General features: G+C 41.3%; 3 protein-coding genes across 5 annotated transcripts; 2 read left to right on the forward strand and 1 right to left on the reverse strand.

Annotated features, from left to right (window-relative positions):
* The first annotated feature begins 29809 nt into the window (after window positions 1-29809).
* On the forward strand, window positions 29810-36480 carry tspan37 (tetraspanin 37). Its single transcript, XM_084569429.1, has 7 exons — window positions 29810-30094; window positions 32564-32755; window positions 32838-32912; window positions 33014-33112; window positions 33580-33732; window positions 33842-33925; window positions 34638-36480. Exons 1-7 carry the CDS (start codon window positions 30032-30034, stop codon window positions 34710-34712), a joined length of 741 nt encoding a protein of 246 aa, XP_084425555.1. The 5' UTR covers window positions 29810-30031; the 3' UTR covers window positions 34713-36480.
* Window positions 36093-44518, forward strand: elavl1a (ELAV like RNA binding protein 1a). Of its 3 annotated transcripts, none has more exons than XM_084569426.1 (7): window positions 36093-36205; window positions 37647-37706; window positions 39651-39843; window positions 40298-40401; window positions 40957-41119; window positions 41250-41475; window positions 41583-44518. In XM_084569426.1, the coding sequence occupies exons 2-7, from the start codon at window positions 37671-37673 to the stop codon at window positions 41905-41907; spliced, it is 1047 nt and encodes a 348-aa protein (XP_084425552.1). In that variant the 5' UTR covers window positions 36093-36205; window positions 37647-37670; the 3' UTR covers window positions 41908-44518. The 3 variants fall into 3 exon arrangements, with proteins under 3 accessions (XP_084425552.1, XP_084425553.1, XP_084425554.1); XM_084569427.1 differs by having other exon boundaries at window positions 39663-39843; XM_084569428.1 differs by lacking the exons at window positions 36093-36205; window positions 37647-37706; window positions 40298-40401 and having other exon boundaries at window positions 39720-39843.
* Window positions 44519-46056: 1538 nt separating this feature from the next.
* slc1a8b (solute carrier family 1 member 8b) lies at window positions 46057-56412 on the reverse strand (the record flags this gene model as incomplete). Its single annotated transcript, XM_084568781.1, has 11 exons — window positions 46057-46471; window positions 47603-47753; window positions 47857-47991; window positions 48090-48284; window positions 48872-49105; window positions 50662-50761; window positions 51420-51633; window positions 51727-51769; window positions 54000-54215; window positions 55335-55414; window positions 56248-56412. 11 exons carry the CDS (start codon window positions 56410-56412, stop codon window positions 46325-46327), a joined length of 1680 nt encoding a protein of 559 aa, XP_084424907.1. The 3' UTR covers window positions 46057-46324.
* Between the last annotated feature and the right edge of the window lie 15677 nt (window positions 56413-72089).

Here is a 72089-nt window from a genome sequence, read left to right on the forward strand (position 1 = left end):
TATAATTAATCATCGAAGGATTATCTGGAATGGCCGTGTCTGAGAGGACGAGAGGGTGACTATAACTTTTACCAAAGTCATTTTCAGTTATGGTATTTGTACTTTTACTTAGTAATATTTTTCAAGTACTTTATACACCTCTGCTGATTTTAAACAACATTTAAATGAAAATGATCTAAATGAACGTGTCTGAATATGATGGCTGAATGATCCTCAGGAGGAGATGAACTGTCACCTCACTCCACCTCTGCTTTCTCTGTTTCATTACAACAGATGTGTGTTTGCCTCCTTAAATGTGTTTTGCATGATTTTTATGCATCACTGCTCCTCAGAGTTTAAGTTCTTCTGTCACAGAGACTCTGAACTGTTTTCATGCACTCACACTGAAAACTGCATCAGGATGATGTTTCCAATAACTCTGATTGTCATGTTGGGTTTTCTGACTCAGGGTGAGAGACGTTGATGATATGTTTTAAAAACCTATCTGAGTTCATTTTTAATCCTTTGCTCTAAACTCCAGTTCTTTTTGATTTTTTCATATCAAACTTTTCTTCTTAACATTGTTTATTTCTCATTTCAGAGTCCTTTGCCAACAATTTTCTGACTCAGGCTGATAAATCCAAGTCTGTCAGTGTTGGAGGGACTGTGACCATCAGCGCCACAGGGAGTTCAAATATAGGAGGCTCTCTAGCTTGGTACCTTCAGAAACCTGGACAGTCTCCTAAACTTCTAATACGCTCATCATCAACTCTCTACTCAGGAACTCCGTCTAGATTCAGTGGCAGTAGATCTGGTTCTCAGTACACTTTAACCATCAGTGGATTTCAGACTGAAGATGCTGGAGATTATTACTGTCTGGGCTACCATGGTGGTGGAGTGTTCACACAGTGAAATAGAGCCGTACAAAAACCTCCTCCAGTCTGACTGAAGGCTGCAGGTGCAGAGAGTTGGTGAAGAGACAGTGATGAGGAGAACTGGTCCAGTGAACACAACACTAGAGTCATCAAATAGAAACACAATGAATCTAAATAAAAATGAAACAAACTCACTGACACTTTTGCAGCACGTACCTTTAAAAATAAAGCCTTTATTTAATATACAAATGATTATTTTTCAATGAGACACCAAACTTAATTTCCCTCCAATATATTGATAACTATTGTGTGTTAATGCTACATGAGTAAAAAGTAAAGGATTGAGACATAAACCAACCACAGTGACACTAATCTTCAGCAGCATTTGTAATGTAAATATTTTCTTGTGTTCCATTCAGATCATAGATGGTTTAAATCCAAACAGTATTTCTCCTGATGTGGTGTCCCTCGTTGCCTTCAGTGTGTTGAGAGCAGAGAAATCATTTCCATAGAGAGGAGGCTTTGCATCGTCAGCTGATCCTCCAGTCAACTGAGAAGGTTTATAGTCCTGTGAGTTCAACACTGCAGGACTCAGATCTGTCAGTCAACACAGCAGAAACCGCAACCACCATGACTCTCATCACCATCCTCATCTGGACGCTGGCCTGCTGCTGTTTCACAGGTTCATTCTCTCAGCAACATTTCAGTCATGATGTCCTGCCTTTTCTCTCATTTATTTCTGCTGATAAATCAATAATTTGTTTTTGTCTGCAGGATGCAGCGGTCAGGTGACTGTGACTCAGCCTTCAGTAAAGACATTTACTCCAGGATCCACTGTCACTATGACCTGTAAGACCAGCCAAGATGTAGGAACATGTGGTGGTAAACAGTGTATGGCCTGGTATCAACAGAAGTCTGGACATACACCAAAGCTCCTAATAAAACAAGGTTACATAAGCCACTCAGGAATACCAGCTCGGTTTAGTGGCAGTGGAAGCAGCTCTGACTTCTCTTTGACCATCAGTGGAGTTCAGGCTGAAGATGCAGCAGTTTACTACTGTAAGAGTGTACACAACGGCCCAGTGTTCACACAGTGATTTGTAGTCGTACAAAAACCTCCCTCAGTCAGACTGCAGAGACTCTGAGCTGTTACAGCAGGAACCGACTGCAGCTGCTGAAGAGGAGGAGACTCTGACACAGACCACTGAACACAGAGCTGACAGTAACCTCACCAAGCACTAAATACACATTTACACTCACATTTTTATCAGTTTTTTAATTTTTTATGCGAAACATTCACTTCATCAAATCCAACAAGTCATCCTCCACCAAGAGCAGCATCAGTTGAAGTTATAAAACTCTTTAACATCTTCCCACTCACCATGAAAAAGAACAAACACTTCATTATGTTATTTCTCAGAGCAAGCTTTATTAGCATCAACATGACAGTTATTAATCACACTCACATCCAGCTGCTGAGCTACACACATTACTCTCTAAGCTGTTGTTGTCCAACACTTTACAGCAGTGTTGTTCTCTGTCACACAAAGCTTTATTTCTCTCTACAAACATTAAAACTCATATTAGATGAGAACAACAGGTGTGTTCCTCCTGCTCCCCCACACAGAGCTCCTGTCCTGGGCTCCAGCCAGCACCTCTAGCCCCTACACTGGCTCCTCTGGAGGGACTGGGTCTGCTGGTGGTCATGATGGGAGACCTTGCAGGAGTACAGCTCTCCTTCCATCCAGCGGTCCCGGCTCAGTCTCAGGGTGCTGCTGCTGCTGTAGCTTCCGCTCTTCTCCTCCTCTGAGCTGTTCAGGACCCCCTCTGTCACCTCCTTACCGTCCACCTCCCAGCTCACCACGGCTCCCTCGGGAGAGTAGCCGCTCAGCAGGCAGGCCAGCGTGGCCGAGCCCCCAGAGAGCTGCTCAGAGGAGGGGGAGAGCAGAGACACTGAGGGCCTGACCATGGAGCCAGCTGGAGGAGAGCAGAGACACACAAGGAGCAGATTAACTTCCACTGCAGGACAGACAGCTGAACATGAGACAGTTATGATCCATGACAGAGGTTAACAGCACTGTGGAATAGCTGTGTGAATGATACCGTGATCAGACAGAGGAGAAATGGGAGGAAGAGAAAGGATTTCAATCATCTAAAATAACTTTATCCAGTTTGATCATTTAAAGTCTGAATCTTCCACAGTTTCACTCATCTTCAATTAGTCTGACATAAAAATATTCAGTATATCTAAGGTGTAAATGTGAAGACAGTAGACGGTGAATAAACTGTCACTGTGATGATTTTTATGATGAAACTAAAATGTGTGGACCCAGTTAGAGGACTGTCATCTGTCTGTTTCACTTCCTTCTCAGCACAAAACCAAACTAATGAACTGGAAACTCAAACTAACGGTAAAGTGGATTCACATAGAAACTCACTAGTTTATTTCAAGACACTCTTATTCATCTATATCCAACATTTTATATCAGTTTTACAAATTAAACAGGAAGATAAATCATATTTTCGTGTTAGATTTCAACACTGACAAATTGAGCTACTACAGATGATGAAACAAATATTCAATTATAAAGAAAATACTGAAAACTTTAGTTATTTCACAAATATTAAACCTCAACATCATCTACAATACTACATGAATATTAGATTACTATAGTGTATTATATATCTGTTCTCTTTTTATACCAGATTACTTTCACTGGCAGTTTATAAAACATCAAATCATTTAAAACATCTAAACTACACAGAATAAATTCTTGGTTTAAATCCAAACAGTATTTCTCCTGATGTGGTGTCCCTCGTTGCCTTCAGTGTGTTGAGAGCAGAGAAATCATTTCCATAGAGAGGAGGCTTTGCATCGTCAGCTGATCCTCCAGTCAACTGAGAAGGTTTATAGTCCTGTGAGTTCAACACTGCAGGACTCAGATCTGTCAGTCAACACAGCAGAAACCACAACCACCATGACTCTCATCACCATCCTCATCTGGACGCTGGCCTGCTGCTGTTTCACAGGTTCATTCTCTCAGCAACATTTCAATCATGATGTGCTGCCTTTTCTCTCATTTATTTCTGCTGATAAATCAATGATTTGTTTTTGTCTGCAGGATGCAGCGGTCAGGTGACTGTGACTCAGTCTCCTCCAGTAAAGACATTTACTCCAGGATCCACTATCACTATGACCTGTAAGACCAGCCAAGCTGTTGGTACGTGTGATGGTGGTAAACAGTGTATGTTCTGGTATCAACATAAATCTGGTCAACCTCCAAAGCTCCTCATAAAATATGGGAGCAGCCGTGAATCAGGAACACCAGCTCGGTTTAGTGGCAGTGGAAGCAGCTCTGACTTCTCTTTGACCATCAGTGGAGTTCAGGCTGAAGATGCAGCAGTTTACTACTGTAAGAGTGTACACAGCGGCCCAGTGTTGACACAGTGATTTGTAGTCGTACAAAAACCTCCCTCAGTCAGACTGCAGAGACTCTGAGCTGTTACAGCAGGAACCGACTGCAGCTGCTGAAGAGGAAGAGACTCTGACACAGACCACTGAACACAGAGCTGACAGTAACCTCACCAAGCACTAAATACACTTTTACACTCACATCATCAGAAAAAACAGGAGACTCCTCCATCTCAGACCTCCCTGGAGAACGCTCACCTTTTCTTATTAGTTGAAACATTGACTGCTCTTAATCCAATTTGATGTTTTCAGTTCTCTGCCTCATTCTTTCCAGCTCAAGTTGTTTCTCACTATTCACTTTTAAGCACAGGTTCTCTTGTTCAAACTGCATTGCCATCATTTCCTTCTGCTGATGAAAAGTTAGACTAGCTGTCCGTACAAGTACCGGTATTTGTTCTGACAGGCATGGGAGCTGGTTCCACTGCAGCCACTCCAAGCTCTTCCTCCTTTAACACTCCTTTTTCAAACGAAGATGATAACACCACTTGATCAACCTCCTCTTTACGCTTTTGCTTTGCAACCTTAATGTCATAATAATGGTTAGCCATTTGAAACAGCGCACCCTTTTTACAGCCATTCACAAATGTCACCTTAGATACATTAAAAAACCCTGACAAGGAAGCCATAATTACCCGTCCACTTATACAGACAGTAATGTGTTCCCCCTAGACACACAGTTTGGTTATGCAATACCCCTAAGAATTTCCCCCTAACTGCCTAATCAAACTTATTAAAGGGTCTCCCTTAGTCTTCATATGGCTCTGCTGCAGGTAGATTAAGCAGAAACCCTGTGGGCCTGCAAAGTAACCTGGGAACAGGTAACCCTACAAGAAAACCACATGGAAATGTCCCTGACATAGATGTCCAAAGACAACCAACACTCAAAAAAACAGAAACCGACACAACAAAAAAGGGAAGTGTCCTATGGCCTAGCGGAGAAATCCCTGCACCCAGTGTATCAAGACAGTAATATTTACCTTCTGAATGGCACATGGCAATCCCACATTGATTGATTGATTGAAGTGTTTATTTCGAATATGCAAACCAAAATAAGAAAGAAAAGTAAGGCAAACATTTAAACATAGAAATACATATTTGAAAAGTAGTAAGAAGAAGAATAACTTATAAACTCCCACCCCTTCTCTTTAAATAATGAATAACAATACCAGCTTCATTGCAACTAGTTAAGATATGCCTGATAAATAAAATATATTCCTGACTTGAATTACAACAAAAAACAAAAACAAAAACAAAAAACAAAACAAACAAACAAAAAACAATACATAATTTACATATACACTTAATAAAATACACACACACACATACACACATGCACAAAGAGAAACAATATAAAAAAAACAAAGGAGACAATAACCTAATAACACTTAGTGCTACCCAACACCTCCCTCATCCCTGTACCTCTTAAAAATAGTGTCCTTGTTGAAGCCATTTCTATGGAAGTAATAATATTTTTGATTTTATTTTGTAACAATTAAGAAAACCTGTGTTGCAAATGTAACATAGAAATTTGAATGTAAACAGGTCATGAGTGATTTACAATAGTGTAATTTGATTGGCTGTTAGATTTAGTATAAAAATAATAGAACCCAGCGAAACAGTCAGAAGCTGCTGGACTTTGGAGCAACACAGTCTTTTGACCTACACGGAACAGTAAATTTAAGAAAAGTAAAGCGATTCTAAGTTTGTTATGCTGTATGATTTGAAAATCCTTAGTAAACAGACAAACGAAGAACTTTTGATTCAAGACTTTTATTTTTTGACGTTTTGTGTTGAGTACAAAAGAACTTTGAGGTCCTAAGCTAGTGAGTCAGCTTGCTGCACTTACATTAAAGTCAAAAGACTAAGCTCATAGCCAAATTACCGAGCAAATTGGGAAGATTGCTCGACGAAGTGGAAAGACAACCCGCGTGAGAAGATTGCCAACTGAGGAAGCTAACGACTGGTGAGGTCGGCGAGCCATTCGACTGGGCTAAGCTGAAGAAACCTGCTAGCGGCTGCTAGCAAAGAAAACTAGACCAAGACGGCCGAGAGCTGCGCCGCAGCTCACGGGCACCGGAGGAGGGACAGAGGTAGCCCAGCCGGAGTGTGAGTCGTCGGCTGAATGAAGCTTTCCTTGGAACAGGTCTGATATTGTTTTCTTGACTCTATTAGCCTCGTGGAGATGCTAACGTTAACTATCGTGTAAACGTGAAGTAAGTTACATACTGGATTACGGTTCTGAAAGTCATATAGCTTTATTTCAAGAAATTCTGCACAATCAGTAACTCTTAACACAAGTGTTTGTGAAAGTATAAGAAGAGTAGAAGCTGTGGATAATTCGAGGAATTGTGACAGTTTTTTGTGTGAAGATTTTCGAGTGATATGACATGGCAGACAAAAGCGTAGCTACGTGTGTTGACCACAAGAGGGCACCAAAGCCCACAGAAAAGGCTGTAGAGGAGAAAATACAAAGGCTAAAAGGCGAACGCAAGGGAAAATTGGCACAAGTAACTAAACAGAAGAATGACTTAGTCAAATTGAAGGAAAACGAACTCAATGTTAATTTCATTAAAGATGAAGCATTGCTAATGTTTGAAAGATACTTAGGACAGTATGAACGGATTAATGAAGAATTGTGTGAGTTAATAGATGAAGATGATAACAAAGCGGATCAAGATGCTTATGAGAACAGGCATTCAGAATTTAAGTTGTTCATAGAAGAAACAAACAGATGGATTGCAGATGTCTTAAAAGATGAGGACGATGGTATTAGGCCAAATGACAGTGTATCCAAAGCTAACTCTGTGGTAAGCCGCACTTCCAGTACTAGTTCTGCAATGCTGAGACTTAGAGCTGAACGTGAAGCGCTGTTAGCAAGAACTGCAGCAATAAAAAAGAGAGAAGCAATAGAACAGGAAGAAATTCGCTTGAGAATTAGAAAAGAACAATTGGAGCTTGAAACCGAGCTTGCTGCTTCGGATGCAAAATTAAAGGTGTATGAAAAATATGAAGATGCTCAGGAATCTATTGATGATTTATTGGAGCCACCCTCAAGACCCAGATATGAGTCCCTGGCTGGTAGACAAGAAAAATTCTATTATGAGCGTCATGGAGCTGGTAAGCCATCTCTTACCTTCAATCTAAGGCCAGCCACTCAAGTTGGTGCTTCTGAAAGAAGAAAGTCATCGTCAAGGTTTGATGCTGGCAGCAGCACGCCGCGTCTTAACCATCATGATCACACTGACTCTTCTACAGATAGCCTGCATGAAGTGTTACAGCGTCAAAATGAAGTCACTGAGATGCTCATTAAACAACAGAGTTTGTCTCAACTGCCTCAAAGAGATATATCCACGTTCACAGGAGATCCTCTGACTTACAGATCTTTCATAAGGGCATTCGAGCATGCTATCGACAGTAAGACAGACAGTTATGAAGATCGGCTGTACTACCTAGAACAGTTCACGAGTGGAGAGCCTCTTGATCTCATACGGAGCTGTGAGCACATGAGACCAGACAGAGCTTACAAAGAAGCCAGAATCCTACTTGATCGTCACTATGGAGATGAACTGACCATCGCTACAGCTTATATCAAGAAAGCTATGGAATGGCCTCAGATACGGCCAGAAGACAGAAAAGGATTGAATGCCTTTGCTTTGTTCCTGATTGGATGTTGTAATACAGTGAATGATGTGGACTACATGGACGAAATGAACAATCCTACCAACATGAAGTCCATTTTATCCAAGCTACCATTCAAAATCAAAGAAAGATGGAGAACTTATGCGTATGACATTCAAGAAAGAAGAAGAAAAAGAGCCAGGTTTCCTGATTTAGTGGAATTTGTGTACCGCCAAGCAAAGGTTGCCAATGACCCCCTGTTTGGAGATATCCTGGATTCCACTTCAGGTAATCAGAACAATCCAAAGAAACAACCTAGCATCAGAAAAGGTGAGTCGAAAAGAAGCAGCTTTGCTGTGAATGTGTCTGCTGCTGAAGATAACAGTTCCAGTAAAAGCCAACCTGAGAAGAAACCTTCTGCAGTCAAGTCAGCTAGTGTCTTCCAAAGTCCCTGTCTTTACTGCAAGAAGAACCATGCACTGAATGTGTGCAACAAGATTCGAGAACAGCCTCTGAAAGAAAGAATTCATTTCTTGAAAACGAACGGCCTTTGTTTTGGGTGTCTGACGGCAGGTCATATGTCCAAGGACTGTAAGAAAAGGGCCTCTTGCCCAGATTGCTCACTCAAGCACCCAGTTATCTTGCATGTTGTTAAGGAAGATGTTTCATCAAAGAACGACAGTGCAGATGACAGCTCACAAAGCGCCAGTGAAGTCACAAGTGCCCTCGTGTCTGCAGGATGTAGAAGAGATGATCATACTGGGGCCGGGAACGGCGAGTGTGTTCTTCCCATCGTACCTGTGCAGATAAAGCACAAGAAAGGCACAAACATAATCAAGACCTATGCTTTCCTGGATCAAGGAAGCACAGCGACTTTCTGTACTGAAGACTTGGCAAAGAAGTTGAATATGCGAGGCAGAAAGACCGAGTTCCTGCTTCGCACTATAGCACAAGAACAGAAAGTGAATAGCTATGTACTTACCGATCTGGAGGTGTGTGGCTTAGAGGAGCAAGATTACATCCAGCTACCCAATGTGTATACTCAGCCAGATATACCTGCAAAAAAGGCCAACATTCCACAGAAGAAAGATTTGGAGAAGTGGTCTTACCTGAGTCGAGTCCACCTCCCAAAACTTGAAGCAGAAGTTGGTCTCCTCATCGGTGTCAACGCGTACAAAGCCATGGAGCCATGGGAGATCATCAGTAGCAAGAACGATGGACCGTACGCCGTGAGGACAGCCCTTGGTTGGGTCATCAATGGGCCAATCAGCAGAGAGAAGGAATCAGAGGATAGCAAAACACAAAGTTTCCTTGTCAACCGTATTTCTGTGATGAACATTGAAGACATGCTGATGAAACACTACAACGCAGACTTCCCAGAAAGACGATGTGACGACAGACAAGAACAGTCTCACCATGACAAGCAGTTCATGCACACGATGACGACATCAGCACAGCTCGTGGATGGTCACTTCTGCATCAAGCTGCCTTTGAAGGATGACATGGTGAAGATGCCATGCAACCGTGGTATTGCTGAACAGAGGCTTAACTCTTTGAAGAGGAAGTTCAGTAGGAATACAGACTTCTTTCAAGAGTACAAGGCTTTTATGGACAACATACTGGAAAAGGGCTACGCAGCAAGGATTCCAGAAGAACAGTTGAGTCGCAGTGACGGAAGAGTATGGTTCATCCCACACCACGGGGTGTATCATCCGAAAAAGCGGAAGCTCAGAGTCGTCTTCGACTGTGCGGCAACTTACCAAGGTGTGTCGCTAAATGATCAGTTGTTGCAAGGGCCTGACTTAACTAACACTCTCATCGGGGTGTTGTTGAGATTCAGACAGGAGCCTGTTGCCATGATGGCAGATATCGAGTCCATGTTCTATCAGGTGTTGATTCCAGACACGGACAAAGATATGCTGCGCTTTCTCTGGTGGCCAGGCGGCAATCTGAATGTGGATGCAGAAGAGTACAGAATGTGTGTGCATCTCTTCGGTGCTACATCATCCCCCAGTTGTGCGTCATATGCACTGAGAAGAACAGCAGAAGATGCAGCATCAAAGAGCACCCCAGAAGCCACACAGACAGTCCTCAAGAACTTCTATGTGGACGACTGCTTGAAGTCAGTAGACACAGAAGCCAAAGCCGTAGCTCTTGTGAGGGAGCTGATGACGTTGTGTGCCAGGGGTGGTTTCCGTTTGACCAAGTGGGTCAGCAACAGCAGAGCCCTGCTGGCTTCCATTCCTGACCCCGAACGAGCGGCTGAAGTCAAAGATCTCGATCTGGAGCATGATGAGTTGCCAGTGGAACGGGCATTAGGAGTGCAGTGGTGCACAAGCTCTGACTGCTTCAGGTTCAAGATACACCTGCCGGACAAGCCATGCACAAGAAGGGGCATCTTGTCTGTTGTCAGTTCGGTGTATGACCCATTGGGCTTTTTGGCGCCACTCCTCCTACCTGTCAAGCTCATTTTAAGAGATCTCTGCCAGGAGAAAAAAGGTTGGGATGAAGAGATTCACGAAAAGACATGCCGGACCTGGATGAAGTGGCTGACAGACTTAGACAAGCTCTCAGAACTCAGTCTGAACAGATGTTTCAAACCCCATGCATTTGGGCCCACAAAGGCTGCTCAAATTCACAATTTCTCAGACGCCAGCCAAGATGGATATGGTGTTGTGTCGTACCTCTTGCTGACAAATGACCAGGGTGAGAAACATGTATCATTCTTAATGGGAAAGTCCAGAGTCGCTCCACTCAAGCAGATCACGATTCCGAGAATGGAGCTGACAGCAGCAACCATTGCAGTCAAGATCGATCGGATGTTGAAAGAAGAACTTGAAGTTCCTCTGATGGAGTCGGTCTTCTGGACAGATAGTACAACAGTACTAAAGTACATTGAAAACGATGCCCTTCGTTTTAAGACGTTTGTGGCAAACCGTGTCTCTTTCATTAGAGAAGCGACAACATTTTCTCAGTGGAAGTACGTTAACACCTCACTAAACCCAGCAGATCAGGCTTCAAGAGGGTTGAAGATCAAGACCTTCATGGAAAGTAAGAGCTGGTTTCAGGGTCCGAGTTTCCTGCGAAAAGAAGTTGAATGGCCAAAACAACCTGAACAGTGTCCTTACCTGACTAAAGATGATGTTGAGGTGAAGATATCTGCTGCAGTGTCATGCACAACCCCAAAAGAGTGCACGGATCCATTGAACCAGCTCGTTGAGTATTACTCCTGTTGGCATAAGCTGAAAAAGGCAGCAGCCTGGATTTTGCACTTGAGAGGGACGTTGCGACATCTGAGCAAGAAGAGAAAAGAGTTTGAGCAGAGTATACGGCAGAATGAGAATGATCCAGAGAAACGCAGATCCATAGTTGAACAGCAAATGGTGATGTGCAAGAAAAACCTGGAAAAAAGAATACTTACCGTGGAAGATCTATCCAGAGCTGAAACGGAACTGGTTAAATACAGTCAGAGACAAGCTTACACGGTGGAGATACAAGCCCTGCAGTCGGGAGGCTCCCGTGTGAAAAAGAACAGTTCTATCTTCAGACTGGATCCATACTTGCAAGATGATGTGTTGAGAGTAGGAGGACGTTTGAACAGATCGGAGATGCCTGAGGAGGCCAAGCATCCTGCCATTCTGCATAAACAACACAGAATAGCCCACCTCATTCTCCAACACATCCATCAAGAGTCTGGGCATGGAGGAACCAGGTCTTAGCCATAGTACGACAACGGTATTGGATACCAAGAGCCAATGCAGCAGCAAGAAAAGTAATTTCAGAGTGCAACCTCTGCAGAAGACCGCATGCAAAGGCAGGAGAGCAGAAAATGGCGGATCTGCCGCAAGACCGTCTGCTCCCCGACAAACCACCCTTCACCAACACGGGTGTGGACTATTTCGGACCTTTCGAGGTCAGAAGAGGACGTGCAAAGGTCAAGCGTTATGGTGTGCTCTTCACGTGTTTGACTGTCAGGGCAGTGCATATAGAGGTAGCCCATTCGCTTGACACCGATTCATGCATTAATGCCATAAGGCGTTTTCAAGCCAGAAGAGGCCAAGTGTCAATCATTCGTTCCGACAATGGCACAAACTTTGTCGGCGCTGAACGAGAGCTGCGTGAGGCATTAGCAAAGCTGGATCAGTCTCGTATTAATGAAGTCACGATGAGAAAGGGTGTGCAATGGATTTTCAACCCGCCTGCTGCGTCCCACCACGGCGGCATCTGGGAGCGTCAAATCCGCACAGTGAGAAAAGTGCTGAGCTCTGTTGTGAAGCAACAGGTCTTAGAAGACGAAGGACTCCATACTCTCCTATGCGAAGTTGAGAGCATCATCAATGGGAGACCCTTAACCACGAACACAGATCACCCCAATGATCTCGAGCCGCTGACACCAAATCATCTGCTCGCATTGAAAACACAGCCTAGTTTTCCACCTGGTGTGTTCACTAAGGATGATGGCTACGCTCGCCGGCGCTGGAGACAAATACAGTATATGGTGGATCTGTTCTGGAGAAGGTGGACTCATGAATATCTACCACTTCTGCAAGAACGGCAGAAATGGCTCGGCTTAAAGAGAAGTTTCAAGGTTGGAGATGTCGTCCTCATTGCAGATCCGCTCCTGCCAAGAAACTCCTGGATGTTAGGCAGAATCGTGAGGGTGATGCCGGACTCCAAAGGCGTTGTCCGAAGTGCTGAAGTTCGGACGAAGACCAGCATCATTCAAAGACCCATAACTAAACTTTGTTTATTGCAGGGAGAAGACTGAAGATGGAAGAGAAAGATTTGAATAGACTAGAAATACTTACCAGAGTGGATTGAATATTGAATAGAATAGTCTGTAAAATGTAACAAATTACCAGTTTAAATAGTTTGTGAAATGTATTTAGTTGTTAATACTTACCAGTTAGTGTTTACCTTTAAATACTTACCTGTGAAGAGAAGAAGATTCTTGCTAAAGAGAATAGAAATGTTAAATGTAGGAGTGTAAATGGCTCCAGTTTAAGTTTTAAGTTGATAATTGATTTGCTAAGGCCAAGTCAATTAGGGGCCGGGATATGTTGAAGCCATTTCTATGGAAGTAATAATATTTTTGATTTTATTTTGTAACAATTAAGAAAACCTGTGTTGCAAATGTAACATAGAAATTTGAATGTAAACAGGTCATGAGTGATTTACAATAGTGTAATTTGATTGGCTGTTAGATTTAGTATAAAAATAATAGAACCCAGCGAAACAGTCAGAAGCTGCTGGACTTTGGAGCAACACAGTCTTTTGACCTACACGGAACAGTAAATTTAAGAAAAGTAAAGCGATTCTAAGTTTGTTATGCTGTATGATTTGAAAATCCTTAGTAAACAGACAAACGAAGAACTTTTGATTCAAGACTTTTATTTTTTGACGTTTTGTGTTGAGTACAAAAGAACTTTGAGGTCCTAAGCTAGTGAGTCAGCTTGCTGCACTTACAGTCCTTGTACCTCATTTTAAACTGTTTCATGTTTGGACATTGCTTCAACTCCATCGTAAACCTGTTCCATATCAGGTCATCACATAAGGTCAAACACTTGCTACCAGAGTACACATGGGGTATCGCCACAAAAACCAGAGCAAAAACTCCAAGCAAACCACAGTTCTTAACTTTGCCCTGACAACAAACCGCGCAAAAAAACCAGCACTCAACTGGACCAAACCGATAGAGTGTACAAGCAACATGTGGCAGCTGCCACCACAGGCACAAACAAACTTTTTAATAAAACCAACTTTGATGGACGAGGCCCCATTTCTCATGACCTGGCTCAAGTGGCCACAACAACAGGAAGACATGTTGTACCCCTGAAAACAGGGGAGAAATAAAGACGCGATCTTTCCTCAGTAACTTTTTACTGGAATGCATTCAGCAAACATACAAAATTAATAAGAGGTAATCTACAGGAATTCTCTCAGAATGTGCACACTTTCATTACAGAAAGAAAATGATAATTTCAGTCAGTTTTTAGCTATCACTACAAAACCATGAAATATTCCTTACTCAGCAAAATTCCTGTTAGCTAACTCAAAGTGCATAAGCATATTACACAAACACAAAACATATCAAGTATGTACACATCGACATCAACCAAATAGTAGGCACACGGAGGGTCACTAATCACGTCTTGACGATAAAGGGGAGACTCGCTCACAAGCATCTTCTAACAATGGGTAAACTTAATATGAGCTTACGAAAACGTTTCTAAAGCATCCTTACTGCATTTCAAACAAGTTAATAACATACACAACTGTTTTTTTAACATCTAAATACCTGAAAACAGGGGAGAAATAAAGACGCGATCTTTCCTCAGTAACTTTTCACTGGAATGCGGAAAATATCGCGAGTTCCCCAGGTACGCGAGCGGAGGACAAAAGCAATCGATCACAGATCGTTCGAGCAAGACTACTGTGTGGATCACAGATAAATTAGGGATCAGATCAATTGAAAAACAATTAAGTATACACTATAAAATAGCACTTTTAACAGCTTAACCATCTTTTAACCAATTTGATTATTTTAGACGTTTTAATCAATCCCATGAAATACTATTTATTAGCTTTTTAACCTTTTAATCATACAGATTTTTAATATTTACACCCATGAAATTACTTCTGTCTTAGAAAGAAATATGTTATTCTTTTAATGTGTCACAGACACACCAGTATTAACATTAAAACAATACTGTATTTATTCACCAAATTAAACTAAATTAACATGCCAAAGTAAGAATCAACGAATGAGATGATGAAGTCCGTAAAGACAGCAACATATGATGTGCACGAGTGATGAGTATGTGTGCTAATGTTGTCGAGTGTAAAAGACACTCAGACTTATGTTGTCAGTTAGATTAATGGCTTCATAAAATAAATTAAAATAAATTCATCATTGATATTTGTCTCTAATAGCATAACACATGTAGAAGTTTCTCTAGTTGACAGAAAACTGAAAAACACTATTGAACAGAAACAAAACTTTCTCATTTATTTCTCTACATTTTATCAGTTACATAGAAAGTCAGATTGAACATGTACAGATTTATTATTAAATGTTTGAAAATAATTGAAATAAACCCATCTATCTATAAACCTCGTCTTCATAATGAACTCAAAGACACTGTCTCATTTTCATCTACAGTTTTATTGAATGATAGTCACATTTTTTTCCCACATTTGTTGAAGAATAGATTCTCTCGGTTTAAAATCAATAAACTTGACTTTTATTTGAAACGTTTTGAACACAAAGCAGAATATCAGGCAGATCTAAATGAAAAAGCTGCGTGCACACTTTAACACAGACTAGACAGGTGCAGAAATACAAGTGTTGCTGAAGCTCTACTCTGAGCAGCGGTTAGGCTCCAGGGTTTGAGTGACAGTGCTCTGTCCACTCAAACTGGCCTCACAGCTCACTGAGCCCGCCGTCCTCCACTGGTCTGCAGTGAGGCTCAGGGAGCTGCTCCAGCTGTAGCGGCCGTCACTCCCCAGGACCTCCACGCTGCGGGACACCCCCGAGGACCTGCTGTTGCCCCCCACCTTCCAGCCCAGACTCCAGGTTGAGGGGAAGCCCCCGCTGGCCAGACACACCAGTGTGGCACTGCTCTGCTTCAACTCCTCTCTGGAGGGGGGGAGGACGGTCAGGGTGGGACGCGTCAGACCCACTGGAGGAGAGACACGGGTAGGAAATACAAAGGAGTCAGAATGAAGGCTGGTAATAAAGGAAGATGACATTTCTTGTATTTTATGAATCAACCAGAAGAACTTGTGCTGCTGTTGGACTCATAAATCACTCAGTATCAGACCATCAGCCTCATGATTCAAGTGTAAATGTCACTAAAACATGAATTAATATTAATTATTGATGACGTCTTCATATCTGTTTCATAATGTGTGACAGTGAATAACTCATCTCTGGGATGATTTTCTATGTTTAAACTGACAGAGCTGAAACATTCATGTGAACACAGTTAAAACTTTGACATCTGTCTCTTTCACTTCCTTTAAACTACATGTGAAATGAATGAACCATGAACACAAAGCTGATCTGCATTTACTGATAAAATGATATTTATTACTAACTGAAATCCACATCACACTTTTAATCTAAAAACTGTTTATATGTTAAAAATGAAGAAAAGAAAATAACATTAAACTACTGACGTTACGTTTTGAGTCTTACAACTTGACATCGATCACATGTTAATTTAAGACATTTTTAAACAGAATAATTCAAAGTCATCGTAAAATAGAATATTAGAAAACTAATGACTTATGTGTTATCATTTCAGTTACTATATACTGAGTTAATATTGATCTCCGTGAAGTTTCTTGTCAGAGTTAAAATGTTGGATCAGTTTTGTTAAATAATAAAAAATATCAACAACTAAAAATCAATGAACTCGATCACATTTTCACCAAATATAAGAAAAAAAGTTACGAAAGGAAAAAGCTACAAAGAAAAAGGTACTTACCGTCAACGATGAGTTTGGTTCCTCCACCAAAAGTCCTCCACAGTGATACAAACTCATTAAGAGGCCGTACAAAAACCTCCTGCTCTGAGAACAAACATCTATCCTCTGAAAAAACTCTGATTCTTCTGATAACGCGGCAAAAAATACACTTTTGTGAATGTATTATAATGTGTAATCATAGGGATGTTGAAATCATTTTTAATAAAGTGATTGTATTATTTAAATTTAGCTTTACTTTTCTACAACTGAAAGAGAAACCTCAGTCTCCTTTTAGAAATGTCATTGATTCCTAATTTGAAATCAGCTGACACATGATTAAATGTACATGATACTTTTATCACAATGATTTACAATAAATGATGAATTATGACTAAAACTATATATATGATCTTCACTCCAATGAATTGAATGTTCAAGTAGAAATACAAACCACAGTGAACACAAACTCATCCTTAAATCCTTAGTTGTATTTGTAATGTAAATATTTTCTGTGTTCCATTCAGATCATAGATGGTTTAAATCCAAACAGTATTTCTCCTGATGTGGTGTCCCTCGTTGCCTTCAGTGTGTTGAGAGCAGAGAAATCATTTCCATAGAGAGGAGGCTTTGCATCGTCAGCTGATCCTCCAGTCAACTGAGAAGGTTTATAGTCCTGTGAGTTCAACACTGCAGGACTCAGATCTGTCAGTCAACACAGCAGAAACCACAACCACCATGACTCTCATCACCATCCTCATCTGGACGCTGGCCTGCTGCTGTTTCACAGGTTCATTCTCTCAGCAACATTTCAATCGTGATGTGCTGCCTTTTCTCTCATTTATTTCTGCTGATAAATCAATGATTTCTTTTTGTCTGCAGGATGCAGCGGTCAGGTGACTGTGACTCAGTCTCCTCCAGTAAAGACATTTACTCCAGGATCCACTGTCACTATGACCTGTAAGACCAGCCAAGATGTTTACAGATATAGCAGTGGAAATCAGGGCATGTACTGGTATCAACAGAAATCTGGACAACCTCCAAAGCTCCTGATAAGAACTGTGAGCACACGTGAATCAGGAACACCAGCTCGGTTTAGTGGCAGTGGAAGCAGCTCTGACTTCTCTTTGACCATCAGTGGAGTTCAGGCTGAAGATGCAGCAGTTTACTACTGTCAGACTGGACATACAATAAACAGTGCTCCTGTGTTCACACAGTGATTTGTAGTCGTACAAAAACCTCCCTCAGTCAGACTGCAGAGACTCTGAGCTGTTACAGCAGGAACCGACTGCAGCTGCTGAAGAGGAAGAGACTCTGACACAGACCACTGAACACAGAGCTGACAGTAACCTCACCAAGCACTAAATACACATTTACACTCATATTTAAACATATTTTATACTTAATATAATTATGTTTTAATTCCATGCTAAAAACCAATATCAAATTGGAATAATGATGTAAAATTTTCAGTCTTCTGAATATGAAGCCGTCAAACAGTTAGTTTATCTTATTAAAGTCTCCAAATGGAGTTCACACATAGACCTGCAACTTTCATAAAGCTTTAACTTTTATTATTAGACATTCAGCTCTTAATATTCCTTTCTGTACGTTTCCATGATCTATTTCTGTCCTTAGACTCTGGTAATAGTTCATTCATTCATTAATTTTCTATACCCGGTTATTCCTGTTAAGGGTCGCGGGGGTCTGCTGGAGCCTATCCCAGCTGTCAGAGGCAGGGGTACACCCTGGACAGGTCGCCAGTCCATCGCAGGGCTAACACAGAGACAGACAACCATTCACACTCACATGCACACCTACGGCCAATTTAGAATCACCAATTAATCTAACCAGCATGTCTTTGGATGGTGGGCGGAAGCCGGAGTACCTGGAGAGAACCCACGCAGACACAGGGAGAACATGCAAACTCCACACAGAAAGGCCAGCTGGCCCATGGATTCGAACCGGTGACCTTCTTGCTGTGAGGTATCAGTGCTAACCACCTCGCCCTCCATACTGTATTTATTCACCAAATGAAACCAAATTAATCTCAACAAATGAGTTGTTGAAGTCAGTAAAGACAGCGGCATATGATGTGCGTGAGTGATGAGTATGTGTGCTAATGTTGTAGAATGTAAAAGACACTCAGACTTATAATGTTGTCAGTTAGATTAATGGCTTCATGGAAGAAATTAAAAAATAATCATCACTGATAATTGTCTCTAATAGCGTCACACATGTAGATGTTTCTCTAGTTGACAGAAAACTGAAAAACACTATTGAACAGAAACAAAACTTTCTCATTTATTTCTCTGCATTTTATCAGTTACATAGAAAGTCAGATTGAACATGTACAGATTTATGATTAAATGTAGCAAAATAATTCAAATAAAACCATCTATCTATAAACCTCTTCTTCATAATGAATATATTATTAGAAGAACTCAAAGACACTGTCTCATTTTCATCTACAGTTTTATTGAATGATAGTTACATGTTTTCCACATTTGTTGAAGAATAGATTCTCTTGGTTTAAAATCAAACTTGACTTTCATTTGAAAAGTTTTGAAGATGAAGCAGAACATCAGGCAGATCTAAATGAAAAAGCTGCATGCACACTTTAACACAGACTAGACAGATGCAGAAATACAAGTGTTGCTGAAGCTCTACTCTGAGCAGCGGTCAGGCTCCAGGGTTTGAGTGACAGGGCTCTGTCCACTCAGACTGGCCTCACAGCTCACTGAGCCCGCCGTCCTCCACTGGTCTGCAGTGAGGCTCAGGGAGCTGCTCCAGCTGTAGCGGCCGTCACTCCCCAGGACCTCCACGCTGCGGGACACCCCCGAGGACCTGCTGTTGCCCCCCACCTTCCAGCCCAGACTCCAGGTTGAGGGGAAGCCCCCGCTGGCCAGACACACCAGTGTTGCACTGCTCTGCTTCAGCTCCTCTCTGGAGGGGGGGAGGACGGTCAAGGTGGGACGCGTCTCACCCACTGGAGGAGAGAGACGGGTAGGAAATACAAAGGAGTCAGAATGAAGGCTGGTAATAAAGGAAGATGACATTTCTTGTATTTTATGAATCAACCAGAAGAACTTGTGCTGCTGTTGGACTCATAAATCACTCAGTATCAGACCATCAGCCTCATGATTCAAGTGTAAATGTCACAAAAACATGAATTAATATTAATTACTGATGACGTCTCCATATCTGTTTCATAAAGTGTGACAGTGAATAACTCATCTCTGGGATGATTTTCTATGTTTAAACTGACAGAGCTGAAACATTCATGTGAACACAGTTAAAACTTTTACATCTGTCTCTTTCACTTCCTTTAAACTACATGTGAAATGAATGAACCGTGAACACAAAGCTGATCTGCATTTACTGATAAAATGATGTTTATTACTAACTGAAATCCACATCACACTTTAAATCTGAAAACTGTTTATATGTTAAAAATGAAGAAAAGAAAATAACATTAAACTACTGACGTTACGTTTTGAGTCTTACAACTTGACATCGATCACATGTTGATTTAAAACATTTTTAAACAGAGAATAATTCAAAGACATTGTAAAATAGAAAAATAGTTAACTAATGATTTATTTTTCATCATTTCAGTTACTATATACTGAGTTAATATTGATCTCTGCGAAGTTTCTTGTCAGAGTTAAAACGCTGGATCAGTTTTGTTAAATAATGAAAAATATCAACGACAGAAAATCAAAGAACTCGATCACATTTTCACCAAATATAAGAAAAAAAGTTATGAAAGCAAAAAGCTACAAAGAAAAAGGTACTTACCGTCAAGGGTGAGTTTGGTTCCTCCACCAAAAGTCCACCACAGTGATACAAACTCATTAAGAGGCCGTACAAAAACCTCCTGCTCTGAGAACAAACATCTATCCTCTGAAAAAACTCTGATTCTTCTGATAACGCAGCAAAAAATACACTTTTGTGAATGTATTATAATGTGTAATCATATGGATGTTGAAATCATTTTCAATACAGTGATTGTATTATTTAAATTTAGTTTTACTTTTCTGCAACTGAAAGAGAAACCTCAGTCTCCTTTTAGAAATGTCACTGTTTCCTAGTTTTAAATCAGTTGACACATGATTAAATGTACATGATACTTTTATCACAATGATTTACAATAAGTGATGAATTATGACTAAAACTATATATATGATCTTCACTCCAATGAATTGAATGTTCAAGTAGAAATACAAACCACAGTGAACACAAACTCATCCTTAAATCCTTAGTTGTATTCGTAATGTAAATATTTTCTTGTGTTCCATTCAGATCATAGATGGTTTAAATCCAAACAGTATTTCTCCTGATGTGGTGTCCCTCGTTGCCTTCAGTGTGTTGAGAGCAGAGAAATCATTTCCATAGAGAGGAGGCTTTGCATCGTCAGCTGATCCTCCAGTCAACTGAGAAGGTTTATAGTCCTGTGAGTTTAACACTGCAGGACTCAGATCTGTCAGTCAACACAGCAGAAACCACAACCACCATGACTCTCATCACCATCCTCATCTGGACGCTGGCCTGCTGCTGTTTCACAGGTTCATTCTCTCAGCAACATTTCAATCATGATGTGCTGCCTTTTCTCTCATTTATTTCTGCTGATAAATTAATGATTTGTTTTTGTCTGCAGGATGCAGCGGTCAGGTGACTGTGACTCAGCCTCCATTAGAGACATTTACGCCAGGATCCACTGTCGCTCTGACATGTAAGACCAGCCAAGCTGTTTATAGATTTAGTGATGGAGATCAGTGTATGTCCTGGTATCAACAGAAATCTGGACAACCTCCAAAGCTCCTGATATATTATGTGAGCACACGTCAATCAGGAACACCAGCTCGGTTTAGTGGCAGTGGAAGCAGCTCTGACTTCTCTTTGACCATCAGTGGAGTTCAGGCTGAAGATGCAGCAGTTTACTACTGTCAGAGTTACCATGAAATAAACAGTGCTAGTGTGTTCACACAGTGATTTGTAGTCGTACAAAAACGTCCCTCAGTCAGACTGCAGAGACTCTGAGCTGTTACAGCAGGAACCGACTGCAGCTGCTGAAGAGGAGGAGACTCTGACACAGACCACTGAACACAGAGCTGACAGTAACCTCACCAAGCACTAAATACACATTTACATTCACATATAAACACATTTTTTACTTCATATAATTTATTTTTAATTCCATGACAAAAATATTGTGAAACTAGAATACTGATGTAAGAAGAGAGTAGATGACCTGTGCTCAGTGCATCGTCCCCCAGCTTCATATAGGCTTATTGCAGCATTAGTCCAGCTCCAACTATAAGCGTTATCAAAAAGGAAAGTCTTAAGCCTGACCTTAAAAGTACAGAAAGTGTTTGCCTCCCAAACCCAAACTGGGAACAGAAGAGGAGTCTGATGACAGAAGGCTGTACCTCCAACTGTTACATGTTGTTTATCACTCTTGTCCACATTCATGTTGATTGATACCTTTCTCATATTTGTCTGGTAATTAAAAAATTAGAGCTAGCAGAAAGTTAGATTTGCTCAGTATAAAGACTGAAGGAGATCTGAACCAATCAATAAATAACCTGAGGCAGAAAACAGTCAAGCAGCAGTTGCACACAGATTAATGTTTCACTGTCAAGTTGTAGTTAAACTGTGGAGACTTCAGATTTTGTATAGATTCAACAAACCTGACGTTAATCAGTGAGATTCAGAGGAGTTGAATGGAGTTGATTTTCTAACATATAGAGACGTGCTGCATGTTTGATCCTCTTTCTAGTCTTTACTCTAAACTAACAATCTGTTGCTGGGAGCAGCATAATGTTAAAGATGTTCCAGTTCAGAGTCAGTCTAGTGTTGATCCAGTTTACCAGCAGAGGATGCTGAGCACCTGTTAATGAAGACACAATCAGGAGAGACTATAAAAGTAGAAACTAAAATGTTTGTCATGAAGAGAAACAACGTGAAGGAACATTTCAATGAAAATGATCCAAATGAACGTGTCTGAATATGATGGCTGAATGATCCTCAGGAGGAGATGAACTGTCACCTCACTCCACCTCTGCTTTCTCTGTTTCATTACAACAGATGTGTGTTTGCCTCCTTAAATGTGTTTTGCATGATTTTTATGCATCACTGCTCCTCAGAGTTTAAGTTCTTCTGTCACAGAGACTCTGAACTGTTTTCATGCACTCACACTGAAAACTGCATCAGGATGATGTTTCCAATAACTCTGATTGTCATGTTGGGTTTTCTGACTCAGGGTGAGAGATAATAACAATAATAATAATAATAATACATTTTATTTAAAAGCGCTTTTCAAGATACTCAAAGACACTTTACATAAAAAGAGAACATCAAATTAGCAAAACAATGTGAAATATAACATCAAAAACACAGTAAACTGAGCTAAACATTAAAAGCAATTTTAAAAAGGTGTGTTTTTGTCAGAGATTTGAAGGTAGGAAGGTCGGTACAGTCGCGGATGTGTTTGGGGAGAGAGTTCCAGAGGGAGGGGGCAGCTGCAGAGAAGGCTCTGTCGCCCCAGGTTCGATGCTTGGTCTTGAGTGGTGGAGTAAGGAGGTTTGCGTCACATGAACATGTTGATGATATGTTTTTAAAACCTATCTGAGTTCATTTTAATCCTTTTCTCTAAACTCCAGTTCTTTCTTTTTGATTTCAAACTTTTCTTCTTAACATTGTTTATTTCTCATTTCAGAGTCGTTTGCCAACAATTTTCTGACTCAGGCTGATAAATCCAAGTCTGTCAGTGTTGGAGGGACTGTGACCATCAGCGCCACAGGGAGTTCAGATATTGGTTATGATCTCAGTTGGTACCTTCAGAAACCTGGACAGCCTCCTAAACTTCTTATATACGGAGCATAACGCTCAACTCAGGAACTCTGTCTAGATTCAGCGGCAGTAGATCTGGTTCTCAGTACACTTTAACCATCAGTGGAGTTCAGGCTGAAGATGCTGGAGATTATTACTGTCTGGGCTACCATGGTAGTGGAGTGTTCACACAGTGAAATAGAACCATACAAAAACCTCCTCCAGTCTGACTGAAGGCTGCAGGTGCAGAGAGTTGGTGAAGAGACAGTGATGAGGAGAACTGGTCCAGTGAACACAACACTAGAGTCATCAAGTAGAAACACAATGAATCTAAATAAAAATGAAACAAACTCACTGACACTGTTGCAGCACGTACCTTTAACTTTAATGCATAAAATATTAAATAAACCCTTATTTCAATATACAAATGATTACATTTGAATAAGACACCACACTTAATGTATCTACAATATATTGATAACTATTGTGTGTTAATGCCACATGAGTAAAAAGTAAAGGATTGAGACATAAACCAACCACAGTGACACTAATCTTCAGCAGCATTTCTAATGTAAATATTTTCTTGTGTTCCATTCAGATCATAGATGGTTTAAATCCAAACAGTATTTCTCCTGATGTGGTGTCCCTCGTTGCCTTCAGTGTGTTGAGAGCAGAGAAATCATTTCCATAGAGAGGAGGCTTTGCATCGTCAGCTGATCCTCCAGTCAACTGAGAAGGTTTATAGTCCTGTGAGTTCAACACTGCAGGACTCAGATCTGTCAGTCAACACAGCAGAAACCACAAGCACCATGACTCTCATCACCATCCTCATCTGGACGCTGGCCTGCTGCTGTTTCACAGGTTCATTCTCTCAGCAACATTTCAATCATGATGTGCTGCCTTTTCTCTCATTTATTTCTGCTGATAAATCAATGATTTGTTTTTGTCTGCAGGATGCAGCGGTCAGGTGACTGTGACTCAGTCTCCTCTGGTAGAGACATCTACTCCAGGATCCACTGTCAGTATGAGCTGTAAGACCAGCCAAGCTGTTACCTGTGGCTGTAGTAACGGTGGTAAATGTCTTCACTGGTATCAACATAAACCTGGACAACCTCCAAAGCTCCTGATAAAATGTATCAGCACACGTGAATCAGGAACACCAGCTCGGTTTAGTGGCAGTGGAAGCAGCTCTGACTTCTCTTTGACCATCAGTGGAGTTCAGGCTGAAGATGCAGCAGTTTACTACTGTCAGAGTGAACATCAAATAAACAGTGCTTGGGTGTTCACACAGTGATTTGTAGTCGTACAAAAACCTCCCTCAGTCAGACTGCAGAGACTCTGAGCTGTTACAGCAGGAACCAACTGCAGCTGCTGAAGAGGAGGAGACTCTGACACAGACCACTGAACACAGAGCTGACAGTAACCTCACCAAGCACTAAATACACAACAGAAACAACTTTATTTAGTTCACGTGTGATTCGTTCAGCAAAGAAGCATATAAAGAAATTCAGCTCTTGATATTTATTATGATGAAAACAAATTAAGAAGTTGCCTGATTAAATATTTAAGTCATAAAATCAGTTTCAGCCCATTCATTGTCCAGCTGTTTACAATGAAAAATACCCAAACTAATTCTGTGTTCTCCTTCTCTCTGATCTTAGATTTCCTCATTTCCCAATAAAAGAAAACGTTGTTCATACATGATTCATTTCCTTAGAGAGGAGTATCAAAGTTAAAGATTAACTTTTAAGTTTTCATCTTCTTCACAAGATAAACAATCAAACTTGATAATATTACCTATTAACATTTATTCACATAAACTGTCACTTTGAAAACATTCAGCTAAATATCTGTGTTCTCTCAGCTGTGGATCTTGGTCCATTTAGACTCCGTAAATAACTTGAACAGGTTTTTAAAATGTCATTTGATCCGGTCACTGATGTAACTCTGCTGACAGATGATTTCATTTTGCATGTGACAAACATTTTCCCTCCTCACTCAAACACAGGTATCTGTTTGACTACGCAGGCCGTGTTTTGAATGACTGCTGTGCTTCACTGCTCCTGAACCAGTTTAATAAGACGAAGCCCAGAGAAACGTCTCTGACGCTGAGATTAATCAGAACCATGATGTTACTGCTGATCACGCTGCTGCTCGCACTTCAAGGTGAGAATTGTTAAACTGGAGTTCAGGCTTTGTACATGAAAGTTGAAACGTGTCGATCTGATCTGATGGTTTGATGTTGAACATTTTACTTTACATCACACTGTAAATTAAATAAAAACATGTATTTTTTCTTTTTAAATGTCTAGGATCAGATGCCAGTCCATCTGTGACTCAGACTCCTGCATCAAAGTCTGTTCGTTCAGGGGAGACGGTCTCTCTGAGCTGTACAGCCAGTACAGGTGTTGGTGATGATCTCAGTTGGTACCTGCAGAAACCTGGACAGCCTCCCAAACTGCTGTTTTATCAAATCAGCAGACGTCAATCTGATACACCGAGTCACTTCAGCAGCAGTGGATCTGAGCCTGAATTCACTCTGACAATCAGTGGAGTTAAAGCTGAAGATGCAGGAGATTACTACTGTATGGGTTTTTATTTAATCAACGGTGCTTATGTGTTCACACAGTGAAATAGAGTCGTACAAAAACCTCCCTCAGTCACTGTTCTCTGAGATGCAGCTGTGAGTTTCTGAAACAGACTCTGACATGGACGACTGGTTCACTGAAGTCCACACTTTTTTCACTACTTGTACAGTTTTTCTACATCATTTATATCACAACTAGATGATTTACAGCTGAAGATCATGTTAAAAGTTCACATTAAACACAAATAATATGGTGTTTCCTATTAACACAGAATACTGAGCTACATCAACCACAACTAGTTTGAAGTCTGACGTGTGACACAAACACACAGAAAGAATTCATCAGTCTGATTTCATTTCAAATTTCAAATTTTGCATTGATCAGTTAATTTATAATACAAAGTAAAGATCCACAATCCTACACTGACATGTTTTACATTTTATACACTTTCACTTTAGTTTCATGACACAAATACTAAAAGTAGTTGTGTTGCATTGACCAACAGATGTTAATCTCCAACAGAAACACTAAAGAAAAGTCAAAACATCTTCACTCTAAATTCACAAAAGCATGTTGTTTATCACTATTATCAACTCTATATATTTCTCTGATAATTATGAAGCTAGAGCCAGCAGTCAGTTAAACCTGAGGTAGAAAACAGTCAAGCAGCAGTTATACACAGATTAATGTTTCACTGTCAAGTTGTAGTTAAACTGTGGAGACTTCAGATTTTGTACAGATTCAACAAACCTGACGTTAATCAGTGAGATTCAGAGGAGTTGAAAGGAGTTGATTTTCTAAGATATAGAGACGTGCTGCATGTTTGATCCTCTTTCTAGTCTTTACTCTAAACTAACAATCTGTTGCTCTGAGCTGCATAATGTTGAAGATTTTCCAGTTCAGAGTCAGTCTAGTGTTGATCCAGTTTACCAGCAGAGGATGCTGAGCACCTGTTAATGAAGACACAATCAGGAGAGACTATAAAAGTAGAAAGTAAAATGTTTGTCATGAAGAGAAACAACGTGAAGGAACATTTAAATGAAAATGATCTAAAGAGAAACCTCAGTCTCCTTTTAGAAACGTCATTGATTCCTAATTGTAAATCAGCTGACACATGATTAAATATACATGATACTTTTATCACAATGATTTACAATAAATGATGAATTATGACTAAAACTATATATATGATCTTCACTCCAATGAATTGAAAGTTCAAGTAGAAATACAAACCACAGTGAACACAAACTCATCCTTAAATCTTTAGTTGTATATGTAATGTAAATATTTTCTTGTGTTCCATTCAGATCATAGATGGTTTAAATCCAAACAGTATTTCTCCTGATGTGGTGTCCCTCGTTGCCTTCAGTGTGTTGAGAGCAGAGAAATCATTTCCATAGAGAGGAGGCTTTGCATTGTCAGCTGATCCTCCAGTCAACTGAGAAGGTTTATAGTCCTGTGAGTTCAACACTGCAGGACTCAGATCTGTCAGTCAACACAGCAGAAACCACAACCACCATGACTCTCATCACCATCCTCATCTGGACGCTGGCCTGCTGCTGTTTCACAGGTTCATTCTCTCAGCAACATTTCAATCATGATGTGCTGCCTTTTCTCTCATTTGTTTCTGCTGATAAATCAATGATTTGTTTTTGTCTGCAGGATGCAGCGGTCAGGTGACTGTGACTCAGCCTCCAGTAAAGACATTTACTCCAGGATCCACTGTCACTCTGACCTGTAAGACCAGCCAATATGTAAACGTTTACTGTGGTAGTGGTGTATGTCTGTCCTGGTATCAGCATAAATCTGGACAACCTCCAAAGCTCCTGATAAAATATGTGAGCACACGCGTATCAGGAACACCAGCTCGGTTTAGTGGCAGTGGAAGCAGCTCTGACTTCTCTTTAACCATCAGTGGAGTTCAGGCTGAAGATGCAGCAGTTTACTACTGTAAGAGTTACCATGAAATAAACAGTGCTGAAGTGTTGACACAGTGATTTGTAGTCGTACAAAAACCTCCCTCAGTCAGACTGCAGAGACTCTGAGCTGTTACAGCAGGAACCGACTGCAGCTGCTGAAGAGGAGGAGACTCTGACACAGACCATTGAACCTAAAGTCAGTGCTCAGCAAGTGTAAAAGCACATATTAAAACACTCCTTAAACATCAAATCTTAATTAAATTATGATTTAAGTAACTCTAGTGCTATGAACCTGTTTCGAACAAATGCATGATCATTCTCCATATTTCTCATTCATTCCAAGTGATGAAATGTAAACACATTTAGGCATTTGAGGATGTTTTATTAACATTACAAACAGTTTCTTTTATTGCATTGTTGCATATGCAAGTTATATATATATATATATATATATATATATATATATATATATATATATATATATATATATATATATAAAAAAAGGTTCAAAAAAGGCAACTGGACTTGTAGAGTTTTTTGAGAAGATGTTTCACCACTCATCCAAGTAGCTTCTTTAGTTCTAGGGAACTGGTGGGAAGTCTGAGGTTTAAATAGGAACTCCTCCTGAAACTTGCTTATTATGTTAACAACCAGAAACCGGTGCAACGATTGGGTACTTAACTGTTGTTGAGGGGGGGGACTGTTTTTGCCCCCCGTCCTCTTCCCTATGAATGGTGCTCTAACGACTCTTGTCCATCAGAGGCTCCAGTGTCAAGGTGTGAATGAGGTTGAAACTTCTTGGGGACAGAAGTTAAAACTAGATTGTAAATAGATGGCAGATTAAATCTCCGTCCATCTCCTCTGTTTAGTGAAGGTTTTTCCAGTCTGACATAGATGGCTTCCTTTACTTCCCTTTCAAACCATCGGTCTTCCCGAGATTTGGATGTTGTTATCTTCAAAGGAGTGCCCTTTGTCCTTCAGGTGTAGGTGGACTGCTGAATCGTTTACTGAATTAGCCATAAAGAACAACAAACTCACTAACAAAGAAGCAAAACCAGGAAACGATTCAGCGGTCCACATACACCTGAAGGACAAAGGGCACTCCTTTGAAGATAACAACATCCAAATCTTAGCCAGAGAAGACCGATGGTTTGAAAGGGAAGTAAAGGAAGCCATCCATGTCAGACTGGAAAAACCTTCACTAAACAGAGGGGGTGGACTGAGATTTAATCTGCCATCTATTTATAATACAGTTTTAACTTCTGTCCCCAAGAAGCCTCTGACGGACAAGAGTCGTTAGAGCACCATTCATAGGGAAGAGGACGGGTGCAAAAACAGTCCCCCCTCAACAACAGGTAAGTACCCAATCGTTAATGTAAATTAGCTGCACCGGTTTCTGGTTGTTAACATAATAAGCAAGTTTCAGGAGGAATTCCTATTTAAACCTCAGACTTCCCACCAGTTCCCTAGAACTGAAGAAGCTACTTGGATGAGTGGTGAAACATCTTCTCAAAAAACATGACAAGTCCAGTTGCCTTTTTTTGGATATACCATGACCTGGATGACTGAGAACCTTCACAGACATATTCAAGTTTGCAACATCATATACCTAGAACAACTGTGTCCATTTTGGAATGATTTTACTGTTTTGTTTTGTTGTTGTTTTTTTATTTGATTGAAATTGGGTCTTGAATCCTACAATATATTTGCTTGTAGTGAACGCAAGTACACTTCTTCAGTCACTGATCAAGACATTCATTAGCCTGGACAAAAATCCACTGGATTATTTCACTGAAATCCAGAAGAGTGAAGTGTTAGTCAGATATAGAATTAAAAAAACATAACGGCTGAGGGTCACATAACAATCACACAAGAACACTTCGATCAGCATCAACATGTGTTAAATTGTGTTTTTTTTTAGAAGAAGAGGAATCGGTACATCATGCCAATTAAGATAATGTACTCGGTTTACTTCCAGTCACACATGTATGACAGGGACAGTGCATTTCCCACATTTGACACCCACAGAAACAAAGTGCCAATATATCAGTTTCCGCGTTCTTCGGGAAAGTTCGTCTTTTGCAATCGCGGAAGCAAAGTTTCACAACAGTTTACAGTGCCGCGAGGACTCACACGCGTCCAGCTCTGATTTATCAACCAGAGTGATTAGCTTCACATGAAGGCTCCGTGACCCTGTTATGATTGTGCCAACTTTACGCACCTGCAGATTGCGTCGATCGCTGCGCCCTCGCTCCTGGCTGCACCTATAGATCTGAAAATGCCTTATGAGAGAAGACACGCGACCAGAGCGGTGCTTCATTTGATGTGTCAGATTCTGTGGGTAGGTTAAGACTTATTTGCTTTGTTGTCACTATTTTTCTATCATTTCTCTATATGCATTCTGCCAGCAAATATTCCCTAAAACGTTTTAACGCAATTGTTAACAGATGTTTTTTTCCCTCTTCATATTTCATGTCATATGACTCAAGAGTGCATGTGAGAGGCAGGAATAAGGAAGTACAGTGTGAAAGCAGAGAAAATAACAATATCTGGAAACGGATTTCCCCAGGGGTGGAGCAGCAGTTTTAAAAGTGTGTGTGTGTGTGTGTGTGTGGGGGGGGGGGGGGGGCACATGAGCACCGCAACCGCCTTTGGCCCCTGTTTCAGTCTCTTTCTAGATTTTCTTCATCAGGATGCAAATAATATTGCATTGCCTGGACTTCCCTTCCTCATAAAGAACTCAATGTTAATATTCCTGAACATGGAAGTGTTGAAATATTTTATGTAAACTTGATTTTGATGAGGAAACATTCATTTCTTTTGTTGTTCTTTTATCTGCTTTTTATTATTTCACATATATTTTGTTGTTCTAATCTGTTTTAAGTATTCTTTCATCCAAGCCTTTATCGTACTTATTATTTTATTCGTCTTATTAGATAATAAGATTTTAATAGTTTTATTGCATTTCATTGTCTTCATTTCTATTCTTTTCTAGTTTCTGAGAGCAATAACAGGATGTAGGGGATTTTCTTCATTGAAAAGAAAGTGTGAAGCGCCAACAAATACCTTTAAGTTACGTAAATGAACACCTATATGGCATTAATGCAAGAATATGTACTAGCTACAAAATTGAATTAGTGCATTTTTGGATTGACAGCTTTCTGTTTCCCTCCTTTCACCTAATTACATGACAACTTGAGTGGAAAAATAAGTCAATCTTCTGCTGCCTTTCCTTTTTGGCATTCCTAACAAAAAGAATAATTCTTGCAAAACTTTGCACTGTCTGAACTGTCTGGGGGACTGAGGTGGGCTCCATTTCAGTACGCTGATACACAGCCAGGGCGGGCAAACGGTTTAATACCTTAGCACCTTAGTTGCAACACCCCCATCCCCCACGGGTGTGACGCCCATGGATTTCCCTTTCGCATATAGTTCTCTCTATATTCCCTCAATGTCCTCTATTTAATTATGTCACTTGTGTTTTGTGATGAAGGTGGTTTTACAGTGCATGTGACACTGTTTTATGTTTCTGTTGTATTTGTTCAGGTCAGCACTTTAACTCAGGACACACACACACATACACAGTGCAGCATCAGGAACCAACTCTCTCCTGGCTGAACTGTTAATTAAATTTAAACCATCAGTTTTTAATATAGTTATTTCCTCAGAATATTCATGACAAAAAAAAAACTAAGCTCCAATCACTTTTTGTTCTTTTGGGAGTCTTGCGTTAATTGGAGGACATGCTCCTCTGTGATTTATTTCAAGAAGAAATAACCCATACGTGGAACATTACTTACAAGACACATTCATTCATTCATTCATTTTCTATACCCGGTTATTCCTGTTAAGGGTCGCGGGGGTCTGCTGCAGCCTATCCCAGCTGTCATCGGGCGAGAGGCAGGGGTACGCCCTGGACAGGTCGCCAGTCCATCGCAGTTACAAGACACATGTAGCTGGCAATTTAATACAGTACCTCATAAGCACTGGAAAGTAGGTGGTTCAGTTCTAACGGCCGGGAAAGTGCAGCATTTTCTCCCTCACAACTATCAACAATACAATGCCCTTGAGCAAGGCACTTAACCAGCAGATGGGACAACTTCTAGGTGTAAGTATTCCAGCAAAAGCATTTGTCGCTCTCATTTTAACTTGGTGAAATATCGTGCAGCTACAAACGCTTACAAACTGTGCTGTTCATGGTTCTGAAACGACAGATACCAATACGTTGTTTTGCAACAACGGCTGTTTGCTGTTCGTGAAGAGATCGCATGGTGCACCCAGCTCCTACTGGCTCCTACATATCAGGAATGCTGAATAACAGGCTATAATATTGTAGATTATATGAGGGTTATTTCTGGGGTTATGCTGTTATATATGTTGTAACTGAAAACTCATGGGGAGGCAAATATCATTTAATTTCAGGAAATGACTCTAGCCTAAATTGGCGGGAAGCACAGTGCTGTACTGTTGCATGTGTGTGTGTGGATGTGTTTTGTGAGAAAGCACCATCTCCTGGTCACGCGATGCAACTGAAAGCTTGCGGCTCATTTCAAGTACATCTATAGGCGTGGGGAAACAGCTGGCCCAAAACAAAGAGCTTTTATAAGTGCTGGATGATGTATTTATTATTTTTAAACAGAGCTAGGCCAGCTGTTGCCCACTGCTTTCAGTCTCTATGCTAAGCTAATCATCTCTTGGCTTTTCACATACAAATACCAGAGTCTGCATGTACTCTTTTGAAAAGGGCTGTACCTTGAGAGGATAAAATCCTGTCTCAATAGTTTTTAATTAGTCTTTTCTCATGTTTTAGGTGCTGGGGTTTGTGGTGGCCCTGAGTGCAAGCTACATGCTGATGAAGTACAGACAGCACAGCCATTTAGTATCTGAGGATGACATCAATCTTCCTGCCAGGCTCGCCTTCACCAGCGCTGGGTTACTATTCTTCACCGGATTCCTCGGCTTCTGGCTGATACTCAGGGACTACTCCTGTCTGCAGGGAGTGGTGAGGCAGTGTGTGTGTGTGAGTGCGACATGATGAGTACAGGTGTTCGGACTGTGCTTAATAAAGCATTTCCATTTTCCAGTTTGTTTACATGCTCGTCGTGGTCTTCTGCGTGGAATGTACGGCATCGGCGTTGGCTTACTTTCACTCAACAAAGGTATGCAAGCTGCACAAAGCATTGTACGGTTGCACAATCATGACAAAGAAACGAATAACAGCATGCTTATGCGTGTTTATGTTTTCTAAATTTGTGTGTAGGTGGATTCAGAGATAGCTACCATCAGTGGGTTGTTTCAGAATTACACCGGCAGCAGTCAGGACCCAAAGTCTCGGGCTGTGGATGCTGCTCAAGAGGAGGTGTTCTGCAAAATGTGTACAACCACGTAGCGTTTCAGAAAGTGACCATTTAAAGCCACAGTGTGGAGATTTGTCTCCCTCTTCTGGCAGTTAGAGTAAACACAGAAACACTGTTGACACATGTATGCCTACATTCCTTCAGTTCATTGTTTTCCTTCTGGCTCTCCAACAAAACTAACAGTGATGTTTGTCCTCACATACGATTCTCAGACTGTAATCTGTCTGGATGCCAAGTTTCTTTTATCCTTTATTAGATGCTCCCTAGATTCTGTTTTATTTTTTCTAACCACCAGACACAGAGAATTCATAAAACCTAATTTACATCCATAACCGTCATTTTCCAGCTTTACACTTACTTGCTGTAGATCATACATCCCGTTTGCAAAAAAACCCCAAAACACTTAATCCTGCATACCACTCAGATTTTTAGACCAGTAAAGAGTATTTTGTGTTTTATTCCCTGATAGTTGCAATGTTGTGGCGTCCATGGCTACACTGACTGGCTGGAAACCTCCTGGTTTATCGGGACTGGTAGGGTCGCCTTTCCTCAAAGCTGCTGCAACGCGACTTTCCCCTCTTGCAATGGCACTGTGCACCAGCCTTGGGAGCTTTACAAAGAGGTGGACATGTGCATCCTCATGCATTCACACATATGCTCGAAAATACTCTAGCATGAATGTATTATTGGACCCCTCTGCGCTTTAATCCTTGAGTGTCTTCCTCTGCCAGGGCTGCCAGGTGAAACTGAAGAAGGCCTTACAGTTTGTCCTGAGACTGGTCATCATCGGCGCACCTGTGGTTTTTCTGGTGGAGGTACGAAAGACTCGATTACAATTTTCAGCTGTCTTTTACAACGGAATAAACAAAAACAACACCACAAAACTGATCCAGAGGTACAGTAGCTTTGCTGTTGTTAAGTGAATGCGTCAAAGTTGCATTAAGTAATTTGATTTTGGTCCAAATGACTCTGCAAATGTTTAAATGGAAACCTGAGGCAAATTCTGGGCAGTAAAAAGGGATGGAGGAGTTTCTCAAACACACTGCAGATCACAGAGATAAATGGACTTCCTGCACAGACAGATCTCCGTGGAAACAAAGTGTTAGCAGCTAAACGTCCCATTATTTTCACCAGGTAGTCGCTATCTGTTTCTGTCTGGCATTTGGGCGCTAAATAGTTAGGTTAATAGGGAGGAACATTATTTTCTAAGGCGATTAGCCCGAAACACAATAGTAGTGGCATCTTCTTTCACATTACACACGTGTCGGTAAAATAAATAACATATAAATAAATGATAAGTGGAGTTCTGTGTGAATTTTCAGAAACACAGGTGTTGTTTGAGGGTCAGTTGTAGGAAAAGTGAGCAATAGTTAAATTTGGCTTTGTTTATGAGTAACTAGTTTGAGTACCAAATCGTTCAATCTGCAAGTTCATTGATTGTGCACTTAATTATTCAAGTGAAAAAATATATATTTGCTTATTGCGCAGTAAACCAGAGTCCTGATCTGTCTTTCTCTTTTCATGCAGGTTGTTTTGTTTGTGACGGTGACACAGCTGATGAGGGAACTACCATTGCCGGAATATCGGTTACTGAATAAATGAAACACTGTGGCAGATGGGAGCGCACTGAGATTTGCACAGATGACACTGAATATCATGTTGTATTGCGCAGATCTCGCTGGTGTTGGCGGATAGAGGGGTTCTGGAGGACACTACCGCACATGTAACGTAAAACTAGCCAGAGATACTTGTGTAATGCAGCGTGGTATGGCTTGTGTTATTGTGTGCTGGTGTATTTTTATTGTATACAGAGTATTCTTTTACAAATTATGTGCAATGTGTAAACTGAAAATTTCTGAAAGACATTAAATGATTCTGATACTAAACAATTTCCTCACAATGTGCTGCTGTTTATGCTATTATTGCATTACTCCATGATCTCCACGCTGTACTTACTACTGTTGTTAATGCACTGTGCATTGCGAAGCTTCTCTGCAATAATTACAGTGCACAAAGTATGTATACTGCTATGATACAACCACCACCCAACCAACACCCTCTTATGTTTTCTTCTTAATAATATGAACTTCACATTGCTCCCATAGTACTTGTTTTATCACAGTTGGAGCTTCAACTAAATAAATAAATAAAAAAAAACCTAACGTACAAACAACCAGCTTTTCGCTTCTGACAAGACTCGGTATGTTTGAGTATTGACCCTTTGCCACAGACTTGGTTGGCACATTTGATGAAGGTGAAAAAAAAATGGATTACCATAAAGTTGTCAAAACCTGTTTCATATTGCATATGAGCTCTGTGCATGACTTAATATGCACTTCTTTATTTCCCCATAAGACATTTGCAAAGAAAGTACAGCAATGTAACGCTGGAGATGGAACAGGGCATGAGGTAAAATCTCTGATTAACTGCATCAAGCTTGCAAAAAAAAAAAAAAAAAACAACCGCTGTTGTTTTTTCCAGCTAATTAGCAGCATAATTAGCTATAGGACATAAAAACTCACATTTTTCTTCAACCTCGGTTTCTACCATCAGACTGCTAAACTCACATAAGCTTATCTCTGAAGTCTGAACATACATCCTATCTACATGCAATATGCAATATGACTGCCACTTGCCGCTTTTACTTAACATTTGCCACCTTTTGTGAATGTGGTTTGTATTTTATGATTTTCATGCAGTAAATTTGTGCTACGTATGGTTGAGCTCAACATTTCATTGCATTGTTAACCCCTGTGCTAATCCTGCACATGGTAAATTAGGTTAATAGTTCTCATTTTTTTTTTTTTTTTTATTTGTCTCTGTTTTAGAGCTCATTTTATTTGTCTCTATTTTAGAGCTCATTTTATTTGTCTCTATTTTAGCTGTGTATATTGACCGTGGATGTGGAACGAGTGGACCACGTTGTTTCCTGCAGAGGCGTGGCTGGACGTCGGTGGGCGTGGCCGCTTCCGTCACGTATCTCCTTTCTCGGTTTCTTCTACGTTGTGGCCGACTTGGAGGGAAGTCGTGAAGGAGGAATTTAAAAAAAAAAAAATAGGAGGAGAGCTGAAACAGCAACGACCCACAGAAAGCTGGTGAGATTAGCAACGTTGATTTAAAAAAAAAAAAAAAATAATAATAATAATAAAGCGTATCCCGAGGAGTCTCCCCCTGTGCGGGATATGTTGGCGTGTCAGGTTTTGTCAAATAGGAATGGCTGCCATGCCGCTCTCGAGGCCCGAGGAGCCGTTGGCTAACGGCGGCTAGCGTTAGCATCCTGGGCCTGTTAGCAGGCCGCTGGGGTTTCGGCGCGGGGACAGAGACGCATTGATCCGACGCTCTCCAAAATACGGAGGCGGTGCTTTACCTTTTTTTAAAAAAAAAAAAGAAAAAGCTAGCCAGCCAGCTCTTCAGCCTCTTTACTCAATACGAATCAACGGGTTAATTTTGTGTGCACTAGCGTTTGAAATGCTAGCAGTATGTATTATTTTTAACGGTCCCGGTTGGACGTAATATTTGCAGTTTTAATTGAAAGAAGTCGAATATCCCTCTTGCTAGCTTGCTAATGCTAACAGGCGATAGTGATGCTAGTCAGGCCTCTGCACGTTTTCTGTGTTGGAGATGGACTCGTGTGAATTTAAGAAAAGCAAATGTGCACGATAAAAATGCAGTATACGTTTGCAGAAAAAAAAAATTGTCTTAACAATAGTATATTGATAGCGGGAAAGAGAGAAAGCGGGTCAGACGGAAGACACCAGCTCCTCGTTCTCCTTCGCCTCGCAGTTATTCATTCAAACGCTGCACGTCCAAATTCTAGTCGCTTGCTGCAACGACTCCACATGCATGTCCTCTTTTCCGCTTTGCACAATAACAAATGCTAAACTAGGTGGCCACCAGGAGCACTGGCTGGTGCTCGCACAAAATGTAAGGGGTAAACATCACAACACAGTCTGACCCGGTGGTCTAATAATGAATGGTTACACTGCACTGGTTGCTGTTTGGTGTTATTTAGTAATATATCACGACTGCATTGTTGTTTAGGTTTGATATTTTGTCAAAATTAGGCATGGATGTGAAGATGCAACTGTTTGTTTCCTCCTCTGAGTCAGTCTTTTGTTTCCTCAAGTCCCCCCCTCGTCTGTCCCATCATCAAACTTTAATTATGCCTGAAATATTTAACATGAACATAAAATAATCTCTTGGGGGAAAAAAGGTGGATGCGTGCACCATGTTTAGCTTAATTTATGACTGCAGCTAGCAAGAACAAGATGCTGGCATGTAATGCTGCACAAAACGGGTGTTTACACACTCCTACTGTTGTAGTTTTAGGTAATATTCACGCTGCAGCATCCTTCAGCTGTGTCTAAGTTGTACAGTTTGGTTAAAAAAAATTTCTGTATGACCCTTGAAAGTGAAAACACGTGTTTGTATATATTTGTTGTTGTCCGTTCTGTGCCTGTCTTTAGATCCCGAGTGTGCTTCTTCTGCAATCATTGTAACGCCCCCTTGATTTTTGTCTGTCCCGTCTCCGCTTAGCCTCAGGAGCAGTGAAGTGTCTTCATGGCAGTTCGTCGAGGACACAATAAGTACATGAAAGTGAGTATGAAATCCCACCTGCTGTTAAAGGCAGAACTCCCGAGTGTCTTGAGCGTGTCGTTTAGCAAAACCGTGGGGTGCTTCACAGATTCACGTTCGTATCGTAGACCGTGATATTTGCTGTAAGGATTCATTTTAAAGACGCAGCCGAGAGGCGACACATGCAGTGCGGCTCCCACTGACTTTGCCCGCGTGTTGCGAGTGTAACGGCACACGAATCTCGTCTCACCCACCGGAATACACAATCACAATCCCTCTCAGGCGTGAATAGATCTCTGTCGGGTTGAGCGCTGGACTGGTTCCCGTTTCAGGCCCGATCCCAACAACAGGGCTCACTCTGATGAACAGAACTTTTTAATTTCTTCGTGTCCATCCTTGTTATGGGCACTTGCAACTAATCTCAGATCCTGTAGGCGTCATCGCTAATCAAAACTGCACAGCAGACCGACACGTGACAGAGTTACTTGTCTTTATGTTGACTTAAGTCACCATAATGAGGTCAGTTTGCAGTTTTAATCCAGTCGCATGCTTACATAATATAATTAGTTACTATTATATGGCCGTCCGAGCTTAATTTCCTGCTTCTCTGTTGCGCTGAAAACGAATTACGATATCGGGACAAAACATTGTGGACCCAGAGAACCTAAACTACGAGCCGAAAGTGTCTTTTTAATGTTATTGTTGAGATTTTAAATGCATTTGGGAAGACAAAGACGTAAATTGATGCTTTTAAAAAGAGCCACTGAAACCAAATTTTATGTTCTGATTTGTATGTAGTGATATAAAGACACACAGTGGTGGAGCAGGATGCTAGCTACTGAAGTCGTTTCATTCACTTTCTGCCATTATCAGCAACCGCTCCTCATCCTAAACTCAATACTTTAACGCTTCCTCTTTTATAGGTTGAAGTAGCTGCAGTAACTTGTGCTGCTCTGCTTAATTTTTTCAGTCACGCTTTACATTCCTGCACCTTTGTTATGTAGGATCCGAGTTTAACCATTGGTTCCTTTGACTGACTGGTAATTCTACGTCCTTTATACAAATCTGCTTCATTTTTAAGCGCGTGACCTCAAACAGATTCCACTAGTGGAGCGAAAATGTGTTAAATATTTGATTAAATGGTGACTTTTTTTTGGAAATTGAGGTCAGCGAAGGCTGTATGACGACCCTGATGGTGCATATGTTAGGTTATACTTTTTCAGATACCCCTAGAAGTTTAGTGTTTCACATTAATTGCGTACACAATGTCCTGCAAACCGGACATACAGTAAATCCTCTAATATTGGCCTGTATTCCATTACCGGCCAGGTCTCCAACATTGGCCGGTCTCGCTGTCAGCGGAGGTAATAGTGGCCGGGTCTCTAATAGTGGCCGGGGCTATTATTAGAACCATCTCGGCGGGTCAGGGTTTCGGCGGCACGGTGTGCGGGACCTCTCCCCGGCGTCAGCAGGCCCCTGCCGGGCGCATTTCCTCCGTGGCGGTGCGCCGCGACCGGCTCTTGGTCGGCCTGGAAGTGCTCGGGGCGAAGGTGGCTCGCCGGTTCCGGCCGCGAGCTTTACAGCGACCCCCCCGCATCTCACCTCGCCGCTTCCCTGGGGTCGTGGAATCAGTGCTCACTGCGCCCTCTCTCATATTTTATAGGTTCAAATAGATACAAAATCTTGTTTTTATTCATTCTACTGGTAGTTTGTTCTGCTCAAATAGAAATTGAGGCCTGCCTCTAATTCTGGCCTCCTTCCAATAAAGGCCTGGGCCGCGATGCGCTTGAGTAAATAAAGGCCCGGGCCTGTATTAGAGGATTTACGGTAGTTTCACGTCTCATTATGACGAGCTCCCCCAGGCTTTTAAAATACCACACGGTCTTGTGTCTTTGCTTATACGTCACCTTTTTTTGAGATCCGACCTCCCGTGCTTACCTTCCTTTGCGTTTGTGGGCCCACCTGGCCGACCTGCAGGAGGTGTTTGACATGTCGAACGGTTATGAAGACCACATGGGAGGGGACGAGGGGAAGGACTCCAAGACCAACCTGATAGTGAACTACCTGCCCCAGAGCATGACGCAGGACGAGCTGCGGAGCCTTTTCAGCAGCATCGGAGAGGTGGAGTCCGCCAAGCTGGTACGAGACAAAGTCGCAGGTACGTTGAACGGCGAAAAAAAAAGAAAAGAAAAATGTCACCAGATGGGAAATTAAACACGAGATCTTAGTTTAAATTGACACCAAAGGCCGTGTTATTTAAAATATTGCAAGGTGTGGCGAGCTTCATGACTTCATGTCCAAAACGAGCTTCTTGGCTTTTTAATCGTGACCTCTGGCTCCTCTCCTCAGTGATTCTATAATGTTTTATAAATTAAAGATCCCAAATTGACTCCCTGCTCGAGCCAGGTAGTAGTTTTTTTGACCGCTGTAGACTTGTTTTATTTATTTATTTACTCATTCCAGCCAGATGAACTGTCAAAAGTTTGTTTGCTTAGTCTAGCATGCAATGTTAAGATTTGGTTTTGTTTTTAATATTTATTTGTTTGCAGATTTTTTTGAACGACACAACGTTTTTTTGTTTTGTTTTATTGTTTTCCTTTTTTTTTCTCTAGGCCACAGTTTAGGGTACGGATTTGTTAACTATCTTAACCCTAGTGATGCAGACAGAGCTATCAGTACTCTGAATGGACTAAGGCTACAGTCCAAAACTATCAAGGTAACGTGCAATAAGGTGTTCTACAATTCTCAAAGCAAAGATGTCATGTCATGTAACTCTCCTGTGGCTCCTGTGCTGTCCGCTAACTAGCTAGTACAAGTCAGCCCGAGGAAGTGATACTGCTTTTCACTTACTGACATGTCTGTTGACTTTAATTTTACTTATTTTATTTGACGCATTCTGGCAGATTCAGTCACTTTTTCGTGTATTTAATTCCCCCAAAGTACCTTTTTGTTATTTTATTTTTGACCGATTTTATTTTATTTTTCTGTTGCTGTAATGTTTTTTTGTGCTTCTGACTCCATTTATGCTCAGACCAAACATCTAATGTCTACAAACCGATTAGACGACTGTCGGCTTACCCGATGTTCAGTTATCTTTTCTATTAAATAGACAAAATCTTTCATGTGAGGTTATTGTAATTTACAAAACATCTGATGTAACTACCCCAACGAAACCCTCAAAATTATTTAGATGATGATGATTTTTGTTGTTGTTTCGTTTTGAATGTGTCAGGAGAGTTTTAACCAGGCGACCGCTGCTTCCTGTTTCTAGGTTTCATATGCACGGCCCAGCTCGGACACAATAAAGGATGCCAACCTGTATATCAGCGGCCTGCCCAAGTCCATGACCCAGAAGGATGTTGAGGACATGTTTTCACGTTTTGGTCACATTATTAATTCCCGTGTACTTGTTGATCAGGGTACAGGTACGACAGGTGAATGACTTCCTTGCTTTTTTTTCCAAATTCGCAAATAAATAAGTCAGGCAGAGCACACCCGTGCTCCTCGGTGGTTACGCTGAAGCGATTTGGAACAGGCAGTCACCGGCTTCTCTCTCGTCCCTAGGCGTGTCCCGCGGGGTGGCTTTCATCCGCTACGACAAGCGCGCAGAGGCGGAGGAGGCGGTCAAAAACCTGAACGGCCAAAAGCCGCCGGGAGCCACCGAGCCGATCACGGTTAAGTTTGCCGCCAACCCCAACCAAGTGAAGAACACGCAGCTCATCTCGCAGCTCTACCACAACCAGTCGCGGCGCTTCGGAGGGCCCCTGCACCACCAGGCTCAACGGTTTAGGTCAGAGAAGTTGTGATTATTTAAACTGATCTGAAAAGTTGTCAGTTTTCTTGTTTTAGAAAATTCTCGCCGGCGGCGTCAAGTTCACAAACCGCTCTCTCTTTCAGGTTTTCTCCCATGGGTGTTGATCACATGAGCAGCATGGGGAGCGTCAGCGTCCCCGGGAGCTCCACCTCCGGCTGGTGCATCTTCGTCTACAACCTGGGCCAGGACGCCGACGAGAGCATCCTGTGGCAGATGTTCGGCCCCTTCGGCGCCGTCACCAACGTCAAGGTGATCCGAGACTTCAACACCAACAAGTGCAAGGGCTTCGGGTTCGTCACCATGACGAACTACGAGGAGGCGGCCATGGCGATCGCCAGCCTGAACGGCTATCGGCTCGGAGACAAGATACTGCAAGTGTCCTTTAAGACCAGCAAGGGCCACAAGTAGAGAGAGCTGGACAATCGGGTGTAGAGGAGAGCAGGAAGTAACTGTTGCCAGGTTTTTGTTGCAGAAAGTAAAAAAAAAAAATTGCAAATTCTGGCACACAAGTTTTGAATTTTAGCATATTCAGAATTAAACGCGAAGTTCACTCTTCTGCACCTTTGTCTAAAAGAGTATTAGTTTTCTCCCCCCATTGTTATACTCTTGTTTGGGGCTTGAAGAAACTCGGTTTAAAAACATTTTTTGGAGTCGAAGGAGAGGTAAAAAAAAAAAAAACTTTCTCCCCAAGATTTTGAAAACGATCACAAAAGCTAAAAAAAAAAAAATCCTGTCTGTATGTGTTGCATGTTTAACTGTGGGGACTAGTCAGCGGAAAACAAATGGTTCTTAGCAGTGTACTGAGTACAGAGCACAAGAATAGCCCTGCAAAGTCGTTCTCCCGGCGTCGAACATTTTAGTGGATAATTTATTGTGTAAAGAGTGGGAAGAACAATAACGGTCGCTTCATTTTGGCAAAGCCTATTCTCTGTCCCGGATCGTCGTCACGAGTAGAAATAGATGCCTTAAATTATCATCCGGCGCACACGCAGATCCTTTCAATACCACTCGAGTCAATCTAAGAGCAAAGCACTTTTTAACCGATCTGTTTTAGGTTGCTATAAATATCAGTCTTTTTCGATGTTAATTTGTGACTTCTGCTCGCCCTCCGACAATGTTTGACGAACGCGATGAGCTCTGGAGGGATTTCTTTTTTTTCTTTTTTTTGTCATCCCTGTGTAAAGTGTTTTTTTTTTTTTTTTTCTTGAAGTTGTTTTTCCAGGAGAGTCCTGTTAAAATTATATATATATATATATATATACACACCCTGGTCAGTGAGTAAGGAATTAAGATGGACCAAAAACAGGGAGAGATTTCATCCGATAAACCCAGATATTTTCTTTTTTCTTTCTGAGAACCGTTTAACAAGGTAAATTTACACATTTTTGGTTTATTTTAGTTTTAGTTTGTTTTGAAGAGGTACTGAAGTTATATCTAATGCTGACTGAAAGCATGGTGACTTTGGCGTTTTGCCAGTTATTTTCTTTCTTTTGATTTCATTTATTATTTTATTTCCTTTTCATTTTATTTGTTTTCTCTTGTAGAGGCGTAGAAATTTCCTTTTTCGTTTCAGTATAATTCACAAACTTGTTTTAAGAAGTGATTATCTCAAGTTTGGAGAGAAGCTAATGGCCTTTGATATTGATTTCAGTTTATTTGCTTTCTCTTTTTTTTTTTTTTTTGTTTGTTTCCTTTATTTTGTTTTTGGTTGTTTCACTTTTGAGCATAAACCATTAAATTTAATTTCGTTTTGCCGAAAGTTTTGTTTGGTTTGTTTCTTTTCTTTTTTTAAGCATTTTAATTTGAGTTCTGTTATTATTTTAATTTTATTTCTACGAGTAGGAAATCTGCCACAGTGCTGATTTAAAAAAAAAAAAAAAAACAAAAAAAAAAAACAATAATAATAATTCCCGGTTTGAGCTAAAACAGGCTGCTGCAAAAACGCGTCTCCGTTTGAGGCTTTTGAAAGATTAAAATGGACCAACGCAGGTTGAGATAGGAGGGAAGTTGAGCATCCAGGAGACATTTCTACAAACGTTTATTTCCGAGACGGCTGAAAAAACACTTAAGAGCAGCAAAAGCAAGTATTAGTTGTGACATCTCGCTCTGTCAATACGCTCCTAAGGCGACGTACGTATCAACTGTCAGCTGCTTTTTTTCCCCTCCCCCGTGTAGTTCTCTTAAGCAAAGCGTCGATGTTGGATATTTTTACACGACCAATAGGTACACACTTAAAGATTTAACCTTTTAGACCCACTACTTTGATCTTTGAGGACACACACACACACACACACACACACTCATCCGACAAAACATCTCTGGCATATCACAACTCATCTTTCTATCCTGTGATGACTGTGAGATCCTGCTTTGTTGTCTAAGGTGGAGCATTGGTACTGTAATAATATATAGAGGCGGCGATGGAGCTTTTTTTTTGGAACAGAAACGGCTTCACTTCTTATTTACAATTACCGTTTACCTCCCCTGCTTCATTAAATGCCTCCCGTTACTACAGATTTTGGTCTTAAAAGTGCATTTCAGTTTCCGTGTTATTATATATATATTTTTTTTTTTCCTTTTTTTGTGTCACAACCCTTAACCTTGTGCAATATTTCACAACCTGCTCAAAGCAGGCAGTAGAAAATGTCATCTTTTTTTTTTTTATATATAATTTCCTTTTTTTCTACTGACATATGTTACTGCTTTGTTGTTTTTTTGTTTTTTTTTCCTCAGCAGTCCAGTTGAAGTTGCATGAAAAGATGCAAGTGTTTTAAGGGGCAGTCGGAAGAAACTGCATTCCGCCTTAATTTATAAGTTGGGAACGGTGTATTGTACATGAGAGGAGGCACAGGTATTTATTTGACAGTGTATGCGCTCATACTTGATTCTTATTGGAGTGTTTTTAATGGTTATTGAATTGTTTTCTTGGTTCTGAACACTAAGCTGAAGTCCATTAAATGTCTTCTAACGTTGGATCATTTCAATAAAAACATGGTGGCTTTTCAGAAGTGGAAAAGAGTTGAATGTGTCTTCAGAAGCTTATTGTGGATTTTGGAGGGATTTCACAGACGGAGGCTAATCGAGTTAGCATTACGGTAATGTGCAAACTTAGTTTCTAATTTACTCGTCTGCCAACAAGTAGCGACGTAACTGATTCAGGAGCAGCATTTATGGGAAGACAGGTGATTATTTTGCATTAGAGTTTCTCTGATCACTCATTATTACCTTCTGAGTCCAGCAGGATGTTAGGAAGTTGGCTGTTCCTCGCCTGTTGACAGAATTAAATACTCAACAACATAACCTTTTATACGTCTTCAACAACACTGATGAAATGGCCTGAACCGATGTCTTACAACGATTTAGAGCTTCAGGATGTGAGACGAGAGTTTAGTCTGCCCCAAATGTCCTGAAAAACCACCGATCTGTTTGATGTGACGTGTTTGCAGGCATTTGTTTTCAGGTAGACTCCTACTTCCAGAGAGGACGGAGCTGCAGCTACTTCCTAACTGCTGTATTTCTGTTCGATCAGCCACAACATTACGACCAAAATAACTGGAGAAGTAAATAACATCGACCATCTTGTGACAGTTCAGTGTTCTGCTGCGAAACTTTTGGACCTGGCGTGTTACTTAGACATGTAGCACCCACCTAGACCAGACCAGGCACCCCCACCCCATAGCAATGACAGTCCTTGGTGGCAGCAGCCATCCCCAGGAGGACACGCACAATAACAGTTTAGGAACAACTAAAAAAAAACATGAAAAACAGCACGAGGTGTCGACCTGGCCTCTGAATTCACTAGATCCCAAACTGATCAAGTATCTGTGGGATGATCCACAGAGGTAGGACACCACAGGACACGCTCAGAAGGCCCATGTCCATTCTCTGATGAGTCAAAACTGTTTTGGAGGCACAAGGGAGAGCTACACAATATTAGGAAGGTGGTCATAATGTTATGCTTGATGGGTGTAATGGGTTATCGCTTCAAATCTACGGTTCAAACGTGGCAGTTGTTCCGTTGACTACAGTTTTTGTTGTGGCTTCAACAGCAACTTTTTGGTTGGGTGACCTGAGGCAACGTCACAGTTTGACCACAGGGGTGTGTGAGAGGCTGCTTTAAAATGAGATCATTAGCAAGTAAGTTGAGCAAAATCATAACTTCGAACTTCTACAAATCTCCTTTTGAAAGCTAGTAGGCTAATTAAGCCACACCTGTACAGTTGGAACATTTCTATAAAACACGTTCCTAAAATATTCTGCAGAATACCTCAAATAAAATCACTCACACCGGACTAGAGGGTTGCAGTTTTTTTTATTATAAAAAACATAAACTTTAGCGTTAAAAGCGTGGGTATAAAAGCGCTACGATTCGACATTCTTTTTTTTTTCAACATCTATCCATAAATAGCATCTAACACAAATAAAGCTCCTGGTCTTTTGCTCCTCGACTTTCAAGTCTTTCAGGTCCTCAGCATCATCGTCCAAACTGAGGTCACGTTAAGGCAATTTAAAACCTATACTGAAGTCAAACCTGCCCATCGAATGCATTCAGACAATAGTGAGTCTGGTTTAGGTTACGCATGAAACACATTTCTTCTCGTCTCCTGTCGTCCACTCAAAACTCAGCGAAGACATAAGTGACAAAGGTCTCGGTTTTCAGCATGGCACAGGCAAAAAATACATTTAACCCTAAGATCACAAGAGTACCCGATCTCCGGTCTCGTTCAAGACCGAGACCAGACAGGATTTGAACGGATTTAAAGAGTCTGTGTGTGTGCTGTGGATAGAAGGCAGTGTCCGCCGCTGTCCGTCTGGTAAAAGCGTCTCAGACTTGGCAGAGGTTGTAGCAGGCCACGGGTTTCTCCAGCACGGTGTCGCCGTCCACCTCGAACACGTAATCGCAGCGGTGAGCGATCAGGGGAGCGTCGGACATCGCCACGCTCTGATTGCCAAAGGAGATTACTGTGTCTCTCTGCGGGGAAGACGACAACAACAACAGAACAGTTAAATATAGTTCTGGGGGAAGGTTTATCGAGAATCACATGAGCAAAACAGACTTAAAACTGAACGAAGGCTGAAAGAAAACAACCTTAAATGTTTTTAGAATTGGAAATAATGAGGGAAAATAGATCCCCAGAGAATGGACATGGGCCTTCTGAGGGTGTCCTGTGGCGTCTGGCAACAGGGTGTTGTTAGTGGGGGGCCTTTGGCTCCTATGGGTTGAGGGGAGGGGCCTCTGTGGATCATCCCACAGATACTTGATCAGTTTGGGATCTAGTGGATTTGGAGGCCAGGTCAACACCTTGTGCTGTTGTTCACGTTTTTTGAGTTGTTCCTAAACCGTTTGTTTTGCTGCCATCAAGGAGTGTCATTGCTATGGGGTGGGGGTGCCTAGTCAGATTTAGGTGGGTGGTACATGTCTAAGTATGTCCCATGTCCCTTGAATGAATGCCAGGTCTGAAACTTTCCCAGCAGAACATTGTATTGTCACAAGATGGTCAATGCTATTTACTTCACATCTCAGTGGTTTTAATGTTGTGGCTGATCGGTGTATTTGCTTTACGTTTGGACGGTCAGAACCAAAATGTAAGACCAAAATCTCGACGGCGAATTTCCAGTTAGTGCTTTTAAAAGCTCTGAAAACACACTCTCTTAATCAGCTACTCTCTCCAAGTTGTGTGCTTTTATGACGAGATGCTTACAACATTTAAACTCTTGTTTTTTCCAAAACTGATCCTTTAAGCCTTTGATGTCAAACATACGGCCCAGGGGCCAAAACCTGCCCGGCAGAGGGTCCAATATGGCCCGTGGGATGAATTTGCATAGTGAAAACATTAATTGCAAGTTTTCAATGCAAGTAACTGCCATTCCTAATTTGTCCACTAGGGGCTGCACTGTTTTTAGAGCTGAGACCCAGAATTAAACTGTAGATGGCAGAAATGCTACTGCTACTGGTCCGGCCCCTTTGAGATGAAATCTGGCTCAACTAAAATGAGTTTGACACCCCTGCTTTAAGCCTACTTGCATATCATCGAACTGTTGTAGAGAAAACACCTCACATTTACAAAATGGATTTAGGATTTCAGGGAACTGTCCCCCTTACCCGTTGGGAGCCGCGTCTACTGCTGGGCGTTGGAGTAGCGGGGGCGGTGGAGGGGGCGGCTGCTTTCTCAAAGTCCTTCTTGCATAAATGAGCCATAATCCCTGCAGCCAAGGCATCGCCGAGGACATTGATCATCGTCCGGAACCGATCACTGAAAATGAGACAAAAAAAAAAGAAAGAAAAGGTTATTCATGCGTCACCCCGACGACTCCCGTAACACCTTTTTAAATATAATAACTTTTAGTGGGACTCACAGAACCCAGTCGATGGCCACGATCAGGGAGATGTCAGCAGGCGGTAACCCCACAGAGGTCAGGACGATCACCATGGTGACCAAACCTGCTTGGGGTATCCCAGCTGCCCCGATGCTGGCGGCTGTTGCCGTTATACTGACGAGGAAGGAACCGGGAGGATGTTAGAGGTTCAAGCTGCGCGACTCCGCACACCACAAAGTACTTATCAGGGGACGGTGATGATTTACGCTCACCTGATAGTGACCAGCTGGCCGAAGTCCAAGTCATACTCGTTGACCTGAGCGATGAAGATGGCCGCCACCGCCTCGTACAGGGCCGTCCCGTCCATGTTAATGGTGGCTCCCACGGGCAGCACGAAGCGAGCAATCTGCCGGTCCACGCCGCAGTTCTCCAGGAGACACTTCATGGTGATAGGCAGCGTGGCTGAGCTGCAGAGAAACAGGACAAAGGACATTGTGGGACGTCCTAAACAGTGCTGTCCCTTAGTAAAAAGTAGTATACTTGAAGTTCATTTTATTAAGTATACTTGAGTATAAGTAGAGTACAGACCATGTACTTGCAGTGTACTAGAAAGTATACTAATTTAATACTTCTTCCGGCTAAATTGGAACATTTTAAGTATATAAAAGTATACTTTAAGTATACTTTTATAAACCAAAATGTGGACTAGAAGTATATACCTAGTACACTAGTAATATAGATGAGAGTAGTTGTGGTATACTTGAAAGTATACTTTTATAAACTTAAAAATGTTCCAATTTAGTCTGAAGAAGTATTAAATTAGTATACTTTCTAGTACACTACAAATACATGGTTTGTAGTATACTTCCTATACGTATACTTATACTCAAGCATACTTAATAAAATGAACTTCAAGTACACTACCTTAATTTTAGTATAAAATAAGTATACTTGTAGTACACTTGAATAAACTTCTTTTTGCTAAGGGGTGCTACAGCTACCTGGAATTTAAAACAAGACAAAAAAAACCCCCACTAAATCTGCCTCCTCCTACCTGGATGAAGTGGCCAGTGCAATGACAAGCGCCTGCAGGAGTCCTCTGATGTAGGTGAAGGGGTTTTTGCGAGTGAAGAAGAAGTAGAAGAGAGGCAGCAGGATGAGGCCGTGCACGAAGAGGCCGGACAGGACGGTGATGAAGTACATGCCCAGCTTCTCCCCGAGGTGGGCCGGGTCGTGCATGTCCAGGATCTTCCCCGCCACCAGGAACACGATGCCGAAGGGGAAGTACCTGCACAGAGGTGAGGAGAGAATCATGCATGTTTTCACTGAGCACATTTTGTGTGGCAGCTTTGAGACTAACAAGGACAACGGTCTTCACTTGAAAAGAACAAACTAAGGACAAAAAATGACATTCATCTGGGTCAAACGTGGATTTTTTTGAGCTGATCTAATTTCTGCAACTTCTGGTCACTCTAGGGACATCACATTGTGAAGTAACATATAATTTCTTAAGAATTAGCTAGCAAAGACTAACTTATTCACTTAATTTAGACCGTGTTTCTGGTCACCTGATGAACCGAAGTCCAGTTTTGATGCGTTTTAGCTACTGTTTTGGTCTCCTCCACCTCCTAATTTGGAATATCTGCCTTGTCACCTTCCAAATGCCCCTCTGCTTTTTTATTTTCTACTCTTTTTACTGACTGGACTGTGGCTGTGACTTGATACCAACTTTCCCACAGGATTAACAAAGTTTTTCTAACAGACCAGACAGTTGAACGATGAGCTGAAAGTCAACATAATCTCCGTTAAACTGACAGGAGCTGCCAGCTTTGTTTCTCTTTAGCTTTGAATTTTATATTGTCAGTTATGAACCAAATCTGTGGTGTACCACGATATTTAAAGCTGTGCCTTTGATATTTTTCTCTTTTTTACATCTTTTCTAATTTTTAATCATATTCAAGTCAATGCTCTCCATTGCATGTTAGCCCGTGTACCGCTGTCCTCGATTTATTTATGGGAATTTATTTATATATTTATCCCAGATCTCCTAGTTTGCACTTTATGGACTTTTGCACTTTTGCACTTTTAAAAATAAAACACCTGCACTTTTTAAGTCATTTTTACACTTAACCTTTTATCAACTATTTTATAGCATAACCTTTGGTAGATGCCTGTTTTTAAAAATGCATTGCTATTTATAAAAGTATTTTGCACAGTAACAGACAGATTGCTTTACCCCTTTTTAATCTCACTGTATGTAAAGAATGCTCTTTTTTACAAAACATGTGACCAATAAACTTTTGAATTTGAAGTGATAGTTTGTCGTGGGAGAAGTTGACTGCAATTACGTCAACCCTATCCTGTGGCTTGAAGACTAATAAGGATGCTGACTGTGTGCCAGACCTTATCACATCAGTGGCTGACCCCACTAATGCTCTTAGAATGAATGGATCCCTGCCGCCTGGCACCACAAGAATGGAGACTGTTACGGCAGCAGGTTAATGCTCATGGATTTGGATTTAGATGTTTAGAAGTCACACTGTTGAGCATGCCACAGTGTTTTCACGGGGGGTGTCGACATCATCTTAGCCACGCAAAGTTGTAAAGATGCTCTCCGTCGATTTCTTTTTACTTCAAATGTCATCTATAAAGATTCCTCCTCGCTCCATTCACAGAAACCTAATCCCCCGCGAGAAGCCTCAAAGACTCCACCTGCGACTCTTCCCTGAGTGGCTGTGAGTTTTATTTTTAGACGTAATCCGGCCCTGCGCTGTTAACTGTGCGTGGCGTTTTTAGTCTCTTTTTTTAGGCGCATCCGTGTGACACAATGGTGTGCGACCGTACCACATGGCAGCGTTGATGATCTTCATGACGCACTCGTTGATGCACTGACACACGTTGACCAGCGGCGCTCCGCGTTCCCCCATCTTCCCCAGCAGGAGACCTGAGGGCACACAGTAAGTACGTTCACGTGTTTTTTCGAGACCCATCGTGTCATTTCTGCAGGACGCAATGCACCTTTTTATTCTGCAGCACCTGTATTTCACTTTTTACTTTATGGATGAACATTTTCATAACATAAATGCCCTTGCGTTTTGCAAAAATTGGACTTGTGAGGCCCCTTGTCCCTCAAATGTTTTTTGCAGTGCCTCTATTTTACCTCTCAGGTGATAAAAAGCAAACACTACAGAAAAAAAATACAGATTTGTTTCCAGCCTTTCGACGTAAGCAGTACTGTGACAATATTCAAGTCAGTCTTGTATCATTAGGGGTCATTTTTCTGCAGAATGAGCAGATTTGCATACAAAACTTTGTGATAAGATGCCTGTGTTTTTGCTTAAATGAAGGATGAATACATCTTCTGTCACTAATCAGTAATACAGCCTGGTATTATCAGCTGAATGAGGCTTTGTGACCATCTTAAGAGCTGAAAAATGTCATGTTGAATAAACGAAACAAGAGAAATTTGCCTTTCTGACAATCTGGAGACCCAAAAGTTTATGAGGCTAATAATGAGATGAATGCTGAGATCTATAAAATCTAATAATGAAGCTCTTTGTCAAGGTCGTCACGTAAAAGAAAATGTTCTGGACGTTTCTTACCCATGGTGGCCGAGAAGATGACAATCCCCAGCACGTTCATGCCCTTGCTCGTACTTGGGACGATTTTGTACTTGATGTCGGGCGCTGGGGTGATCTCCAGGAAGACCGGGTGTCCCAGGCGGGGGTTGTGGTAGTCGGGCATGACGTACACATAGTTGGCCTGAGACTCTTTGACGCTGGACGTCTGCACAATCGGCACCAAATCTGTCCGGTACTGGAAAATAAAAACCAGGCGCAGAGATAATGTGTGAGCGCTGCGGCTCTGGACGATTTAATTTGTCAGCTTTCTCCTTTTTCAATCACTCACCTGCTGAAAAGTAGCTTCAATTAGATTCGATGGGATCATGTTCCTGTGATAGAAAACAAGAGACAGACAAAGATGTCAGGTCGTGTATGCGTAGGCTCACGTAAAATGTTTATTTACAACCTCTCAGATATGTTGAGTATTGAAGACATTTCACTGCAGTTTTTAATTGTATTCTTGACCTGGCAAAGATCAGTGGATAGTGATGGATCAGCTACTACATGAGCATGAATGAAATTATTTAAATTTTGTCAATTAGATGCAAAATCTGCCTCTAAATCTGGCCAAACTTTTAGCATCTGCTCATGTTAATCCTTTAGCTCAATAGTTCCAGTATAGCTATGAAATGAACCTCATGGTGAGAATATTTTCAAGATTTTTATGTTTGAAATTTAAGGGGAGTCACTACAGGTGAATACTGCAGGCTCACCACCATGAAACCCTTATGCTTAAATCTGAAAGTGAAGCATTATCTCATCAATTGTGCTCTAGTTTGCGTAAATGTCAGACATTTGCATAAATATCTGTGTGTAATTTGGACGTTTTCTTTTCTCTGATCTGAAAGGAGTCACATTTTTGGAAAATCATGCATTTTTTTATGAAATCAATCAGTGAAAAAGGCAACTGCATAGACTACTGTGCCTTTAAATCCTTTTTTTTTCTGGTAATGGCAGGATTTCATTTAGTCATTTGTCATAAAATCTGAACTGGGTCCATGTAAAGCTTTGTGCACGAGTTTTCCAGCTATTAGCGACCCAGCTACACTCGTCTGCATCTGTGGAAACAGTCCGTTCAAACTTCTATTACTCAATGGTGGCGGCGGTTACAGTGACAAAAGAGGAAACCTGAACCAAGTCTGTACACAAAAATGTTCAAGAATAGCCCTCAGTTTACTTTGGAGGAATGGTTAATTAACATTTCCAAATCAGACATTGACTTGAAATGGAATATTTCCTTTAGGTTGAGGTACAACTTCATGCAAGAATAACAACTAAATAAACATCAAAAACAGGGATCACGTTTTCAGACCAGACAGGGGACAGACAGGGTTTGCTGGCACCTCCCAACAGCTTGGCGTTGTTGGAGGCCGCAGGTTGTACAGCCAGCATCGTGTACTGGGACAGTATTTAAGGCAGCGGACGTCAGTGACACTGGAAGCGGGGGACTGAAACGCACACCGTATCGGAGCTCTCCAAATAATCAGGTTTAAGGCGAAGGCATTAGTGAATCCCCTGAGATGAATGGGCATGCAAGTAAGCCTGAACACACGCAGACATACACACACACACAGACTGGCTTAACAGATCACAATAAGTGTCTCCCTATTCTTAGCCGAACTGTGGCGTGGGAGTGACGCTGCAATTACACCAGAAGGGTCTTTCTACCTTTGTATATATAATAAAATGCTCAAACGAGTTAAACAACAGATTGGAATTCAGATTTTCAGATTCATTTTATCATAACTGGGGTAAAGGTGCTTTTTATTATTTATTTTATTATTATTAAGTTCGTTACACTAAATATCAGAAGAGGCGACATCTTCTCGAAGCCTGATCCGCAATTAATTTCCTGATTTCTGACTTCTCTTTAGACTATTTATTATTTTTGCTGGGGTTAGCTAATCTGTCCAATCCAAGAATCAAATCCCTGGATCATGAGCCCTGGAGATTTGGAGATTAGTACGGTTCCTGTCCCCAGGGAGTTCGTGTAGGTCTGAACTGGATGCGTGCTGGGTTTGATTGGTGTGAGCTGGTTTCCTCTAGGTGTTAAAGGGCGTTACATGGAAAAGAAACCCCACCCTGGAAAACAACCGTGTCTCCTGGATAAAGCCCACAATATGAAGTGGATTTTCTTCATTACTGTGAAAGAACTGCATGTGGAAAATACTATCTTATCATTTCCAAAAGTGGCAGAGATCCCTAGGATATCTCTGCAGCTTCACATCATTTTGGATGTTTGAAATAATCTGCCATAATCCTTCATGCTGCCTTTAAAATATGTTAATTTAGAGGAGGAACATTTTAACCAAGCTGAAAGAAGAGATCTTTACCCAGCTATTACTGTTTTTAGCCATGTTAGGCGAGTTATTGCAAGTTATTTATTCAGTCGTAATGTGATCATGTTAGCGTGCTGTTAGCAAGGCAGAAGAAGTCTTTTCCATCATGAAGGAGAAGAGCAGCATCCTCGCTTAGCACCCTTGCTGAACTGCACTGCATTAGGGTGAATGTTAAAAAAACAAAACAACATGGCGGCCATCTGTGTGCGTGAATGTTAACCTGATGAGGTCCAGCAGAGCGTCAGCGGAGGTCATGACAGGCCCCGAGCTTGCGTGGTGACCGTCTTTCTCCGAGCCCGTGCCCGGGTGGATGATGAGCACCAGCACGATGCCGACGATGACGGCGATGAAGGTCGTCCACAGGTAGTAGGTGATGGTCAGGACCCCCAGACGGCCGCTCGCCCTCGTGTCCATGGCTGACAGGCCGGACATGAGACTGCACGGGGGAAACAGGAGGCTCTCTTTAGAACTATGACATTTTTTTTATTTCCATTTTGTGAATCAATGGCTAAATTCAAATTTCAGAGTGATTCTAAAATACTGACTTCACTTCTTTTTCCCAACATACTGGACACTTGGTTGTCCGCCACATTTGAATGAATGGCTTTGGCTTTATGGCTGCATATTGCTAAGAAATTTACTTGAATCTGCATTACTGGATTGCTCCAAAATGAGCAAAACATTGATAAATTAAAATGGTTCTACAGTTATATTCTTTAGGGATGCTTAAATGTCAACTGTTATCTCATTTGTTTTTTAACTTTTTCGGAGTAGATGCTCCCATCTTCATGTTGTTGAAATTAGCATGCTAGCTATATTGAACTGAATCAATGTGGAGCTGGAGGAGGGAATGATAAACAACAAATGCACCAGACCAGATTCAAAGCATCTCAGCATCTTGTCTGAATGCAGAATTAAACTCAGCCACCAGGATACTCCAGACCTCTAACTTCTCAATTAATATTTTTACACAAAAATACGGTATATTCATCCAGTGTGAACTTTACCCCTTCAGGCTGCAGAGAGAAATTACTATTGTCTTTTTACATGATGTACATTGTGGGTTGCTGTTGTTATTTGCATAAAAGATGAAATCAGATTATTTCAGTTGTTTCAGTTGCCTTCAGTTGTCACTGGTGTCTTCTCTGCTGCGTTGCCTGCACCGACTCTTTAATTCTGCGGTCGACCGACGCCGGCTGACGTCACAGAGTACACGCTGACCTGGGAGGAGATCCAAACTCGACTCTTTCCTGTCAAACAATGTCTTCCTGCGTCACCTGTTCCCAATCCAATCACATCTAATCCTCGTCTTGAACAATGGACACAGCGGGATCAGCGGACGGCACAAAAGGTAAGCAAATACTGAGAAACACTTATCCCAAATCACCTTCAAACCTAAAATCAGCACGCACATCGCTCATTATCAGTCACTAATACTTAATGTGTGGTGAAACGTCCCAACCTCTGCTCACACGCATCCTTAAAGAGGCTGCAGTGGGTATTTTTTTGTAATAATGACAATACATGACAAAGTGAGACTAAATCTGATGATTACCTGGAGGTGATGAGCGGCAGAATCAGCATCTTTAACATCCTCATCAGGAGTTCTCCAGGGAACGAGAAGTAGATCTTGGCCTGTAAGAAGGGGAAGCGTAAATGAATAACTAAATAAAGCTGATGCTAAATTTGTGCTTGATTTTTGAACTGTTATTGTATTATTTCTGCCGCCTGATGACTCATGATGACTGTTTTGGGTCTTTGAACATCATACACCCTCACCCAGTATATAGATAACTTCTTATCAACAAGAAGTCACAGCAGCTCTGAGTGCGTGCCTTTGTTGCGGTTTGCAGATTCTTTCATTGCTTAGCAGATGAGGTTGTTGTTCGCCTTATGGACTCCCGCCAACCTACAAGATTACTTTTCAGAGGACACTGGGTGCTAATCATTGATTCAGTCTCAGCCAAGAGCTGGGTCCATTTAGAGCATCTTACATCACACTGACTTAACGTCAGAGGCTGTGGGGCCTTCACACAGACTTTTGTACACTTTTAAATTAATTGCTGTGTACAGGAGAGACGAGTGATGAAATAACAAATCACAACTAAATGATCTGAAACGTGTTTGCTCTTTAAACTTGCAAACCTTTTGGCTGCAGAGCATTGCAGTATAACGTTTTGAGCTGATGCAGAGCAAATAGTTGCATTTCCTATCAAGTGTTGACGGCAAACCAAACCATTAATGTTGTGGGCTGTAAAATCTGAATGAATGAGGTCCAAAAAAATTAAATAAAACTCCATAAAGTTGAGGAGATCTGCAGCTTACAGCCTTTGTGCATGGCAAATTAAGAGAACCAGTTGGCATCTCATCCTGAATGTTATTTTTCACCTACTCCCCAGTATATACTCTATTAGCTTAATAAATTGCATGATCTGAAGTTGTACTGATTCCCGTCGATCCATCCATACCTGTGTGGAGAGGTTGAATGACCGGAGCACGAATCCCAGCACGCAGCCGGTCACGACAGCGAAGACGGAGAGTGTCAGCAGGCCGTTCCTCTTGCAGTAGTCCTTCACGTACCCCCGGGCTTTCGCCGACACCATGCTTTTCAGCAAATGCTTCAACCACTCCATGATTCTGATTCAGGCTTCCGTCCGTATCCCAGCAAGAGATCCCCACCCGCCCCCCTGAGTGAGCGCAGATATCCGGATCTCTTGAGAGAGGGAGATGGCTCGGTGTATGTGCTCCAGCGAGATCCGAGGCGGAGGAGACTCTGTGGGTCTGATCAAATGCGGGTCCTGTGTAAGAGTGATGAGCGGATCCAGCCTGAGAGAGGAGGTGTGGGCTGGGTGATTCCTGGTAAAGCATCGACTAAAAGGATTATCCCTATCCCATGTACACAGAGGCTCGTCCGCTGCAGCCTAGACTTGTTAAAGAGGCTAAAGGAAAGACTTCAGCGTTCATTAAGTCTCCTATTGATCGCTCATTACATGTTCCTTTCACCAACATGCACACAGCTGCACACCTTGACCTCCGGTTCTCACGTGGAACAGCTACACCGGCTTTTATCCGATTTTGTTTCAGCGTATGAGACAGACATGCTCGATCTGAATCACGAACATGCGTGATCTGCACAAGATAAAAGCTGACTTTCACTCATAATCACAGAAACTCTTGTTGCTTTGTGCTGAACTATGTGCAGGCAGGTCGGATTACCAGAGGTAAGACGCCTGCATCAGTGCATCCTCAGGCTTCACGAGTTTATACCCTGACCCCTTGTTTCCTTTAACATCATGCCGTCACGCTGTGTCCTCCGTTCAGAGTTCAGGACGTGCACTCAGGGGCCTTAACATCAGCACTGGTAAATAACACCAAGAGGAGCAGGGAGCAGCTAACGACAGAGTGAACTTTACCCCTGCAGGCCGCAGAGAGTAAATATTACTGTCTCATTGCATGATATGCACTGTGCTCCGTTGCTGTCGTTGCTGCATAAAATATCTACAAGATGAAATCAGATTTGTTTGAATGTGACTGTTTGTGACGTTGGGATTAAAAATGAACTGAAAGTTGTCATTTCTGCTGTGTTGCCTGCACCGACTCTTTAATTCTGCAGCCGACCGACGCCGGCAAATGTAACAGAGTCCACGCTGACCTGGGAGGAGATCCAAACTTGACTCTTTCCTGTCAAACAGTGTCTTCCTGCGTCACCTGTTCCCAATCCAATCACATTTAATCCTCGTCTTGAACAATGGACACAGCGGGATCAGCGGACGACACAAAAGAGAAGCAAATACCGAGAAACACTTATCCCAAATCACCTTCAAACCTAACATCAATATAAACACGCGTGTTTACACTTAATTACTTATTACTTATTATTATTACTTACGACACACACAAAAAAATGTCCTGACCTCTGCTCACATTCATCCTTTTGGCCCAGAGTACTTTGGTGCAAGAGGATAAAGTAGGAAAGTGATATTGCCAAGTGAATGAGCTCGAAAAAACCCAGCAGGACTCCAGCCAGACGAGGATGGTGATGATAAGAGTCACGGTGGTCTTGGTTTCAGCTGAGTTGACAAAGTCAGTGGACGTTTAACATGTTGGGACGAACATAGCATGCAACGTTCAGTTTCACTACCTTAATCTGACATCGAAAGGGAACAAATGAGCATCTATTTAGTGCTTGGTGAGGTTACTGTCAGCTCTGTGTTCAGTGGTCTGTGTCAGAGTCTCCTCCTCTTCAGCAGCTGCAGTCGGTTCCTGCTGTAACAGCTCAGAGTCTCTGCAGTCTGACTGAGGGAGGTTTTTGTACGACTACAAATCACTGTGTGAACAGAGTAGCACTGTTTATTGCATGAGCACTCTTACAGTAGTAAACTGCTGCATCTTCAGCCTGAACTCCACTGATGGTCATAGAGAAGTCAGAGCTGCTTCCACTGCCACTAAACCGAGCTGGTGTTCCTGTGTGGCTTATGTTGCCTTGTTTAACAAGGAGCTGTGGTGTATGTCCAGATTTCTGTTGATACCAGAACATACACGGTTTTTTATCACAAAGACCAACATTTTGGCTGGTCTTACAGGTCAGAGTGACAGTGGATCCTGGAGTAGATGTCGTGACTGGAGGAGACTGAGTCACAGTCACCTGACCGCTGCATCCTGCAGACAAAAACAAATCATTGATTTATCAGCAGAAATAAATGAGAGAAAAGGCAGCACATCATGATTGAAATGTTGCTGAGAGAATGAACCTGTGAAACAGCAGCAGGCCAGCGTCCAGATGAGGATGGTGATGAGAGTCATGGTGGTTGTGGTTTCTGCTGTGTTGACTGACAGATCTGAGTCCTGCAGTGTTGAACTCACAGGACTATAAACCTTCTCAGTTGACTGGAGGATCAGCTGACGATGCAAAGCCTCCTCTCTATGGAAATGATTTCTCTGCTCTCAACACACTGAAGGCAACGAGGGACACCACATCAGGAGAAATACTGTTTGGATTTTAACCATCTATGATCTGAATGGAACACAAGAAAATATTTACATTACAAATACAACTAAGGATTTAAGGATGAGTTTGTGTTCACTGTGGTTTGTATTTCTTACTGAATTTACTTATTTAACATAGGACACTGAAACTCATTGTTTCAGAGGTGATTAATATTATTTTATAAGTCATTGTAATGATAATAATTATTTACGTTTAATCTTGTGTTAGCCATTTTAGATTATAATCTAATAATTTTTTACCTGCATGACTGTAGTCGTTTCTTTTTCTGATGCAGAGAATTAAAGCTAAATATTAAAAATAAACAAAATTCATAGTTATATCATCATGAACATCGTTAAAGTCATTTCTAGATTCAGTTAAATGTATTTTTTGCTGCGTTATCAGAAGAGTCCGAGTTTTTTCAGAGGATAGATGTTTGTTCTCAGAGCAGGAGGTTTTTGTACGGCCTCTCAATGAGTTTGTATCACTGTGGTGGACTTTTGGTGGAGGAACCAAACTCATCGTTGACTGTAAGTACCTTTTTCTTTGTAGCTTTTTGCTTTCGTAACTTTTTTTCTAATATTTGATGAAAATGTGATCAAGTTCATTGATTTTTTGTCTTGATATTTTTCATTATTTACCAAAACTGATCCAAGGTTTTAACTCTGACAAGAAACTTCACAGAGATCAATATTAACTCAGTATATAGTAACTGAAATCATAAAACATAAATCATTAGTTTTCTAATATTCTATTTTACGATAACTTTGAATTATTCTCTGTTTAAAAATGTTTTAAATTAACATGTGATCGATGTCAAGTTGTAAGACTCAAAACGTAACGTCAGTAGTTTAATGTTATTTTCTTTTCTTCATTTTTAACATATAAACAGTTTTTAGATTAAAAGTGTGATGTGGATTTCAGTCAGTAATAAATATCATTTTATCAGTAAATGCAGATCAGCTTTGTGTTCACGGTTCATTCATTTCACATGTAGTTTAAAGGAAGTGAAAGAGACAGATGTCAAAGTTTTAACTGTGTTCACATGAATGTTTCAGCTCTGTCAGTTTAAACATAGAAAATCATCCCAGAGATGAGTTATTCACTGTCACACTTTATGAAACAGATATGAAGACGTCATGAATAATTAATATTAATTCATGTTTTAGTGACATTTACATTTGAATCATGAGGCTGATGGTCTGATACTGAGTGATTTATGAGTCCAACAGCAGCACAAGTTCTTCTGGTTGATTCATAAAATACAAGAAATGTCATCTTCCTTTACTACCAGCCTTCATTCTGACTCCTTTGTATTTCCGACCCGTCTCTCTCCTCCAGTGGGTGTGGTGCGTCCCACCCTGACCGTCCTCCCCCCCTCCAGAGAGGAGCTGAAGCAGAGCAGTGCCACACTGGTGTGTCTGGCCAGCGGGGGCTTCCCCTCAACCTGGAGTCTGGGCTGGAAGGTGGGGGTCAACAGCAGGTCCTCGGGGGTGTCCCGCAGCGTGGAGGTCCTGGGGAGTGACGGCCGCTACAGCTGGAGCAGCTCCCTGAGCCTCACTGCAGACCAGTGGAGGACGGCGTGCTCAGTGAGCTGTGAGGCCAGTCTGAGTGGACAGAGCCCTGTCACTCAAACCCTGGAGCCTGACCGCTGCTCAGAGTAGAGCTTCAGCAACACTTGTATTTCTGCACCTGTCTAGTCTGTGTTAAGGTGTGCATGCTGCTTTTTCATTTAGATCTGCCTAATAATCTGCTTCTTGTTCAAAAGTTTGATTTTAAACCAAGAGAATCTATTCTTCAACAAATGTTGGAAAAAAAATTTAACTATCATTCAATAAAACTGTAGATGAAAATGAGACAGTGTCTTTGAGTTCTTCTAATAATATATTCATTATGAAGAAGAGGTTTATAGATAGATGGTTTTATTTGAATTATTTTACAACAATTAATAATAAATCTGTACATGTTCAATAAAATGAGAATTTTTTGTTTCTGTTCAATGGTGTTTTTCAGTTTTCTGTCAACTCGAGAAACTTCTACATGTGTGATGCTATTAGATACAATTATCAATGACGATTCTTTTTTAATTTCCTCCATGAAGTCATTAATCTAACTGACAAAATAATAAGTCTGAATTTGAAGAAGGAATTGTGTGGAAACATTTTATTTAAATTCACTGTGTTTCTGCTTGATGACTCTAGTGTTGTGTTCACTGGACCAGTTCTCCTCATCACTGTCTCTTCACCAACTCTCTGCACCTTCAGCCTTCAGTCAGACTGGAGGAGATTTTTGTACGGCTCTATTTCACTGTGTGAACACTCCACCACCATGGGCACCCAGACAGTAATAATCTCCAGCATCTTCAGTCTGAACTCCACTGATGGTTAAAGTGTACTGAGAACCAGATCTACTGCCTCTGAATCTAGACGGAGTTCCTGAGTAGAGAGTTGATGATGAGCGTATAAGAAGTTTAGGAGGCTGTCCAGGTTTCTGAAGGTACCAACTGAGATCAGCACCAATGTTTGAACTCCCTGTGGCGCTGATGGTCACAGTCCCTCCAACACTGACAGACTTGGATTTATCAGCATGAGTCAGAAAATTGTTGGCAAACAACTCTGAAATGAGAAATAAACAATGTTAAGAATGTTACTTATTAAGTGTTAACTATCTGCACATTAATACCAGCGATACAAACAAAAATGTCCTGACCTCTGCTCACACTCAACCTTTTGGCTACAGCATGCATGTCTCTATAAAACTTGTGACACTGAAAATTCAAGGGGTCAGCAAAGTCATGTGGCAGATCATTCAGAGGGTAACAGAGGACATGTATCTAATTTGTAGTCCAGTTCAATCTTCACTAAAGACCCAGTGTGGTTTGGTGCAAGAGGATAAAAGAGGGAAGTGATATTGCCAAGTGAATCATCAGCAGGACTCCAACCAGATGAGGATGATGATGAGAGTCATGGTGGTCTTGGTTTCATCTAAGTTGACGAAATAGTTAGTGGACGTTTAACACGTTGGGATGAACATAGCATGCAAATCTCAATTTCACTACCTTAATCTGACATCGAAGGGGAACGAGTGAAACTGATGTGAGGCTGTATTTAGTGCTTGGTGAGGTTACTGTCAGCTCTGTGTTCAGTGGTCTGTGTCAGAGTCTCCTCCTCTTCAGCAGCTGCAGTCGGTTCCTGCTGTAACAGCTCAGAGTCTCTGCAGTCTGACTGAGGGAGGTTTTTGTACGACTACAAATCACTGTGTGAACACACCAGCACCGTTTATATTATGACCACTCTGACAGTAGTAAACTGCTGCATCTTCAGCCTGAACTCCACTGATGGTCAAAGCATTGTTCAGGTTGTCTCCACTACCAGAGAATCTAGGAGAAAATTCACTTGTAGTATTTCGACCCACTTTAATGACCAGCTTCGGAGGTTGTCCAGTTTTCTGCTGATACCATTGTAACTGACTATCACCGTTCGGCCAAACATAAACTGCTCGGCTGGTTTTGCAGGTCAGAGTGACTGTTGATCCAGGAGAAGATGTGACTGAAGGAGTCTGAGTCACAGTCACTTGACCACTAGATCCTGTAAAAATAGAAAAGAGCAAGAAAGAAGAAAATTAATAAATCAAATTCAGTGCATACTTTAGGTATGAGCAGACTTTTGTATGTATAAATTTAAAACGTATTGCTCAAACTACTCCAGACCTGTGAAACAGCAGCAGGCCAGCGTCCAGATGAGGATGGTGATGAGAGTCATGGTGATTGTGGTTTCTGCTGTGTTGACTGACAGATCTGAGTCCTGCAGTGTTGAACTCACAGGACTATAAACCTTCTCAGTTCACTGGAGGATCAGCTGACGATGCAAAGCCTCCTCTCTATGGAAATGATTTCTCTGCTCTCAACACACTGAAGGCAACGAGGGACACCACATCAGGAGAAATACTGTTTGGATTTAAACCATCTATGATCTGAATGGAACACAAGAAAATATTTACATTACAAATACAACTAAGGATTTAAGGATGAGTTTGTGTTCACTGTGGTTTGTATTTCTACTTGAACATTTAATTTATTGGAGTGACGATCATATAATATAGTTTTAGTCATAATTCATCATTCATTGTAAATCATTGTGATAAAAGTATCATGTACATTTAGTCATCTAAGTCTGTCCCTCCAACACGGACAGACTTGGATTTATCAGCCTCAGTCAGAAAATTGTTGGCAAATGACTCTGAAATGAGAAATAAACAATGTTAAGAAGAAAAGTTTGAACTGGAGTTTAGAGCAAAGGATTAAAATGAACTCAGATAGGTTTTAAGAACATATCATCAACGTCTCTCACCCTGAGTCAGAAAACCCAACATGACAATCAGAGTTATTGGAAACGTCATCCTGATGCACCTTTCATTGTGAGTGCATGAATAACAATACAAATTGTCTCAAGACGCTTTACAAAAACCCGGCCTGAAACCCCCAGAGCAAGCCTGAAGGCGACGGTGGCAAGGAAAAACTCCCTTTTAACAGGAAGAAACCTTGAGCAGAACCCAGCTCATATGGAGGGACCCATCTGCCTAAGGCCAGCCGGGTACAGACAGAAGAAAGAGAGAAGAGAACAGCAAGATAAACATACATCTGTCATAGATACACATACACTATATTACCAAAAGTATTCGCTCACCCATTCAAATGATCAGAATCAGGTGTTCTAATCACTTGGCCTGGCCCCAGGTGTATAAATTCAAGCACTCAGGCATGCAGACTGTGAAACAAGACATTTGTGAAAGAATGGGCCGCTCTCAGGAGCTCAGTGAATTCCAGCGTGGAACTGTCATAGGATGCCACTTGTGCAACAAATCCAGTCGTGAAATTTCCTCGCTCCTAAATATTCCACAGTCAACTGTCAGCTCTATTATAACAAAATGGAAGCGTTTGGGAAAAACAGCAACTCAGCCACGAAGTGGTAGGCCACGTAAAGTGACGGAGAGGGGTCAGCGGATGCTGAAGCGCATAGTGCAAAGAGGTCGCCGACTTTCTGCACAGTCAATTGCTACAGAGCTACAAACTTCATGTGACCTTCAGATTAGCCCAAGTACAGTACGCAGAGAGCTTCATGGAATGGGTTTCCATGGCCGAGCAGCTGCAGCCAAGCCACACATCACCAAGTGCAATGCAAGGCGTCGGATGCAATGGTGTAAAGCACGCCGCCACTGGCCTCTAGAGCAGTGGAGACGCGTTCTCTGGAGTGATGAATCACGCTTTTCCATCTGGCAATCTGATGGACGAGTCTGGGTTTGGAGGTTGCCAGGAGAACGGTACATTTCAGATTGCATTGTGCCAACTGTGAAATTTGGTGGAGGAGGAATTATGGTATGGGGTTGTTTTTCAGGAGCTGGGCTTGGCCCCTTAGTTCCAGTGAAAGGAACATTGAATGCTTCAGGATACCAAAACATTTTGGACAATTCCATGCTCCCAACCTTGTGGGAACAGTTTGGAGCGGGCCCCTTCCTCTTCCAACATGACTGTGCACCAGTGCACAAAGCAAGGTCCATAAAGACGTGGATGACAGAGTCTGGTGTGGATGAACTTGACTGGCCTGCACAGAGTCCTGACCTGAACCCGATAGAACACCTTTGGGATGAATTAGAGCGGAGACTGAGAGCCAGGCCTTCTCGACCAACATCAGTGTGTGACCTCACCAATGCGCTTTTGGAAGAATGGTCAAAAATTCCTATAAACACTCTCCTCAACCTTGTGGACAGTCTTCCCAGAAGAGTTGAAGCTGTAATAGCTGCAAAAGGTGGACCGACATCATATTGAATTCTATGAGTTAGGAATGGGATGGCACTTCAGTTCATAGAATGAGTAAAGGCAGGTGAGCGAATACTTTTGGTAATATAGTGTATCTGACTAAAGCGTACATGTGGAATCTTATGATACAAACTGATGAGTCTCTGCGACAGAAGAACTTAAACTCTGAGGAGCAGTGATGCATAAAAATCATGCAAAACACATTTAAGGAGGCAAACACACATCTGTTGTAGTGAAACAGAGAAAGCAGAGGTGGAGTGAGGTGACAGTTCATCTCCTCCTGAGGATCATTCAGCCATCATATTCAGACACGTTCATTTAGATCATTTTCATTGAAATGTTCCTTCACGTTGTTTCTCTTCATGACAAACATTTTAGTTTCTACTTTTATAGTCTCTCCTGATTGTGTCTTCATTAACAGGTGCTCAGCATCCTCTGCTGGTAAACTGGATCAACACTAGACTGACTCTGAACCATAGACAGTATAAAGATGGACAGCCGAACTGCTCCCCAAAGGTGAAGCTAAAGAGTTGAGCTCCCCCTGGTGTGTGAATGCAGTATAGCTCAGAAGCTCCACCTCCTCCATGTTAGTGGATGGGACTTGGGACAAACAACAATTTTTTTTTTCAAGGATGGTTTCTGTCATTTTATGTAGTTAATATAATGTTGATGCATGTTCACGTATCAATTGTTTGGATACGTTTAGTTTTAGTTAGTTATTTGACTCTGTAGAAACAGGATGTGACATAACGGTGACTACCAGTTGTCATGCCAACCGCTCCATAAAGCAGTCCTGTTTGACCGTGAGAGTTGTTATTATTATAGCCTATTTGTTTTAATAAGTACAGTGTATAATCCAACATTTCATTGTAACTAGTGGAGGTAGAGGAGAGTAGTATTAATTAAACGAAAACGCAAGTGAGTCTGGTGTGTGTTCGGGTCATCAATATCGCAGCTCCCCATGGCTCCATAGTCGCAAGATGGCGCTGCCCGTATCCCCGGTAAAATAGCATCAGTTTGGCCAAGGAAGTGGCGACACGTTATCCATGTTTGTATAGGCTACAGCTATATATGCTCTGAACTAGTGAAACATGGGAATGATTTTCTTTGTAATCATTCCTACAGTCCATATCCAGGAGTCCACACCCAGAGATAAAAGCAGCAGCAGAAGATCTGGATGGTTTACTCAGTGTTTCAGCTGACCTTCACCACCACTTGATCTTTATTAGCACACTTCACTGCAACATCCAAACATGTGGTGAAAGGCTGTAAACTAAGGTTAGTAAATAGCATCTAACACAACCATTAAAATAAACATGTTTCTGTTCTTTTAAATTGTGCTGGGTTAATCTGGACTTCATCTGATTTTCATGTAATATCTAAATAATTCTGCAGCTCAGAGCAACAGATAGTTAGTTTAGAGTAAAGACTAGAAAGAGGATCAAACATGCAGCATGTCTCTATATGTTAGAAAATCAACTCCTTTCAACTCCTCTGAATCTCACTGATTAACGTCAGGTTTGTTGAATCTGTACAAAATCTGAAGTCTCCACAGTTTAACTACAACTTGACAGTGAAACATTAATCTGCATGTAACTGCTGCTTGACTCTCTTCTTACATCAGTATTCTAGTTTCATAATTTTTTGTCATGGAATTAAAAATAAATTATATTAAGTATAAAACATGTTTATATGTGAGTGTAAATGTGTATTTAGTGCTTGGTGAGGTTACTGTCAGCTCTGTGTTCAGTGGTCTGTGTCAGAGTCTCTTCCTCTTCAGCAGCTGCAGTCGGTTCCTGCTGTAACAGCTCAGAGTCTCTGCAGTCTGACTGAGGGAGGTTTTTGTACGACTACAAATCACTGTGTCAACACATTAGCACCGTCTATATTATTAGCACTCTGACAGTAGTAAACTGCTGCATCTTCAGCCTGAACTCCACTGATGGTCAAAGAGAAGTCAGAGCTGCTTCCACTGCCACTAAACCGAGCTGGTGTTCCTGTGTGACTAATGTTGCCGTGTTTAACAAGGAGCTGTGGAGGTTGTCCAGATTTCTGTTGAAACCAGAACATACATGGTTTTTTATCACAAAGACCAACATCTCGGCTGGTCTTACAGGTCATAGTGACAGTGGATCCTGGAGTAGATGTCTCTACTGGAGACTGAGTCACAGTCACCTGACCGCTGCATCCTGCAGACAAAAACAAATCATTGATTTATCAGCAGAAATAAATGAGAGAAAAGGCAGCACATCATGATTGAAATGTTGCTGAGAGAACGAACCTGTGAAACAGCAGCAGGCCAGCATCCAGATGAGGATGGTGATGAGAGTCATGGTGGTTGTGGTTTCTGCTGTGTTGACTGACAGATCTGAGTCCTGCAGTGTTGAACTCACAGGACTATAAACCTTCTCAGTTGACTGGAGGATCAGCTGACGATGCAAAGCCTCCTCTCTATGGAAATGATTTCTCTGCTCTCAACACACTGAAGGCAACGAGGGACACCACATCAGGAGAAATACTGTTTGGATTTAAACCATTTATGATCTGAATGGAACACAAGAAAATATTTACATTAGAAATACAACTATGGATTTAAGAATGAGTTTGTGTTCACTGTGGTTTGTATTTCTTACTTAATTTACTTATTTAACATACGACACTGAAACTCACTGTTTTAGAGGCAATTAATATTATTTTATAAGTCATTGTAATGATAATAATTATTTACGTTTAATCTTGTGTTAGCTGATTTAAGATTATAAATTAATAACTTTTTTTCTCTGCATGACTGTAGTTGTTTCTTTTTCAGGTGAACAGAATTAAAGCTAAATATTAAAAATAAACAAGATTTATACAGTTATATCATCATTAACATCATTAAAGTCATTTCTAGATTCAGTTAAATGTATTTTTTGCTGCGTTATCAGAAGAATCAGAGTTTTTTCAGAGGATAGATGTTTGTTCTCAGAGCAGGAGGTTTTTGTACGGCCTCTTAATGAGTTTGTATCACTGTGGTACACTTTTGGTGGAGGAACCAAACTCATCGTTGACTGTAAGTACCTTTTTCTTTGTAGCTTTTTGCGTTCATAATGTTTTTTCTTATATTTGGTGAAAATGTGATCGAGTTCATTGATTTTTTGTCGTTGATATTTTTTATTATTTAACAAAACTGATCCAACGTTTTAACTCTGACAAGAAACTTCAAAGAGATCAATATTAACTCAGTATATAGTAACTGAAATGATAAAACATAAATCATTAGTTTTCTAATATTGTATTTTACAATGACTTTGAATTATTCTCTATTTAAAAATGTTTTATATTAACATGTGATCGATGTCAAGTTGTAAGACTCAAAACGTAACGTCAGTAGTTTAATGTTATTTTCTTTTCTTCATTTTTAACATATAAACAGTTTTTAGATTAAAAGTGTGATGTGGATTTCAGTTAGTAATAAATATCATTTTATCAGTAAATGCAGATCAGCTTTGTGTTCACGGTTCATTCATTTCACATGTAGTTTAAAGGAAGTGAAAGAGACAGATGTCAAAGTTTTAACTGTGTTCACATGAATGTTTCAGCTCTGTCAGTTTCAATCATCCCAGAGATGAGTTATTGACTGCCACATATTATGAAACAGATATGAAGACGTCATGAATAATTAATATTAATTCATGTTTTAGTGACATTTACACTTGAATCATGAGGCTGATGGTCTGATACTGAGTGATTTATGAGTCCAACAGCAGCACAAGTTCTTCTGGTTGATTCATAAAATACAAGAAATGTCATCTTCCTTTATTACCAGCCTTCATTCTGACTCCTTTGTATTTCCTACCCGTCTCTCTCCTCCAGTGGGTGTGGTGCGTCCCACCCTGACCGTCCTCCCCCCCTCCAGAGAGGAGCTGAAGCAGAGCAGTGCCACACTGGTGTGTCTGGCCAGCGGGGGCTTCCCCTCAACCTGGAGTCTGGGCTGGAAGGTGGGGGTCAACAGCATGTCCTCGGGGGTGTCCCGCAGCGTGGAGGTCCTGGGGAGTGACGGCCGCTACAGCTGGAGCAGCTCCCTGAGCCTCACTGCAGACCAGTGGAGGACGGCGTGCTCAGTGAGCTGTGAGGCCAGTCTGAGTGGACAGAGCCCTGTCACTCAAACCCTGGAGCCTGGCCGCTGCTCAGAGTAGAGCTTCAGCAACACTTGTATTTCTGCACCTGTCTAGTCTGTGTTAAGGTGTGCATGCTGCTTTTTCATTTAGATCTGCCTAATAATCTGCTTCTTGTTCAAAAGTTTGATTTTAAACCAAGAGAATCTATTCTTCAACAAATGTTGGAAAAAAAATGTAACTATCATTCAATAAAACTGTAGATGAAAATGAGACAGTGTCTTTGAGTTCTTCTAATAATATATTCATTATGAAGAAGAGGTTTATAGATAGATGGTTTTATTTGAATTATTTTCCAACATTTAATAATAAATCTGTACATGTTCAATAAAATGAGAAAGTTTTGTTTCTGTTCAATGGTGTTTTTCAGTTTTCTGTCAACTCGAGAAACTTCTACATGTGGGATGCTATTAGATACAATTATCAATGACGATTCTTCTTTAATTTCCTCCATGAAGTCATTAATCTAACTGACAAAATTATAAGTCTGAATTTGTAGGAAAAGTGTGGAAACGTTTTATTTAAATTCATTGTGTTTCTACATGATGACTCTAGTGTTGTGTTCACTGGACCAGTTCTCCTCATCACTGTCTCTTCACCAACTCTCTGCACCTGCAGCCTTCAGTCAGACTGGAGGAGGTTTTTGTACGACTCTATTTCACTGTGTGAACACAGCAGCACTGTTTATTACATGACCACTCTCACAGTAGTAAACTGCTGCATCTTCAGCCTGAACTCCACTGATGGTCAAAGCATTGTTCAGGTTGTCTCCACTGCCAGAGAATCTAGAAGAAAACTCACTTGTAGCATTTCGACCCAGTTTAATGACCAACTTTGGAGGTTGTCCAGTTTTCTGCTGATACCAGTATAAATCACTATCACCGTTTGGCCAAACATAAACTGCTAGGCTGGTTTTGCAGGTCAGAGTGACTGTTGATCCAGGAGAAGATGTGACTGAAGGAGTCTGAGTCAAAGTCACTAGACCACTAGATCCTGTAAAAATAGAAAAGAACAAGAAAATAGAAAATTAATAAATCAAATTCAGTGCATACTTTAGCAATGAGCAGACTTTTGTATGTATGAATTAAAAATGTATTGCTCAAACTACTCCTGACCTGTGAAACAGCAGCAGGCCAGCGTCCAGATGAGGATGGTGATGAGAGTCATGGTGGTTGTGGTTTCTGCTGTGTTGACTGACAGATCTGAGTCCTGCAGTGTTGAACTCACAGGACTATAAACCTTCTCAGTTCAATGGAGGATCAGCTGACGCTGCAAAGCCTCCTCTCTATGGAAATTATTTCTCTGCTCTCAACACACTGAAGGCAACGAGGGACACTACATCAGGAGAAACACTGTTTCTGTAAGTACGATACGTCTACGCACATGAGCTAATTATTAATTTTGTCTCTAGGTCATTGAGAACAGAAACAACATTTTTACAAGGAGACAGATGGTTTCTCTGTCAGTTTTAAAAACAACTAATGCCAAACTTATAATCATTTATTTATCTACATCATTGAGTAAGTATATGTTTTTGCCTTTTTTTAATGGAAATTAGGGTTAAATTAAGGAATAAAATAAGGAAATAAACATTTTTTTGTATCGCTATAGTGTAAAATGAAACATAGGATATTTTCTTCTGGTCTACAAGATTCTTAAAAACCTAACAGCGAATATAATAATATAAAAACTTTTAAATATTTGTTCATATCGGTGCATCCATACACCCAACTGACCTGGTCCTGAAAGAACAAGGTTTTATGAAATATCATTATTTTAAAGTTCTGTGTAATAAATTATGAGTCTGTTTCATTTTTATTTAGATTCATTGTGTTTCTGCTTGATGACTCTAGTGTTGTGTTCACTGGACCAGTTCTCCTCATCACTGTCTCTTCACCAACTCTCTGCACCTGCAGCCTTCAGTCAGACTGGAGGAGGTTCTTGTACGGCTCTATTTCACTGTGTTTACACTCCACCACCATGGTCACCAGGACAGTAATAATCTCCAGCATCTTCAGCCTGAACTCCACTGATGGTTAAAGTGTACTGAGAACCAGATCTACTGCCTCTGAATCTAGACGGAGTTCCTGAGTAGAGACGTGATGATGAGTATATAAGAACTTTAGGAGGCTGTCCAGGTTTCTGAAGATACCAGGCTAGAGAGCCTCCTATATTTGAACTCCCTGTGGCACTGATGGTCACAGTCCCTCCAACACTGACAGACTTGGATTTATCAGAATGAGTCAGAAAATTGTTGGCAAACAACTCTGAAATGAGAAATAAACAATGTTAAGAATGTTACTTATTGAGTGTTAACTAAATGTACAGTAATATCAGCGATACAAACAAAAATGTCCTGGCCTCTGCTCACACTCAACCTTTTGGCTACAGCATGCATGTCTCTATAAAACTTGTGATACTGAAAGTTCAAGGGGTCAGCAAAGTCATTTGGCAGATCATCCAGAGGGTAAGAGAGGACATGTATCTAATTTGTTGTTCGGTTCAGTCTTTACTAAAGACCCAGAGTGGTTTGGTGCAAGAGGATAAAAGAGGAAAGAGATATTGCCAAGTGAATGAGCTCGTAAAACAACAGCAGGACTCCAGCCAGACGAGGATGATGATGATGAGAGTCATGGCGGTCTTGGATTCAGCTGAGTTGACAAAATAGTCAGTGGACGTTTAACATGTTGGGATGAACATAGCATGCAACTCTCAGTTTCACTACCTTAATCTGACATCGAAGGGGAATGAGTGAAACTGATGTGAGCCTGTATTTAGTGCTTGGTGAGGTTACTGTCAGCTCTGTGTTCAGTGGTCTGTGTCAGAGTCTCCTCCTCTTCAGCAGCTGCAGTCGGTTCCTGCTGTAACAGCTCAGAGTCTCTGCAGTCTGACTGAGGGAGGTTTTTGTACGACTACAAATCACTGTGTGAACACAGTAGCACCGTCTATATTATGAACACTCTTACAGTAGTAAACTGCTGCATCTTCAGCCTGAACTCCACTGATGGTCAAAGCATTGTTCAGGTTGTCTCCACTACCAGAGAATCTAGGAGAAAATTCACTTGTAGTATTTCGACCCACTTTAATGACCAGCTTCGGAGGTTGTCCAGTTTTCTGCTGATACCAGTGTAACTGACTATCACCGTTCGGCCAAACATAAACTGCTCGGCTGGTTTTGCAGGTCAGAGTGACTGTTGATCCAGGAGGAGATGTGACTGAAGGAGTCTGAGTCAAAGTCACTTGACCACTAGATCCTGTAAAAATAGAAAAGAGCAAGAAAGAAGAAAATTAATAAATCAAATTCAGTGCATACTTTAGCTATGAGCAGACTTTTGTATGTATGAATTAAAA

This window comes from Chelon labrosus, assembly GCF_963514085.1.
Source record: "Chelon labrosus genome assembly, chromosome: 20".
In the NCBI taxonomy this organism is placed as follows: Eukaryota; Metazoa; Chordata; class Actinopteri; order Mugiliformes; family Mugilidae; genus Chelon; species Chelon labrosus.

What these genes read in the sequence shown, in the direction of transcription:
- tspan37 (XM_084569429.1), top strand. Translation starts at nt 30,032, where the DNA reads ATGCCTTATGAGAGAAGACACGCGACCAGAGCGGTGCTTCATTTGATG. An exon ending in TGATGTGTCAGATTCTGTGG is followed by an intron (nt 30,095 to 32,563) that starts GTAGGTTAAGAC and finishes CTCATGTTTTAG; the next exon opens with GTGCTGGGGTTTGTGGTGGC. An exon ending in TGGATGCTGCTCAAGAGGAG is followed by an intron (nt 33,113 to 33,579) that starts GTGTTCTGCAAA and finishes ATTCCCTGATAG; the next exon opens with TTGCAATGTTGTGGCGTCCA.
- elavl1a (XM_084569426.1), top strand. Translation starts at nt 37,671, where the DNA reads ATGGCAGTTCGTCGAGGACACAATAAGTACATGAAA. An exon ending in GGTACGAGACAAAGTCGCAG is followed by an intron (nt 39,844 to 40,297) that starts GTACGTTGAACG and finishes TTTTTTCTCTAG; the next exon opens with GCCACAGTTTAGGGTACGGA. An exon ending in TCAGGGTACAGGTACGACAG is followed by an intron (nt 41,120 to 41,249) that starts GTGAATGACTTC and finishes TCTCGTCCCTAG; the next exon opens with GCGTGTCCCGCGGGGTGGCT.